Below are 60,948 nucleotides of genomic sequence, written 5' to 3'. Positions count from 1 at the left end.
CTAGGCTGGCCACAAACTCAGAGATTCACCTGTCCCTGCCTCTTGAGTGCTGGGATTAAAGGAATGGGCCACCACCACCTGGCTATGCTCCTGCTTTTAAGCAACAGCACGAAGGTCAGAGTGATCTTTTTTTTTTTTTTTTTTTTTTTTGGTTTTTCGAGATAGGGTTTCTCTGTGGTTTTGGAGCCTGTCCTGGAACTAGCTCTGTAGACGAGGCTGGTCTCGAACTCACAGAGATCTGCCTGCCTCTGCCTCCCGAGTGCTGGGATTAAAGGCGTGCGCCACCACCGCCCGGCCAGAGTGATCTTTTTAAACCTTCCATTTTTCAACTCCTGCTATCAGTCAGTGTGTCTCTGTGACATTCTCAGCTCCTCCCAGTGCTGCAAAATCTCACTTTCCTCATCTATAAAATGGCAACAACACTTTCTACCTCCCTCTCTTAGCTTCATACACCTTTGGCAAGTTTCTTTAAGACTGGGTAATCTATAAAAAACATAAATCAGCCAGAGATCATGGACATATATGTTCCCAGCAAAGGAAGCTAAGATGGTAAGATCTTGAGTGTGAGGCTAGCCTGGGTAAGACCCTGTCTTTTTTTTTTTTAATTAATTAATTTATTTATTTATTAAAGATTTCTGCCTCTTCCCCGCCACCACCTCCCATTTCCCCCCCTCCCCCAATCAAGACTAAAACCCAAACCCCAGAAATGTTCTTTCCCACAGTTTCAAAAGTTGGGGATTCCAGAACTAGTATTCTACTGCATCCTATCTCCAAAAATCAAAATGAAAAGAAATGAAAGACACCCCTCCCCTGCCAAACTCTTTCAGAAAGGTTATTCATCAGCTCATGAGGATGGAGCCCTTACAACCTAATTGACTCCCCAAAGACCCCACTTCCCAAGACAGTCACATTTAGAATTATGTGTCCAGCACATGATTTGTGAAAAAGCCCTATTAAAAGCACAGCCCTCTTGGTATCACTTTGAGGCATGAGATAGTAAATGCAAAACATAATATAGTTAGTGCAATGTGCTAGTATTAATGGGGGGGAGGGCTATTAGGAGGTATCTTTATCAAGAGTATGGCTAATTCATGACTGGGGCTTGTGATTTCATAAGGGAGTAAAGTAAAGCACTATTTACAATAGCCAGGTTATAGAACCAGCCTAGAGGCCCACTAACAGATGAACAGACAAAAAGCACATGGGATGGATACACCATTGTGGCGCCTGCACCACCTGGAACCGTGATCGGGCAAGGATCTGGGGAATAAAAAACAGACATGGATCACTCTTGAAACAACAATGCCAGTTTTGCTGCGGCCAGCGCAGCCTGGATGCAAGACTGGCGGGGGTGGGGTGGGGTGGGGGTGGGGTGGGGTGTGTGTGTGTGTGTGTGTGTGTGTGTGTGCCGGGATTGAGACATGGAAGCTTCTTTTCAGGTGGAAGAACAGCAACTTTTAGTTTGCCCAGCAACCCTTTATACCTCTACTCCTTCTGTGAAGACCCACCGGCCAGAAAGAACACAAACATCCTTGTCAATTACAGACCACAAGGAAGTTCCGTTGTTCAGGGGGAGTGAGGGCAGCTGGATCACAACAAGTTTTACTGTGTTCCAGGGCAGCTTATATAGGGCTCACCTTGACTAATGGCCACACCCTAGCTCACGGGATTTTTCAGCTGCAAGCCTGCCAGAAACCACACCTCTGCCATCAGGAACTCATGAAAGTCTTGTGCCCAGAGCAGCTGCAAGCACAGGAAAACAAGCTGTTTACTCCGAAAGACAAGGGGTCATAGAAAATTCAGGGTCTGAGTGTCTGCAGTCTGCAACACACCATGGAGTAATAAAGAACAAAATTATTGTCATTTGCAAAGACAAGTGAATGACACTAGAGATCAGCATGTTAAACGAATAAACCAGACTAAGACAACTGTCACATGTCTTTGATTGTATATCCAATCTAGACTATATCTATCTATCTATCTATCTATCTATCTATCTATCTATCTATCTATCTATCTATCTATCTATCTATCTCATATAAATCATGAAACTGCAAGGGACTACTGAGGACTGAGGTGGGGGAGGGCAGGAACATCAATCATAGGAAAGAATTTGAGCAAAGTAGATGCTATATATCAATAACAATACCATAATAAAGCCTATCACTTTGTAGAATGCCTATACACTTTTTTTTCTGCAAAAAATAGATGCACAAGCCAGGTGGTGGTGATGTATGACTTTAATTCCAGCACTTGGGAGGCAGATGGATCTCAGTGAGTTCGAGGCCAGCCTCGTCTACAAAGCAAGTTCCAGGACAGCCAGGGCTGTTACACAGAGAAACCCTGTCTAAAAAAAACAAAAGAAAGAGGAAAAGGAAAAATTCATGAGAACCTCCTCCCCCACCCCCCCGCTCCTTTATGCAATAAAATAACTTGGCAAGAAGGCAGCAACTCTGGAATAGAGCAGGTACACAGCAAACACTGAATCTGTGGCTGGCCTGGGTCTAGAACTGTACGGAATCGATTTCTGTTTTTTATTACTCATGAAGCTGAAGGCATTCCCTTATAACATCTAGATAGACTAAGACAGCATGTCTAGGGAGCTTTAGCTATTAAAATTATTTATGGTTTATAAAATTATTTATGGAAGTAGTTTAATTTTTTTCTTAAAAAAAAATCCCCGTACTTTTACATTATGGCATAAGCCTGTAATCTGGGAGGTTGCAGCAGGAAAATCATTGAGTTGGATGCCAGCTTGAGCTACAGAGGGAGCATGAGACCTGGACAGTGAGATTCCGTTTCAAAAAACTAAAAATGTATGAGTTAATTACAGCAAAACAAAAAGCAAATAAACAAAAATCCATATATATGGTTAAGGGCTGGGCCTCTAACTCTGGCACAGCATTTGCCTAACATGAAGAAGGCCATGTGGGTTGTTGTTCATGTGAGTTAGCAACACCAAGAAATATCCACACTTTAATTGTTTTACTACAGTGGTCATGAAGTTTATTTTTTAAGCAAATGATTTTGAAATACTATAGACATAGAAAGTTACACTAAATATTTGCTTAACTTCTGAAATTTTGTTTTTAGCTGACTATATAATAACACCTATAGATTTAGAATACTAAAGTTCTTCCTGGCTCTAGAATAAATGCTGAGATGACCAAATACGGATATATCTAACACAGATAAAGGGAACTGAAATAATTCCTGCTTGCTCAGCTAACACATGTTGTAAATGTTTCTGGGAGCCGCCTGCACTATCTAGGTTATTATCAGCTCTAAGATCAAATTCCAAAGTGCATGACTCTGAATTTTCTTTGGAAAAAAAAAAACAGGACAGCCTGATCAACCATGGAGATTGTCTTTACTTAAATTGTTTTGGTTTATTTATGTATTTTTGAGACAGGGTCTTACTTTGAAGACGTGGCTGCCCTGGAACTCAGTATTAGACCAGGCTGGCTTCCAAATCCCAGAGATTCACCGACTTCTGCCTTCCAAGTGTGTGTGTGTTACTCGTATAATAACAGTTATACAGTGTTTCCAGCTTCTGTACCAGTACCATCCAATGCCATGTGAGCATTAGGTATTTAACCTATCATTCAAAACTGCTGAAAATAAAAAGACCATCCTCTCAAGTTAGAAAGATCTGAGGGGACAGGTCACTAGAGTGCTGGGTTCAGGATCTGTAACAGCTCTGGTTTCAGTTACCGTTCGTTTGCCCATTCAACACATATCCATGGAGGACCTGATCCAAGTGATAGGCTGTGTGGAAACCTACTAGGCCCTGAGTAAGAAAGTTATATTTTATATGTGAAGAAAGCGAGGGCACTCACACTTAGCATGGAGTTCAGTATGTAAACTGCTTTAAGAAGAAGGCCTATGGAAATGGTCTGGAAGAGGATTTGGGAGAATTTTTTTTTCTTGCTGTATTTCTTTGTGAAGAGCTTTCGAGCTTATGGAAGGAGTAACAAGAGTGACAGTCATTAACGTTTAGGGAATAAAAGCGTGCGTGGCCTGGTGCTGGTGGAGCACCACTTTAATCCCAGCACTCGGGAGGCAGAGGCAGGTGGATCGCCTCTGTGAGTTCCAGGGCCAACCTGGTTTACAAAGTGAGTTCCAGGACAGCCAGGACTGTTACATAGAGAAAACCTGTCTTGAAAAACCAAACCAAACCAAAACAAAAACCCAAAAAAGGCTGGGCGGTGGTGGCGCACGCCTTTAATCCCAGCACTCGGGAGGAGAGGCAGGCGGATCTCTGTGAGTTCGAGACCAGCCTGGTCTACAGAGTTAGTTCCAGGACAGGCTCCAAAGACACAGAGAAACCTTGTCTCGAAAAACCGAAAAAAAAAAAAAAACCCAAAAAAGTGTATGTGTGTAAGAGTGTAACTAATGGGAAACTGAGCCCTAACAATACAGAGCCCGACACGAGGATGCTTGAGGATTAGGGTTAAGAATGGCCTTAGATGACAAGGTATTTGGATTCTCAAAGACTTTCTCCTTGGGAGGCCTGGAGATGGGAAGGTGATCGAGTTATATTCTTCTTTGTTTCTTCCTTTAACTATGCTGGATGGGCCCAAGATACTCCCCCTAGCCACGCCCCCTCGTGCTCTTCCGCGCATCCCTTGCTCGCCCCACGCCCACCCACTCATGGCCAGGCTTCCCCGAGACCCCGCCCCCTCGCGGTCCAAACTCGCCCAGGGTCGCTTCTTTCCATAGGTCCCGCCCCTTCGCAACCCCGCCTCTCGCCGGTCCCGCCCCTCCGCTCCGCTCTCCCAGCGCGTGGGCTAGTGGGGCTTCCCTCCGAGCTGCGCACTCGACAGATGATTCTCCGTGCAGTTGGCTCTGGGTTGACGTTGCTCTTCCGCACTCCCGGGCTTGCAGCGGTTGCCGCCATGAACACTGGATCCTTCGTCCAGTTGGAGCCGCTCAACTACCGCGGCGGGGCCCGTGTGGAGCCCGTGGACAGCAGCGGCACGGAGAAGGCCTTCGAGCCGGCCACCGGTAACCGGGCTGGACGCGGGTGGAGTGGGCTCTCTTTGGCCCTGTGCACTGGGGTCTGCTGCCCCTTATCCTCCTTCCGAGCACTCCGCAAAGGGTTGCTGGACTTGCACGGCTGCAGTGTGGAGCACAGAGTGCTGCGGAGGCTCGTGGGAGCTGGGGCAAATGAAACCCATCTTAAATGTTTACAGTAGTTCTTATTGAATGGTTGGTAGAGCCCATTGAGCCTCGTGGTAAGTAAGCAGTTCAGGGTTCTAGGGTTCTCAGATCTCCTCTGCTGCTGAGTTGTCTGCTCTATTACATATATATACACACATATATATAGTCTAAGTTACCCAGTAGCACTTAGGAGAGTTTGTTTTGTTTATTTTTAATTTTTCTTTTGTTTTTTTGAGACAGGGTTTCTCAGTAGCTATGGAGCCAGTCCTGAAAATCTGTAGACCAGGCTGGTCTCGAACTCACAGAGAACCACCTGCCTCTGCCTCCCAAGTGCTGGGATTAAAGTAGTGTGCCACCATACTTGGCTTGTTTTTATTTTTAAAATATGTGTTGAGTGTTTTGCCTGCATGTGTATTGTTTACTACTTGGAACTTTATTGGACTCGAAAGGGATTCCTGGTCACAAAATTAAGAACGAAATGAGATCATGGGCACAGGGATCCCCCAAAGAAGGCTGATAGAAACAATTCAAATGTGTTTTGCAACCGCTTGTGATAAAACGGACTTTCTGCTTCTCTCTAGGCCGAGTGATAGCTACTTTACAGTGTTCAGGAGAAAATGAAGTAAATTTGGCTGTTAAAAGTGCAAAGGATGCCTTTGAAATCTGGAGAAAGAAATCTGGCATGGAGCGTGGCCAGGTCCTTTTAGAGGCTGCCCGGATGATAAAGGTGTGTATCAATACTTTCCTTTTGAGCCGACTCTGAGGGTGGTCGCAGTTAACATCGATGCAGCTTCAGGTTGGGATTGCTCGTGTGAAATGGAGAAACATTCATTCCCCCTGCTCACCTTGGTATGTAAAGCACATGTCTACTGAGGGCTCCCTGGGACCTTAATTGCTTGGGAAGAGTTCAGATTCAGAGATACAAAAAAAAAAAAAAAAAAACGTATCAGAAACTAGAAGGTTCAGAATGATTGATGTACATCAGAATGTGAATTCTCTTTGGTGGGAATGTCGGGTTTCCTTTTCTTTTTTTGTCATAAGTATGCTGTGAGAAACCTTGAAGGGTCTGAGAGTTAACCTGCTTGTAAGAATGTGTGTTTATATGTATAACCAAATATCTGTATGTATACTTATCAGTGGTATCAGTGCACACATGTATTCTCATAGAACGCACGGAGCTTTGGAGATCAGAGAAAAAGGCTTCTTACAGCACACTGTAGCGGCTTGTAGGTGTAGGGGGAATTAGGGTATCAGAAGACTTCCTGCGTCTTCTCATCCTATTCGGGGGAGGTATTGAGATTAATTGCTCATCAAACAAGTCTCTGGGACTGAGAGGGAGGAGCCACTGTGGTTATTATTACCCTGGAGGATAAACAGATGGCTCTAGGAGCAAGAAATTATAGATCCAAAGATCTCTCTAGGGAGCATGCAGTCTCTTCCAAGGTCTTTGTCCGTCAGTTAGCCTGCCTGTGTTCTGTGCTCAGATAGCCTGGGCCATGTAGAAATGTCAGAATATATGCTCACATACATGTTCTCATTCATCCACATGCACATACTTGTTCTTAAAACTTCCGTTTTCTAACTTATACTGAAGTGGTCTCCATCTTTGTCCCCTGATGACCTGGAAGGAGGACAGCAGGTGTTTGTCTCCCAGTCCAGCACCATTATTCTGCCGAGGTTCCTCACAAGTGCCAGCCTTTTTAGTATTGGAACTTGAGTGACACATTTCTTTTTAAGCACTGGCCATGTTGAAACATCATAATAGGAATTAAATTTCCTTCTGTTTTACCCAAAGGAACAAAAGGATGCAATTGCTGTCATGGAGACAATCAACAACGGGAAGTCGATATTTGAGGCCCGCCTGGATATCGACACTTCGTGGCAGTGTCTGGAATACTATGCAGGCCTGGCTGCATCCATGGCAGGTGAGTCCTGGTATGGCCTCAGGCGGCCATCTGATCGGAGGGCGGAAGAGCAGGGCCTGGTGGTGAAGGGCAAAGTCTTAAGTTGATACCTACTTGGGTGGCTTACGTTAGTTTATCAATCCTTAGCTAAAGTGGAGATAGTAACAATTACTTGGATTGTTCTAAGGATTCAATGAGAATAGTACACGAAAGCATCCAGTATTAAAACCTGAACTGTAGACCAAATGGTTCGAAGCACTAGTTTGTAAGAGTCTGCACGATGCTTACCATTGTTATCCAGTTCAGGCCAGGAATGTAGCTCAGTTGGAGTGCTTGCCTAGTGTGCGTGGAGCCCCGGTTCCAGTTCCAAATATCGCATACTCCTGAGTGTGGTGATACCCACTACCCACTTGTAATCTTAGTACCTAAAAGGGGGACGCAGGAGGATCAGAAGGTTAAGGGCATCCTCAGCTACATAGTGAGTTTGAGGCTAGCCCGAGGTAAATGAAACATATCTCAAACAAATGTTTATAGCAGTTCATATTGAATGGGTGGTAGAGCCCACCTGAGCCATATGTGGTAAGTGAGCTAGTGCTCTTCAAGGCTGAGCCATCTATCCAGCCCCGACAGAAGAGTCTTTAAGAGTTAACTAGGATGATCTCATGCTAGTGAAATTGTGGGGAGCATAGACTTGCATCATTTCTTATTCTGTTTTACCCCTAGGAGAGCATGTCCAGCTCCCAAATGGGTCCTTTGGCTACACCAGAAGAGAGCCACTTGGGGTGTGTGTGGGGATAGGAGCATGGAACTACCCCTTCCAGATTGCCTGTTGGAAGTCTGCTCCTGCTTTGGCATGTGGTAAGAATAAGTCACTCCTCCACAGTGAGCCTTCCGCTCCCTACTCAGACAGCAAGAGCTGCTTTGGGGCAGTCAGTCTCAGAGGATGTGGGTCTGTTCCTGCCTTGCCTTGCACCTGAAGGAATTAAAGTTGAGGTTGCACACACAGGTCATGTCTTGGGGTTTCTATTTTGCATCTGTCCAGTTTGTTTCTGATGTAGGAACTGGCTGTGTATTCTAGGCTATCCTTTTTTGGGGGTACGGGGAGGTGGTTTTTGAGACAGGGTTTCTCTGTGTAGCCTTGGGTGTCCTGGAACTCACTCTGTAGACCAGGCTGGCTTCAAGCTCATAGAGCTCTGCGGGCCTCTGTCTTCTGAGTGCTGGGATTAAAGATGTTTCCACCGCCCGGCTAGGCTATCCTAGCCTTCTAGTGTTGGAATGAAAGGAAATGAAAGTTTTTGGTCTTCAGTTAACTTTTATGAGACAAATTATCCCTACTTCACATTGAAGTTGCAAGCTTTAAATAGGATAACCCATGTCCAAAGACCTTGATACATGAGAACCCAAGGTGGGAAAACAAGGTATGTCCTTTTTTTAAAAAATAATTTTAGGTTTATTGATTTTTTTATGTATGAGTGTTTGCTTGCATATATAGATAGATAGATCGGTAGATAGATAGATGGTATATAATATACCATGTGTACAACTAGTACTTGCAGAGACCAGAAGGTGCTAGATTCCCTGGATCTGGAGTTACAGCTGGTTCTAAGCCATCCTTTGATCTCAGACTCTCTGCCAGAGCAACAAGTGCTCTTAACCAATGGGTCATCGTTTCAGTCCCAGATGTTTCTAGAATTAATAACATCATTCGTGAATTTAGAGGACCAGGAACCAGTTGGAATCGTCTAGTCTTGTCTGAGAGGAGCATTTGCTTTTCTACAGGTAACGCCATGATCTTTAAGCCTTCTCCCTTCACACCCATGTCTGCTTTGCTCCTGGCTGAGATCTATACCAAAGCAGGCGCGCCTCCTGGCCTCTTCAACGTAGTGCAAGGTGGGGCTGCCACAGGCCAGTTTCTGTGTCAGCATCGCAATGTGGCCAAAGTCTCCTTCACTGGAAGTGTGCCTACTGGCATGAAGGTACAGATGACACCAGTTTTGTTCGACACAAATGGCTAAGTCTGGCAAAGCTAGTCCTGCCCATTGTGTATTTTGCAGATTTTGAGTTTATGTTGGGAATGGGTCAGGAAATTCTACTCTTTCTGTGCACGTGACGGGGGAAAGAGGGCATGTGTGGGTGATTTGTGGTGGGCCAGGTGGGGTAGAAATTCTCGCCTTGTTTCAGGAGATGATGTGTGTGAGGGATTGGGGCCTGGGCTGCACTGTGCTCTGTTGGTGAGTTAACTGTATTGTATAGAAGAAGAATATTCTCTCAGGTTACTTGAGGTTTGTTACTTTGACCTGGATTTATGTTCCCAGTTTTAAATAGCCCTAAACATAAGAATGCAAAAAGAATTCCTGGCTGCAAGAATCCTATGAATTGTCAGTACGTTTTAAGTGAACTACTGTTTCAGGGTTTTATGTGACGTTCTGTAAATTCTTAGAAGGTTTTGCCAAAGAATATTCTAAGTGTACGAAGAGCCCAGTGTACATGAGAACAGGTTCTGGCCCCTGTCAGACAAAGATAACCTGGTAGGTTCAGGTTGAGTTGACCTAGCATGCAGACTAACTTATGCTAAACTTCCGGGTGCCTTGTTTGGTTCTGTAGATCATGGAAATGTCCTCTAAAGGAATCAAACCTGTTACCTTGGAGCTTGGAGGAAAATCTCCTCTGATCATCTTCTCAGACTGTGACCTGGAGAACGCTGTGAAGGGGGCATTGGTGGCCAACTTCCTCACACAAGGCCAGGTATGAACTCTTCCTGGGAAGGCTGGGAAGGAATCCCTGCCTCTCCCCCTGGCAGCAGGCTGACATTCTAGACACACTGAGAATTACAGGGTAGTTGTGAACAGATAGTACCAAGAGTTCCTGTATATCTCTGAACCAGATCCCTCTAATACGGTGGTTCTTGTGGTGGTGGCCCATAGTTGTAAGATTTTTACTTTGTAGCTATAATTTTTGCTACTGTTATGAATCACAATGTAAATATTTTTGGAGATAGAGGTTTGCCAAAGGGGTCATGACCCACAGGTTGAGAAGTGCTGCAGAATCTAACCTGTTTGCTTCACCATTCTTTCAATCTGTTTATATACATCATACAGAATCAATGTCTTCCTGAACTATCTGAGAGAAAGTTATAGACACAAGGTCCCTAACTATCAAATACTGTAGCACAGCCCCCAAAACCACATTCTTTTACATAAGCATAGTGTGATTAGTACTCTATGAGTGTTAATTTATTGGCTTTAATCCTGGCACTCGGGAGGCAGGGACAAGTGAATCTCTTTTGAGTTCAGGCCAGTGTGGTCTACAGAGCTAGTTTCAGGACAGCTAGGGCTCTTACATAGAGAAACCCTGTCTTAAAAAAAAAAAAGAAAAGAAAAGAAAAACAAAACAAAGTGTCTCACATACACACAGACATACATTCCCCAGCCCTGGTCTGAGAATTATGAGCAACATGGACACAGTAGGAGTCAAGAGCCTGACACTGAGATCTTGGTAGGATTTTTTTTTCCTCTTGGCAGTACTGGGGGTTAAACTCGGGCTCTCAAACCCAGCAGGTAAGCGTTCTACCAGTGAGCTACATCCCCAGCCCTAAAGCTTGGTTTCTAGGTCTCACTTCGCACTTACTGAAACCAGGGCTGCCTAGACAGATGGCCAATTCCAGAGTTCGGGTGGAAAAAGAAGGAGATGGGTCTAGACTACCTCAACTGCCAGAAATCAAAGACGTTACTCAGGTCAGAGAGTTAAAACCAGGCATGTGACCCCAGCACTTGGGAAGCTGGGAAGTCAAGGACAGTGTGGGCTATACAGAGACCTTCTCTCAAAACAGCTCACAATGGAAGCAATGCTAATTACTTCAATTATTCCAGATTGTACCCATTGTTTAGTTTGATACATGTACCAAATGATCACACTGTACCATATAAACACGTATAGTTTAGAGAAATAATAACAAAGGCGGGAGAGATGGCTCACCTGTGGGTGGTTATTGTTGTTTTGAGACAGGGTTTCTTTTTTTTTTTTTTTTTTTTAAAGATTTATTTATTTATTATGTACACACTGTTCAGCCTCCATGTATACCTGCATGCCAGAAGAGGGCGCCAGATCTCATTACAGATGGTTGTGAGCCACCATGTGGTTGCTGGGAATTGAACTCAGGACCTCTGGAAGAGCAGTCAGTGCTCTTAACCTCTGAGCCATCTCTCCAGCCCCGAGACAGGGTTTCTTATGTGTAGCCCTTGCTGTCCTGGAACTCTTTGTAGAACAGGCTTGTTCTACAAAGATTCTCCTGCCTCTGCCTCTCAAGTGCTGGACGAAAGTGTGCGCCACCGCTACTTAGTCTTTTTTTGTACAGGCCGAATGCTATGTTCAGAAGTTACATAGATCTATTCTATTGCCCCTGCTTTCACATGACGATCCAGTGTTTCAGATGCCTCTGTTGTAGTTTCCCCTGAGTTCTGCATCCAGAACAATCCAAGGCTGCTGGCTGAGACGATCCAGGAGGAAATGCTATGGGATAATGCTCTTGTACACTGTAAAGATTTCTCACTCATATTAGTTTAATAAAACACTGATTGGCTAGGAAGGAAGTATAAGTGGGGTGACCAGACTAAGAGAATTCTGGGAAGAGGAAAGACAGAGAGGTAGTCACAAGCCAGACACAGAGGAAGTAAGATGAGAATGCCTTATTGTGAAAAGGTACCAAGTCACATGGCTAAACATAGATAAGAATTATGGGTTATTTTGAATTGGCTGTGGGACTGGGTAGGACAGAAACTTCTGTTTATATACTGTGGTTACAATGTTCATTTAGAATAGTGGGTTCTTTGGTTTCTGTTTGTGGTTCATTTGAGGTATCTTTTCCTTTGTCCTTTAAAGATTTTTAAAATCTGTTTTGCTGAGGCAAGACATGGTCATAGTTCCGAATACCACTCAGAACTGGAACTTCTCATTCCTTCTTCCTGTTCTCACCCATTTCCCATTCTGCTCTTTGAACAAAATGACCAGATATTTGTATATTTTTATTTCCTCTACTTACTTCGTGTCAAGCTAGAAGCACCATTTTCCCCCACTTACTATATCCTGGAAATCATGCCATTTAACTTCATAGGGATATTCTATTTCTGGCACTTTGTTCTCTGTTCTACTGTATGTCTGTATGGTATTTGAACAGTATTCATGTTCGTTCCTGTAAGAACGAGTAAGTTGTAATTATTTAGTTTTAGAGATAATACTAACTGAAATGTTCAGTTTTTAAAATTAGGCTCAAGACTAATTTTAAAATTAGCTTAAATTTTTTTTAATTTTTAAAATTTATAAAAGCTCTTAACCTGTTTTATTTTTGACCCACCCTCACCTCCCACTCCCCAGAAACAACCAGAGTGAGCAGCCGGTACTGCAGAGGGGTAAGCGAGGGTGCTGATCCTGTGGGCCATCAATGGTCTTAAGACAATTTCAGCAGAGTAAGGATTAATTTTTCCATTAAAGGGCAGATTATGCCTTTGAGATGTATGTCCACAATCATATAACTGATCCTTCCTAATTACTTTGGGAAGTTTTTAGAAATGAAAATATTCTTTAAAAAATTTGTTGTAGGGCTGGAGAGATGACTCAGCAGTTAAGAGCATTGACTGCTCTTATAGAGGACCTGGGTTTGATTCCTAGCACCCACATGGTGGCTCAGAATCATCTGTGACTCCAGGTCCAGGAAATCCAGTGCCCTCTTCTGGTCTCCACAGGTACCAGGTACACAAATGACACACAGACCGACATGCAGGCAAAGCATCAGTATACATAAAATAAAACATTAAAAAAATGGGTCATGACCCATGAAGAGTTTTTACATGTTTTTTTTCTTTCTTTTCTTTTTTTATTCTCCACACAAATTGATGTCTTCTGTCTTTTAGGTTTGCTGTAATGGCACTAGAGTGTTTGTGCAAAAGGAAATTATTGACAAATTTACAAAAGAAGTCGTGAAGCAGACTCAAAACATAAGAATTGGGGACCCCCTTCTGGAAGATACGAGGATGGGCCCACTCATCAATGGCCCACATCTGGAACGGGTCCTTGGGTTTATAAAGTCAGCAAAGGAGGAGGTGAGCAATGAACGGGAGCTGGAACCGGGTGGGTTATGTCATGGCTTCTTGCCCCATGCCCTTTTTTGCATTTACATTGGTGATTAGTATCCATGAGTGTTCTGCCTTGGGAGGGTAAATGCTGTGTGCCTTTACTCGGGCTACCTTCGTCCTTGTGGGAACACATATGGGATTGTGTGTTCAATACAGAAGATGCCTGCCTTTTCTTTTTCACTTAGGGTGCTACTGTGCTATATGGTGGAGAGCCGTATGAACCAACGGATCCTAAATTAAAACACGGATATTACATGACACCTTGCATTTTAAGTATGTCTTCTTGTTTGCTTTTAAATGACTTGAATTATATAGTAGACAGTTAGAAATGAATATTTATGAACTATGTAATGTCATAGAGTAAGGGTTGGCAAATTTAATGATTTACTACCTAGGTTTAAGAAGAAGAACTACTTCATTACTTTGAAGCCCCGTAGGTACCTCTAAGCTAGGACAATTGTGTCTATTGTTTATGTACTGGGTACATATAGCCATATATACTGGAGACATTTGTTCTTGGAACAAGCTTTAAAAAAATAAACAACCTCCCCATACATGTTTGATTTAAAAAAAAAAAGTATTGAGGGCTGGAGAGATGGCTCTGTGGTTAAGAGCATTGCCTCGTCTTCCAAAGGTCCTGAGTTCAATTCCCAGCAACCACATGGTGGCTCACAACCATCTGTAATGAGGTCTGGTGCCCTCGTCTGGCCTTCAGGCATACACATAGAATATTGTATACATAGTAAATAAATAAATTAACAAAAAAAGTATTGAACTCCTCAGTAATGTAAAACATGCTTTTCTTTTGACTGTAACATATCAATATAACAATCAATTTTTCAGGCCTAAGTTTAGTAAGTTTTATTACATCTTTCCACTCTTCAAACTCTAGTTTGGACAGTCAAGTATACATGGGCATCCGTCCTATCAAACCTGCTTGCCTCCACGGTCTCACTGTGTGTTGCTGTCTGACCTGGAACACTCTACGTAGGCCATGTTGGCTTTGAACTTAACAGAGATCTGCCTCTTGCTGCCTCTTGAGTGCTGGGTTAAACAAAGGTGAACACTACCACACCCAGCTAAACCCTGCTTTTATTAGTCTCATTTACAGTTTTTTGTTAGGACATTCATAGAAATATTGATTGTTTTATAGGCTTTAAGCAGTACTTATAATTCGAGACCAGCCTGGTCTACAAGAGCTAGTTCCAGGACAGGCTCCAAAGCCACAGAGAAACCCTGTCTTGAAAAACCAAAAAAAAAAAAAAAAAAAAAAGCAGTACCTATAAATCTTACTTATATTAGCAATTAAACTGATTCTAAACCCGTGACCCTGTTGGTAGTGGTGTTAACCTTTAGCCTAAAGAAATAGCCACTGGTATTGAAAAACTATGAGCCTAACTCCATACCATGGATTAGGTTAGTTGTAATTGAATGAATAACAAATAGGGCAAGCTTATATGTTGTTAAGTGAAATATATGGGTTAGACGATAAAATACGTGATGATATTCTGAATCTGTTGAAGAACCTGAAGCAAAGGAAAGAATGGGGTATACATGGTGAGACCATATTAATGAGTTCTCTGTTTGCTAAGGTTAAGGCTCCTTCCATTGCATTTTGTGTATTTCTGAATATTATAGATTTTCCACCAAGAACATGTACTTTACAATTAGACTTTATGCAGATTGCGAAGCCAGGCAAGAGTGTGGAGGATTATAACAAAGTAATCCCGCATTAGCTTAGAATAGAGTATAATAAAGGCCTCTTTATTTAGGGATAGACTCACAGATCAGCAGTCCTCTGTATGAGCAGGGAACAGGAACTGAATCCAGCAGCCAAGGGGGCTACATCTGTTTCTATAGTACATGTGGCCACGCCCAGAGTGTGCCAGTATCTTAAAGGCTATTGGCTAAAGGAGTTCCCACAGCAAAAGAAGAGGGAGCCAGACCTTTATTTTTGTGATTCTGGAAGCTAGCTTGTGTTTTAACATATATGTGACTTGCCGGGCGATGGTGGCGCACACCTTCAATCCCAGCACTCAGGAGGCAGAGGCAGGTGGATCTCTGTGAGTTGGAGACCAGCCTGGTCTACAGAGCTAGTTCCAGGACAGGCTCCAAAGCCACAGAGAAACCCTGTCTCGAAAAACAAAAACAAAACAAAACAAAACAAAAAAAAACAAAAACATATATGTGACTTAGAAAATCTGTTAAAACAGGTTTCTTCTGTCTGACTGTCAGTCTTAGAGCCTGGGGCCTAGAGATGTGCATTGTAGCAGACCCACAGTTTACCTTTATGCACCAGGAAGTTTAGAACTAATTTAGAGCCTCGGTCTGACTTGCTCAAGACTTAAGGACCGCTCTGCTGCCTTTCATATCCGTCCCCTCCAGCTTTCCAGCGTAAAGCTCAGCGTCCACAGAGCCATTTGTGTAGCCAGCCTTTGTAAGCTGACAAAATCTTTTCAGAGAGGATTGGATGATTGTTTTGAGTAATTAAAATAGAACTTACATGTGGATTATTAATTTTCAAAGACTTAGAACACAACCAAGAGCACAGCCAGTTATTAGGGAATGCAATCTATTACTTATCCTTGAAATCCAGCGTCTCTAGTGTGCTGATACAGTGTGCTGTGTACAGGGCAACAACTAACCTGCCTCTGAAGAGATTTTTTTTTTTCTTTTTTTAAAAAATTTATTCTCTCATATAACACATCCTAACTGCAGTCTCCCCTCCCTCCACTCCCCCCCCCCTTTTTTAAAAAATGTTTTTCCCTTAGACTGGGTTTCTCTGTAGCTTTGGAGCCTGTTCAGGAACTAGCTCTTATAGATCAGGCTGGCCTCGAACTCACAGAGATCTGCCTGCCTCTGCCTCCCGAGTGCTGGGATTAAAGGTGTGCGCCCCCACCACTTCTGAAGAGATTTTAGAACTGGAATCTTTGTAGATCCATGAATTATTTTAGACTGAGCTGTTTCTTAGACTCTGGTTATAATGAGCCAGGATGTCTAACAGTACTCCAAAACACGTCATTAACCCGTGCAGCTGCTCATGACCGTTCCTGTGCTCCCTCCTTTTGAGGCTCGCAGGGGCTTGGTACTGGTGCTTCTCAGCTCTAAGGACAGAGTTCAAATGTCAGGTGTGAACTAAATAATTTTAGGGAGTTAGTCATTTTTAGAAACATTTAAGTGCGTTTTTAATGAAGCAAATATACCTTTGTTTATTTTTAAATTTGTTTTATATTGCATTTTCTTTTTAAAAATATTTTTGTGTGTGCACGTATGCATGCAGCACGTGAATGCATGCATGAATGCATACGTGGATATGGAGTGCCTGTGGAGGCTGGGGGAGGGCACTGGATTCCCGTGGAGCTGGAGTTTACAGGAGGTGTGAGCTGCCTGATGTGGGTGCTGGGAAACAAACTTGGGTCTTCTGCAAAAGCAGTGCATCCCTGAGCCACTGAGCCATCTTTCCAGCCTCTTCATTTCCTCTATAGCATTGTTTCTAGTTATATTATATAGGAGTTACATTTAACAAAATGTGACTATATATATATATATATTTATACAGTATACACACATATATACTTTGTCACAGTATACACACTATATATATATTCCTTTGCTAGTCATGACTTTGGCGTTTCTGAGGCATTCAGGCCAGTTGTTCTGTCACATGTTTTGGTGTTTGATGCACTTCATCGCTAGACTGCATTTGTATAGCTATAGTGTGTATATATGTGTGTGTGTGTGTAACATTTTAACAGAAATGTGGTTGATACATTTTTGGGTCATTTTCAGTCGAGTATTTTATGAACATCTATGTAATGTTTTCTTCAAAAACATTGCTTTTAGACGCTTTATAAAAGTTCATCATAAAGGTGTGTCTAGTTTGTGTGATTATTTCCTCTTGGAATGTTTAGTTTACGGCTTCCTGCTTTCATCATTGTAAGTAATACTGTGGTGAAGATCTTTGTAAATAAATTTGTTTAGTTCACTGGGTACTTCCTTAGGAATTCTAAAAAGTGGTTTCAGAGTTATACAGGATGACTCTAATATGTATTACCAAGTTGCCATGCAAAAGGAGGGTCTAATTAATATTCATGGTGGCTATATCCTCTTGAAAAATTTTCCCCCTAAAGCTACGTGTTTCACTGTTTACTACAGATAATGTATAATGTGAGTTCATGTTCCCTTCACTGCCATTGGTTTCATTATGAATGTTGGTAGCTAATTGCAGAGACGACATGACCTGTGTGAGAGAAGAGATCTTTGGACCAGTCATGTCCATTTTATCATTTAAAACTGAAGCTGAGGTCCTGGATCGGGCCAATGATACCACGTTTGGACTAGCAGCTGGCGTCTTTACCAGGTATGTGGATCAAGACACCCATAGCATCTTGGAAGGAAAGGATTATGGTGTCTTCTTGGGTCTGCAATCATTCTTACTCCTCTTTACTTTGCTGTCATCAGAGCCATCAGCATCTCTGTCTGTTTCATGATGCTGAAGACCAAACTGAGCTACACCCCAGCCCTGTTTGCTTCTTTTTAATTCAGAAAATGCCAAAGCTGCCTTTTATAGTTTTTCATTAATGGCCAAAGGACTCTACATTGCTATGGAGTTTAAACTGAACTTTATTAGAAGTTCTGACTTCATTCTTTCATTGAATATTTAAGATTCTGATCTATGTAAAGCTTTGGGCTAGATATTAAAAACATTCAAATCAAGGAATTTAGAAAACTTTTAACATTATGAATACTGGATATTGTTCTTCAAACACAACATTTTTAGTGCAGTGTAGTTTTAAATATCGTGTTACCATCATTAATATCTTTGTACGTAAATGTTAACCACTATAATAGAGATAAAAATGATTTTGATGCAAAATTTCTTTCAAAACAATCCGTGCCTATAACCCCAGCAATCTGGTTGTGGTGGTACATGCCTGTAACCTCAGCAGTCAGAGGCAGGTGGACCATGAGTTTGAGACCAGCCTGGGCTACATAGTGAGACTACGGAACAAGAAAACAAAAAGGAAAAGGACTGTAAATCTCCAGGTTGTATGCAAACTCATTAATCACTGGCCTTGGGAAGGTGGTTTTCTAAGGCTTCACTGAGAGTGCAGAGCATTTGTGGTACCAAGGTCAAATGCTGCCTTGTGGTCAGATACCTAGGAAGGAAGGCCTGAGTTTTCCTTCCATTAAGTGCTTTGAAGCTGGTCCTCATGTGATTGCTTCCCTTTGGGTCCTGACAGAAAGATTGGGACTCTGCTTTTCTGCGTTGGAGACTGAGTGGGCTAGGTGCTCTTTGTGTGTGTGTTGAGGTACTAAGGATTAAACCTAGGACCTTGGCAATACTAAACAAGCATCCTACGCTGAGCTGTAAATCTCCAGCATCACCAGCCCTTTTTTTCTACTTTTTATTTTGAGTTAGGTTCTCTTTGTTAAAGATGATCATGACATTGTTTTGTAGCCTAGGCAGGCCTTGAACTGACTCAAGTTGTCCTCTGGCCTCCACACATGTGCTATGGCACACACATGCCCACAAACATACACACGAAATAAAAGGCTCTAATTTCTCCATACCTGCGTCAGCCTTCGTTGGCATGTTTCAGTTTCAGCCATTCTCCTGGGTGTGAGGTCATATTCCATTGTGGATTTGGTTCTCATTTTTGTGGATTTTACTTTTGTCTGTTACTTTGAGTGTTATATTTAAGGAGGCTTTGTCGAATCTGGGACCATGGAGATATATTTCTGTACTTCTGATAGTTTTATAGTTTTCAGACCTGTGTTCTATGCAGGTGCATGCTTGTGTAGCGTGTAAGGGTTCCACCTTCATCACTTTGTATGAGGTGGCGTGGTTGTTCCACACTGCTGAGTAGTGGCACTCTTGTTGCTGCTTACTTCAGTGATTTTTTAAAAATCTGGGTCGTCTTTTGCCTGGGCGATGAAAGGGTCTTAAACAGTTTGAAGAAACAAGAGTTTGGCAGGATTTCAGGAACCTTCCAGTTGATGCGCCGAGGTTTCCTGTGAAGTTAGCGTGAACTGTGAATAACCAGTGCTGTCTTTTCCCTCCCAGGGACATCCAGCGGGCTCACAGGGTGGCGGCCGAGCTTCAGGCGGGAACATGCTACATTAACAACTACAACGTCAGCCCGGTGGAGTTGCCCTTTGGTGGCTATAAGAAGTCAGGTGAGGAGGTGGAAATGCACAAGCCAGCCACTGTAGCCAGTGCTGCCATACCAGTGTTCTTCAGCCTGTGACTGGCATAGCCTGAGGAGACAGACTCAGTTCTCCCCAGCCTCACTGGAATGCAGGCCGCATTGCCAGGAAGTTCTCCTGTGTAACATGGCGTGTTAATGGCTGATCTGCATCTCATGGCATGTCTTGTGGGTAGCATTACCTTTTCTTTAGTGTTGGATTGATTGCTCTGAGCATTAAATATTCCTTCAGGGCTTCCACATCAGGTATGCCCATCAGTAGGGTTTAGGGGCTTCTAAAGTCATATTCCAGAAAGCTTATATTAATGGGTTTTCTCTTTGGGGCTCAAATTTATAAAGTCTCTTAATTTGCCATTTGCCACAATTCTAGCCATCATCTCTGTTCTGGATGGCACCAGAGTGTCCCCCAAACTACTGCTCATTTATTTCTGCCCCCAGATGTGTGGTCTGGTGTTTCAGGGGTTTGAGGCTCAGGGACACAGCCACCACTTTGAGGTTCATTCTTTGTATTCTGGTACCTGTATTCATTTATTTCCTATACTTTTTTCATTTGAACTAAAAATTGATTTGAACACAGTTTCAGAGTCCAACTCATAGTCTTGGGCCACCTTAATATTATGAGCACTGAAGTGATGGTGGGTGTCGAGTCTTACCTGATACTTGGCAGTGTTATCCTTGCTTCTCAACGACATCCCACCAGTCCTCCTCCTCCCAGCGTGGTACATGAAGGAGCTGAACACGTGCATGATGCAAGTAGAAGTCAAGGTGCTATTTCATTAATAGCTAACTTCTAGGATAGGGCTTAGGCCTGAGGGTTTTCATTCCTTTTGAGTAGCACGACAGTGGACAGTGTGATGAGAGAGATGGCTACATCTGCAGAGTGTCTGTCCCCAGGCTTAGCTAGCCATGGTTTGGACCAGGATACAGCACAAAGCCCAAGCACGGGATGCTGTCTTTTTTACACATTATTCATTAGGCAGTGCTTGAGGATATTAAGTAATCAAGGAACCTGAAGTCTGCTCTTCGCACATTTAAAAGATTGATAAACCTTGTTAGTGAAGTTTTAAATGAACACTGCTTTCCAGGGCTGTCAGGTGGATTGCTTTGCTTTAGAGGCTGCTTTTAACGAGCTGCTTTGCTGTTTTTTGGGGTTTTTTTTTGCTTTTTTTGTTTTTTTTTTCTTCAGGGCTGGGGTGGGGAACACAGTCTCCTGTATCTAGAGCTTATGGGTAGTGGAGCAGACTCGAACAGGCCCTTGTCTGTGTACAGTGGGATTACAGGCGGGTGATACCCTGCCCAGGCTGTGTGCTGCTGGGGACGGAACCCAGGGCTTTGTGCTTGGTAGGCTGTAGCACCTTTTAACATGTTTCCTTAAAGAGACTGCACATTTTTCAGATGTTCACCCAGAGCAACAGGCACCTGAAGTCAGGACTCATGCTCTAAAACGAGGCTGTGCTACTTCCCTGTTTTAACACTCGCTGGCCCCAGCTCCACAAAAGTACCTGGTTTGAGAATGGGCTTCCCACCGGGACCAGCGGAGCCTGCATTTGGAGTAGTGTGTGACTTGAAATCACTGTAGTGACTAGCTCACCCTGACCCCGTCTTGTCTTTTCAGGATTCGGCAGAGAGAATGGCCGTGTGACGATTGAGTACTATTCACAGCTGAAGACAGTGTATGTGGAGATGGGTGAAGTGGAGTCACCGTTTTGAGAACCTGTGACTCCCTTCACGTGGCCAGGCTGAGGAACGAGCTGGCTGCCTTGACAGCAGTATAACTGAATAGTCTCTTAGATGCAGGCTTTGGGCCACTCAGGAGGAAAGGTTGGGGTCAGTATTGTCCTCCATCTTGCAGTTACCCTTCCCAATTGAAAATGTGCGCAAGTGCCTTTCGGATACCAGCCAAGGGACTTGTTCTTCCCGGGAGTCCCTGCGAGGTCTGTACACCTCAGCAGTACACCACGCAAAAGGCAGGCCCCAGCTTTGCTCACACGTCTGTCCCACCAACAATGACAACTTTGTAGTTTGCTCTAAAGACACCTTCCTTCTTGGGTTCCTGATGAATCAGTAGACATTTTCTTTGTTCATTGACAGTTAAAAATTTTTGGGGGGTGCTGAGAGATGGTTCAGAGGTTAAGAGCACTGACTGTTCTTTCAGAGGTCCTGAGTTCAATTCACAGTAACCACATGGTGGCTCACAACCATCTGTAATGAGTGAGATCTGGTGCCCTCATCTGGCCTGCAGGGATACATGCAGGCAGATGCTGTATACATAATTAATAAGTAAATCCTTAAAAGAAAATTCTTAAAGCTTTTATCTGGAGCCAGAAAAGTTGTAATACTTATGGAAAAAGTGGTCCATTGGCATTTAAAAAGCTATGTTCCTTTTGGCTAGCAAGACAGCTCAGTGGGTAAGGTCTTACCACAGAAGCCTGATGATTCTGTACCCAGAGCCCACATGAAGGCTGGGTGCCCCTCCCCATATCATACATGCATAGTAATAAAATCTTTTGCAAAAGCTGAGTTCTTTTGTCATTTCATTGAGAAACCTGACGAGATGGCTAGCGAGAAAATAGTTGATACCACAGCAAACACCCATCCCATCATTCCATCGCAGACACTTGCACAGCGGCCTGTTGTCCTACAACTGAAGAGAGTCGTTTGACTACACAAATTACTGTGTGCTTCTGTGACAGAGAATTGGAACCAGTCACAGGGTTAATCTTTTGTCTTAATTTGAATCTCATCACATCTTAAAGACTGAACTGGACAGAGGAGAAAGTATAGGATCAGGACAGGCAAGGGAAATTAAGGTATGATGACTTTTTGTGACCCTGTCCTTCCCTGCTGCGGCCTACCCTAAAGAGCTACCAGACCTTGTAGCTGCACACTACTACAGCTGAGGCCTCACCTATGCTCCTTTCTGGGGACGAGTTAAGTAATAGTGAAGGTGGCATTTAGAGATAAGGAATGATTGTCATGGCTGGGCCTAGCTCTCTTGCCCTTGCATGGGCGAGTTAGGGCAGTTAGCACTGGAATGATTAAATCAGCCTTTCTTGGTGTTATTTTCCCTGAAATATTTATGAATCCTTGTTCTTGTACAAAGACCTATTGGTCTTTCTTTTCAAGGTTGTGGGAGGGAGTTGACAAAAGAAAGCCATTAGACAGCGGCAGTGAATGAGCTCTCCGTGGTCAATAGATTATAACGTGCCCTTGCTTAGGCCGCTGCAGCTTGGATAAAGCTGATGTGCCTTATCACCATCGTGCACACTGTCTTCTGTCACTTTCCCCCTTCTCTTATTTCTCTGCCAGGCTGTTCCCTCGTCACTTCAGACCATGTTTCTCAGAAATTCACCTTGCAGGCTTCTTGAAGCCACATACTAGCCAGGAAGTGGCAGCTGCTCATGCCTTTAATCCCAGTACTCGGGAAGCAGAGGCAGGCGGATCTCTGAGTTTAAGACCAGCCTGGTCTGTGGAGTTAGTTCCAGGACAGCTAGGACTGCACAGAAACCCCGTCTCAAAAGCCAAGAGAATAATAATATAATAATAGCCTACAAACTAAAAATGTGTTCCGAGGTAAGGGAACCAGCACATACCTCCTCTTCCATCTGTGTGGATGACTCTATTCGTTATCACTTGAAACTGTACCTCTGCTAACTGTAGCCATCCTGAACTAGGATGCAAACGGAAAGCAAGCACTGCCGCCATTGGCCGCGAACTGTGGAGTGCGTGAGCAGCTGCCGCTCAGTGTGGCCCAGGGAGCCGCAGCACCTGCTGGGTAAGAGAATTGTAGATTCTCAGCCCGCCTCAGACCTGTCAGATCTGCATTTCAGTAAGCTTCTCAGCTGAGTCATAGGCATAGCTTGCCAGGCTGTGCTTTGAGAGAACTGGTTCTCGAGCTCGGGCTTCATTAGAGCTGCCTTTGAGCATTTAAAAGACTGAGATGCTAATGTAATTGATCTGGGCACCTGGACACTGAAAAGCTTCCCAGGTGAGCTAGGCAGGTGGAGTTGAGGACGGCTCTGAGCACCAAGCTCGGTACAGTCGCTGCGAGCCCACGTAACCTCCTAAGCTTAATAAAACGAAGAAAAAAGCGTGTGAGTTGCTCTAGCCACACAGCAAGGCCTCAGTAGCCAAACACAGGTGCCAGTTAATTGGACGGTAGAGTATGTTATGTCAGAAAACACCTCGAAAGTGTTGCTTACGAGAGATGAAGCAGAGAGACTGCTTATGTATCATCTGTGTAAGGGGGATGCGTGTGGGTGTGAGTGTGGGGGTCAGGCACCCACCCAGGGGGAGTGGGTTTTCCTCTTCCACTGTGTGGATTACGGGAATCGAACTCGGGTGGTCGGGGTTGGCGGTCAATGCTTCTACCCGCTGAGCTGTTTCTCTTGCGTAAGTCTCACCTCTCTTGGTCATTTTGATTAAGGTGGGAGAGCCTCTAAGGGATGTAAAGGGGAAGCGGGGCACACTCTGGCAGAACATAGTCGATTACTTGGACTTTTGCTAGGTTACACCAGCAGGTAGCGCCCAAGCTTCCTACCATAGCTTGTGGGAGCCTGAGCCCACCCAGCCTCTGGTCTTGAGTGCCTTCTACCGTGCGTGCGTCATCAGTGGCTCCTCAGTAATCATACACGAACGTTTCTAATTCCTTACAATTAGGGTTTGAATGAAGAAGGTCCCTGCAGACTCATGTGCTTGGAACTTGGGTCCCAGCCGGGGATGATGTTTTAGGAGGCTATGGAATCTTTGGGACATCCTACGCAGCACAGAGATCAGGCGGGGAGACACTCTGCTGCCTCTCCTGAGCCGCATCACTATAGCCAATAAAAGCTGTCCTCCACCGGTCTGGCCTACTTTGGGTAATGTGAGTATGGCTGGTAGCATGGAGAAGGCAGCACAGAGCGGCAGTCAGGCTACTAAGGGGTAAGGCCGCTGGCTGCTCGACAGCCTAGCAGCAGCAGCAGCTGCAGTTTGAGGAAGGCCAGCGCAAGAAAGTAGCACCAGCAGAGACAGCAGGAGGCAGGGGACAGAACTGAGACAGAAGGACAATGTAGTCTATGAGGATTCAGAGATGCGAAAAGCAGTCTCTGGTTGCTAGTTTTGGAGAGAACTGCCTTCTTTAAGACTAAGGAAGAGTCTTACACCCTGGGCCACGGACTGTAACTGGCTGCTGTTAGGGGCAGAGGAATGCCAACAGCTACAACAGTGGTTCTCAGTCTGTGGGTCAGGATCCCTTTCTGTGTGTGGGGGGTCAAACAACCTTTCACAGGGGTCACCTGAGACCATCAGAAAACAGATACAATATAATTCATAACAGCAAAATTACTGTTATCAAGAAGCAATGAAAATAACTACGCTTGGGGTCACTACAACATGAGGGACTGTATTAAAGGATCTCAGTGATTGGGAAGGTTGAGAATCACTGAGGTAGAGGCATGCCTAGGAACTACAATGCCTGGGGCCTGCATAAGGACTGTAACAGTAGAAGGTACCCCAAGCTGCTGTTGCCACCTGCTTACTGCCAGTGCTCCATAGAGGGAAGCCAGTATTTGAAAGACCAGCACTGGATCATTGTGCCTTGCTGAGTCTGCAGTGAGAGCTGAGAACATCAGCAAGATCTCCAGGCCTATTAGGTGTGTTGTGGAATATTAACTTTACGTAAAGATGTGTTATATTTGTTTATGCTGCAGAATATTTAGCTGTGAAAAGGTGTATTGCGTTTATGTAAAGATGTAGTACATTTGTCTCACCCTGCCTGCCTAAGGCACCTGATTGGTCTAATAAAAAGCAGAATGGCTAAGCAATAGAAGGCAAGGTGGGGCTGGCGGGCAGGGCATAGAGAATGAGGAGGAGTCCAGACTCTTGAGACAAGAACAAGGGAGAAAGAGAGGGAGATGCCCAGGGCCGTCCAGCCAGCCAGACGTGGAGGAAGCCGGAAAGTAGGAGGAACAGAACAAATGGTTTAAAAGCCCTGAGGCAAAATGTAGATGAAGAGAAACAGGTTAAAATAAGCTAAGTATAAGAGCTAGTGGGACAAGCCTAAACTAAGACTGAGCCTAAAATAAGGCCAAACATTCATAATTTATTTACTAATAAGTCTCAGTGTCATGATTTGGGGGGCTGGTGGTCCAAGAAAGCTGGCTACATGGATGCATTTCTTTTTTCTTTTCTTTTTTTTTTTTTTTTTTTTTTTTGGTTTTTCGAGACAGGGTTTCTCTGTGGTTTTGGAGCCTGTCCTGGAACTAGCTCTTGTAGACCAGGCTGGTCTCGAACTCACAGAGATCCGCCTGCCTCTGCCTCCCGAGTGCTGGGATTAAAGGCGTGCGCCACCCCCGCCCGGCCCCATGGATGCATTTCTTATACAACACGAATAAAACCCAACTATTACAGAGGCTTACTGATGCCATCTTTTCTAGTCCAAACCCAAAACTTCCCACCTCATCGCTGTCATTTCATAAAGAAACATTTAATGCAAAATGAAGGCAAATTTAAAGCTCTATGGGGAGGAAGAAGCCCATTTCCTTTGTTTTTTCAGTACACTGGTGACAACTTTTCATGACCTGAGCTGGGAGTGGATTCTGATATAATCCCCAAGGGAATCACAGCCATCTAGGCAAAGCTAAGCCACCCTTCAGTGTTCATTTCCGAAGGTTGAGTAGATCAGTACGATGGGAAATGCATGGGTTTTAGAGGAACGCTTCTGCCCAAAGCCTAGCTCTAATGCTCAGAAGCGACAGGGCATGTGTGGCTGGCACCAAGGAAGAGGAAGATCTCCTGGGTGGGTTTTATTTTATCCATCTGAAAGCCACGCATGCCTTGTGGACAGCAAAGGTTTAGATATTCCTTTTTTTAAAATTTATTTATTATGTACACAACATTCTGCTTCCATGCATGCCTGCAGGCCAGAAGAGGGCGCCAGATCTCATTACAGATGGTTGTGAGCCACCATGTGGTTGCTGGGAATTGAACTCAGGACCTCTGGAAGAGCAGCTAGTGCTCTTAACCACCGAGCCATCTCTCCAGCCCTAGATATTATTCTTGTTCCTACTTCATAGTCAACTTTAGTTTTTAGAGCGATGATCTTATTTTGCCAATCTACATCATCTTCTCCATTGTAAAGCTGGTGCGGGAGAATTGTCTGTATTCTGTCAATCATGTTTTAAATAAATGCTGATTGGCCAGGCAGGAAGTATAGGTGGGACAACAAGACAGGAAGTAAAGGTGGGGCAATGAGATCAGGAGAATCCTGGGAAGGAGGAAGCCCATTCCTCCCAGTCCTGCCCAGACCACCGAAGAAGCAGGATGTGATCTACCCCACTGAAAAAGGTACCCAGTCATCTGGCTAATACAGATAAGAATAATGGATTAATATAAGTTTAAGAGCTAATAAGAAGCCTGTGCTAATGGGCCAATCAGTTTATAATCTTATGGAAACCTCTGTGTGATTTTCTTTGCAACTTGCCAGCTGTGGGAACTGGGCAGGATGGAAACCCCAACAAAGCAGGCCCTCATGTTACATAAAGCCTTCTTGATTTGTCCTTAAAAAGACATTGGCACAGACATTTCTTTCCTCTTTTCAATCTTTTTTTTAAAAAAATATTTTTATTTTATGTGCATTGGTGTTTTGACATGGGTCAGGTCCCATGAAACTGGATTTACAGTTGTGGGCTTCCAGGTGGTTGCTGGGAATTGAACCCAGGTCCTCTGGAAGAGCAGTCAGTGCTCTTAACTGCTGAGCCACCTTTCCAGCTCAGGCACAGACATTTCTAAGCCTGCTTTCTCACCTACGAAATGGGCTGTTAGTAGTTCTAGCTTTATATTCATCCCTAGTTCTATCATCTGAGTTTCTTGCTTAACTTAAAAAAAGCTTTAGACAAGTGTGTATGTGTGTGTGTGTGTGTGTGTGTACGTACATGTGCAACAGTGCACATGTAGAGGTCAGAGGACAACTTGTAGGAGTCAGTTCTAACATGTGGGCTGAACTCAGGCCATCAGACTTCAGGGCGAGTGTCTTTACCTGCTAAGTCATCTGACTGAACCCCTGTTTCTTAACCTTTAAGCAATATAAGCAATCTTCAATAGATTTTTTTCAAGTCCATACTGTTAATTATTAGCATCAAGCAGTACTACATTTGAACTGGAGCTAAAACTTAATTTTTCAGCACTGTGACATCATGAATACATTACCGTAATCAGACTTTGTCTCAGCTTCACAGACGAGGTGAGGAGGGATACTCATGGCTTTACTCCCATTTAGTAGAAATGGCACAATTATTTAGGAAAGAGACTCAAAAAGAAATGCAGAGTAGAGTCAGGAGGTTTAGGTATGAGGCTGATGCCAGATAAGTTTTTATTATATTTAAAAAAAAAAAAACCAGTGGAAGTGGAAATAAAGGTGAGTCGTTCAAAGTGAATGAAGAGTTGAAAGGGCTACCATTCCTCAGTGGCAGGCCTTGGACCCTCTGCCCAAGCCAGGTTGAACCCAGCCGAGATGCTGGAAAGCAGAGCACACAGTTGTGCCCATTAAGGCAAGAAGGGCAAGAGACCCCACGGCTCCTCGAGACCGCTTGCTGGGGTCTGAAAAACAAGAGAGCAGAAGTTACCAGAACATCCACAAGCCATTCTGTTCTAGCATCTGAGGTCATATGTTCAACCACCTGTTCTTGGGAGGTTGACCAACTCTACCGTTGGGCTATCAGTATGCAGGAAGCTATATGCAAAGTAATTCTACAACAGCATTGCCTAGACTTTGGAGAACTCTGTAGCAGCATTGTCTTAGGACCTTTAGGAGTGTTTGTTTCCTTCCAGAACGAAGTACAGCCTTTTTCTCTCTCTTTGCTATCCATTTACCCACTTAAACAGTGGCCAGGTTTCGCCATTATAACCCCTGGGTTTGATTCCTGGGGGTTATGGTTAGCTGGCTGCTCAATATTTATATGCCTGTTTTTTTCATCTTTAAAACAGGCTGTTAACTGTACCCAGAACTGCTAAAAGGTTGCATAGCCTACATAAAGCTCATAGACAAGCAACTGGCACACAGAAAATGCTCAAAATTTGTTACTCTTCTAAGGGTAGTAAGAATAAACAGTCCTTTCATCTCAATTATTAAGCCACTTCCTCATGTTACATTTTATCATATTTTATATACATGGGTATTTTTTCTGCATGTGTGTCTGTGTACCACTTGCATGGATCCCCTGGAACTGGTGTTGCAGGCTGTTGTTGGCCGCCATGTAAGGCGCTGGGAATCAAACCTGGGTCCTGCAGATGAGCAGTCCGTCCTCTTAACAGCTGAGTCATCATCTCTCCTGTCTTAAGCTCCCCCTCCACTTTAAAGCTCAGCTAAGAGTCAAAATACAGAAACTTAAACTTTAAAATTTGTTTGGGGGCTGGACAGATGCAATGGTTAGGTGCAATCGCTGCTCCTGCTGAGGATCAGTGTTTAGCCGTCAGCACCCATGCCATGTGGGTCACAACCACCTGTAACTTCAGCTCCAGGGGACCTAACATGCTCTCTGCCCTCTGTGGGCACATCCACACATATGCCTAATGCACATTTAAAAAGATACATTTAAAACATGTTTCCTTGGCTGATGTCAACATGTACTTACCTCCTGTGTAGTAGCCATATGCATAAAGAACTCGCCCAACAATCCAGGCAAGGCCCAGGCCAGAAGCTATGCGCTAAGATAAAAGTACAATTCAGTGTTTGAGTTGAGGAAACAGACCTTGGTGAACACCTAGCGGTGACTACACTTGTGTTGGCCAAAAGTGATGTATTTCCCACTAAGGAAAGAATGTCATTATTTGTTTGGTCAGGAAAAGTCAAGACCTGCTGTTGTCTATAATTGCATGTTCAACTGGGAGGTGTGAATTAGATTTCCCCATGGGGATGGGCACAGTTTCTTGCTCTGGGCAACTGGGGGAACTGGTCCTGGAGCTCAGGTCAAGGGCAGTCAGACCTCAAGGTTCCAGGATGAGTCAGAAAAGGAAACCCTGATATCTGAAATGGGACCCTGGACCCCACACTGGCTCAGCAGCTGCTGGGCTGCACTGTTCCCATGATGACCCCTGCTGGAAATGGTCGGACATAGTAGGGGTGGAGATGGATAAGAAGAGGTGAGGAGGATGTATAGTGAACCCCGAATATGTGTACTCTGAGAGGAAAAAGCCTCTCTATTCCCAGCACCCTTGACAGGAGAAAGTAAAACCTATGTAGGATGAGAAATATGTTCCTCTGTTCCATCCTGAGTAACTCATCTATTTGGCCAGAAAGAGTAAGAGGGAAAAAGGTTGGGGTAGGGTGAGCAGCTGACCCTCCACTGGTATGGGAAGTCATTCTGACTATTGCTTTTATTGGTTAATGAATAAAAAATCTGTATTGGCCTATGCAGGGCAGAATAAAGGTAGGCAGGGCAAACTAAACTGAATGCTGGGAGAAAGAAGGCAGAGTCAAGAGACACCATGTAGCCGCCAGAGAGGAAAGACGGGAGCTGCCAGCTGGAACCTTGCCTTGTGGTAAAATATAAAATAATAGAAATGGGTTAATTTAATATGTAAGAGCTTGCTAGGAATGTGCTATAGTGATCAGTGATTTAATTAATACAGTTTCTGTGGTTATTTCGGGGCTGAGCAGCCGGGGAAAGGAACAAGGGCCCTCCTACAATACTCCACGAGAGTCCTTTTCCAATCTGGTAGTGCTGTCAGTGGTGCTTGTTGCTATGGCAGGGTTTTGTTTGAGTTGACTCTGGGTAAGAAGTCTTGGTAGGAAGATGAAGAACTATAGACAAAGCCCCAGCTACTCTCTGCCTAAGCTTGGTCTCTGCCAGGCTGCTCTTTACTACGGCACTGAATAATTCCTAGCAATTTCGGAACAATGGTTTGGTGTTCGGCTGTACAGATGCCTGCCGGTCCTGGTCACTGCTGTGACCTTGGTTTGAGTAAATGTCTGCTAGAGCTGTCATGATGCCATGGCCTTCTCGACAGCAGCTCTTGCTTCCTCACGTCTTGTGAGTTTACCTTACCTGTCACCTTTTCAGTAAGAGGCTGACCACACCATATTCAAAAATCTCTGAGCTCCACGCCCCTTTTCCACTTCCTTGTTTGCTACCGGGTCCTCAGCAGCTTCTAACATCCCCAATAATTTACTTATGACGTTCTTTATGACCCCAATTAAAAGGAGGCTCTGTGAATCCTGGTGGCTGCCTGTCTTGTTCACTGCTCTAGGGTGTGGGTAGATTTTGTTTTTCATAGATGAATGAATGAGGAAAGTAAAAACACTCCCTGTGGATATGGACCTTTTAGAATTACATAGACCTGGATTCAAAGTTCCATTCTTCTGTGGCTTAGCTGACCTTGTGAAAGTTAAACAGTGTCTAAGAGGCTCTCCCTTTGTCTGTAAAAATTATGTGAAATGCTGCCTACTTTAAAACACTTTGTAACAAATCACTAAATAAACAGATGGCGCCTTGACACCAAGGCTCCTCCTCCAATGTTCATTTCCTTCTCCCTGCACGCAGGGCATAGCTCCGTGAACTACATCTAAACGATGAATGACCAGCCCAAGGAGAAACTTACCGGGTGGTACACACCTCCCACGGTTAGGAAAAATAGGAAGGGAGGATACACTTCCAACCTGAAATAGACAGAAAGTCATGTTTCAAAAACTGTCCTCACGATGGCTGTTTAGACAGAACTAAGGGACTTTGCATGCTTGCTGGCAGGCTGGGAGCTGGGGAGCACACACACTGGCTGGAGGGAGAAGGCTGGCTACCAGGACCCACCTGCTTCTGCTCTGGATAGGAGTGGGTGAACTTTACATCCTGCAAACTCATGAGGAAGGCCTTGGCTTGGAGTAGGCCTCCTAATGGAAGCACAGCCTGAAATGCCTTACAAGCTCGTGTGTCAACACCTGGTGTCTACTTGGTGGCACCGCTTTGGAGGGAGGATTGTGGTATAGTTTTGGACAGGGGCCTGATTGGCAGGTGTAGGCCACTGAGGGTGGGCTTTGAGGATTATAGCCCAGCAGAGAGAGGACTCTTGTTTCTTGTCTGCCTTTGTGATCAGCGTCAAGTCTCTGTCATCTCTGCCATTATATCTTACATCATGGACTGTGTCTTTTTTAAATTATGAGCCAAGAGAAAGCCTTGTCCATTCAGTTCTCTACACACACACACACACACACACACACACACACACACACACTAATTTACAATGAAAAGTAATGAATATTAATCATTTAGATGGGACCTGCAAACACTGCAGAGGGTCACATTAAAGGCATTGCTATGACTACTGTTAATTGTCAAGAGAATCTAGAATCACCTGGGAGATGGGCATGCCCACGGAAGATTATCTTGACTGTGTTAACTGAGGTGGAAAAAATTGTTCACTGTGGGTAGTACCATCCCCTGGCTAGGACCTGAACTGTGTAAGCAGAGAAGGCAGCTGAGCAACAGTAGGCCTTCATAACACTCTCTGCTTATTTTTATTTCTATTTTTTTCCCAAGACAGTGTTTCTCTACTCAGGATGTCCTTGAACTCATTCTGTAGACCAGGCAGGCTTACCTTGAACTCAGAGATTCGCCTGACTCTGCCTCCCCAGGGCTGGTTATTAAAGGTGTGCATCACCACTGACCAGCTCAGAAGTTTTTACATTCTAAAAAGTCTTACTTTTGCTCATTATTCAATCTGTTCACCCATTAATTTAATATGCCTTTTCATTTGTGTGTATGAGTGCGTGTGTGTGTGTATCAATACTATGACTCATGTGTAAGTTAGGCTTGGTTCTCTTCTTCTACCATGTGGGTCCTGGTGATTGAATTTAGATTATCAGGTTTGGCCAAAAGTGTCTTTATTTTCTGAGCCCCTGCCTGCCCCCCACTAATGTTTTAATCATACTTTTAATGAGGGAAGCATGATTGCCATGTTATCACTCAGCAAATTCAGAGACTCGGGGCTGAGATGATGGGCATCTTTGCTGCCTGGCAGCATGACACTCACGTGTTCTGGTGGGCTCGCTGAATGCAGTTGAAGATATGCCCGTTCTCAGGATCTGTGCTGTACATGGCCGGGTACTGTGAAGCCGAGCAGAGGATGAGTGTTGAGAATTAACAAGCCCTGAAACAGACATTCCAAAGCACCTTCTACGGTACTCCTGATGGATGAGCACTGACTTCTGCTTCAGTCTTTGTAGTGACAAGGCTTTCAGTTCTCAGAAGCAGGTTTGGTGTTTCTAGCTGCCAGAGCTAGCAAGAACCTGCGACTTATGTTCTGGTTGCAAAAGAGACGGGAGTGGCCCCTGCCTAGCCAGTGCTTCTCACTGATGCCATAAAGCAATGGTCTGCAGATGCAAATTCAGAGAGACCAGAGAGAAATGACTGGTTCCCAGGAATCATCACACACTACATCCCTTTAAAATTTCCCTTACTGGGGAACAGATAATTGAGTGTGTGAGACCGCTATTGCAAGTGCCCACTAGAATAAAAAGAGAGGCAGCCAGACAGGAACACTTGAAGGAACCTCCAGAGGGAGTCGAATTACAAGATGCTAGATGCAAACAGACATCTAATTGCTCCCCAGAGATCGCTTTAGAAGTTCCCCTTCTAGTTCAGCCAGGGCTAAAGGAAGTATTTAACAGACTTCCTTTTTACAACAACCGGCTAAACCCAGGTTAAGCCCAGCATCTCTTCTCTACTTAGGAAACAGGGAAATCAATTGAAGCTATCACTTGTAAAGTGGCAAACTAGGAAACAATGCTGCTAATTCATCCTTCTTTAGGATGTCCCTAGCAAAGAGCTCTAGGTAAAAAGGGACTTTTAACCCTAGTAGGCCTGGTCTTTCTACAGAGGGGCCAGAGTTCAACAAGGTGCAAACCACATTCCAGCAATCTTAGTATTCCTCTCAGGAACAGAATTCGAACAGGCACTATCCAGAGACGGCTACTACCTGCCACTAACAACTCAGCTCTCCTTCCATGATTGAAAGCTCACCTTTGGATTAGTTGTGGCCTCAGGAAGCCCATGTGAGCCCCCCTCCCCCGTGACCTCACTTACCTCCACCTTGTACTTCTTGCGGGCTTTGCCCACGTTGATGGCTAGGTGGAGCACCATCACGAAGCTGGCAGCGCCAGTGAGGATCACGAATCCATATTCCTTAGAGAGGACAGTCATCTTGGCTCTGTGGAAGAAAGCATGCCACAGTGGGAAACTAACCCAACACCGTGGACACTGTGTGGTGCGAGGCCTTAGAGAGCACGGTGCCTCATCACCGGCAGATGTATACAGATCAAAGAGTCAGCTCAGCGCTGGGAAGGTGGCTCAGTAGGTCAACTGTTTGCTGTGTAAATATGAGGACCCGAGTCTGGATCCTTGGAGTTCACTGGCTAGCTGCAGGTTAGTGACAGGAATAAAACCCCAAGTCAACCGCTGGTCCCTACATGAGCATGGGCAGGTGAGAGCCCGTGCACAGACAAGTGTGTGCACACACACATATATCACACATACATCACAAATGCACACACCATGCATACATATGACATACACTCCCTGCCCAATAAAGGTCTTTTTAAAACTTTATCAAAAATATCACTGTGTTTTAGATGACAGAATTAAAAATTACTCCACTATGCAGTATAGTCTCAGAAAAGTGAATAATCATACAGGTCCTTCCTTTCTCTCTTCTTCCTTCCCTCACCTTTTTTCCTTCCTCTCTATCTTCCTTTCAGTTTTAAAAACAGATTTTATTCCATTCTTATTTATTTTTGTGCGTATACACACACCCACATGCACACGCGACAGCGTGCACACAGGGATTAGAGGACCTGTTTGCAGAAGTCTGTTCCAGCCTATCACCATGTGGGCCCCGGGGGGGCAAACTCCAGTATCCGCTTTGGCAGCTGGCACCTTCACCCACTGAGCCATTCCGTGGACTCCTTAATTTCAGTTTTTGAGGCTATGTAGCCCAAGTTGGCCTGGTACTCAAGATAAAACCCAGAGTGGTCTCAAACTCACAGCCATCATCCTGCCTCGGCCTCGCATGTATGGAGATTACAGGTGTGTGCTGCTCTAACCAGCCATGTATTCTCTTTGACTCAACATCCATTTACAGACTTTACCTGTATCGCTGCGGTAGTCATTGTCGTGTGCCGCTAACATTTGCAGTTGGAAGTATTTAGCACAACGCCCTTTAACAAAGTGGTACCCTCGACAGTGGTTTCTGGGGAGGGCTACTGTGAGGTCAGAACCTTGTGACCATCCTTCCACCTTGATCCTGGTCACACGCTGGCACGGTTTTAGAAGTCAAAATTGTGAAACCCTGCTTGGTGTTCTGATATCAAAACGTGGCTCCCCAGCCGATGGTGTGGACAAGACACATAGCCTGGCACACGCCTGAGAACCCAAGCTGCCTATCAAATCATCACTTCAGAACAAGCCTTACAAGAGTCCCGATGTAGGAAACTTATTTTGAAATCCATAAAAAGTTGGCAATACAAGCTAAAGCTAAACAAGTGTTAACTACAGATGTGGTGGTGGCTATGTGGTTTAAAGATACAATTCTCTGAATTTTTCTGACCACACAGGAACTGTTGTTGTAAACAACAGTTTTGAGGAAAAGCTAATCCTGGCTCAGCTTGCAATATTCAGCATTAAAACTCTTGTCTCAAAGGAAAGACATCAGATAAAACAAAACTTAGTAGGTGGAAGAAGCCCTAAGCATCTCATAGCCCACTGGGCTGCCCACTAACTTCTGTGAAATTTGAATACTAGATGGAAGGGTTCAGAGCATGCGTGCAGGCAGAAAGGGCAGCTACAACACATGAGAGTGTGCTAAGGTGACTCACCACCTCATGCAAGGCTGCCTGAGCCAGGAGCTCCGGTGTGATCTCTTCAGTTTAAAAATGCCCTTCTCAGCCGGGCGGTGGTGGCTCTTCCTATAATCCTAGCATTCGGAAGGCAAAGGCAGGTGGATCTCTGCGAGTTCAAGGCTAGCCTGGTCTACAGATTGAGTTCTAAGACAGCCAGTGCTTTTACACAGAGAAACCCTGTCTTGAGAGGAAAAAAAAAAGCACCCATTTCTTGCTGCTTGTGAAAGTACACAGCAGGCAAATGCTTAAAAGGATGAGGCAGGAGGATCGTAAGTTTGAGGCCAATCTGTTATACCTTTAAGGGATGGGGAGGGGGTTTAGCTGATAAGATGCTTGCTGAGTGTTAAGAAAAAATAATAAAAGAAGGACAGCTTCGCCAGTGCAAGAAATACAATTAGGTCAAATCAAACCAAATCAAAATGCCCATCGTTTTATTAAGCATGAAGCTCTCGGATGGCCAAGCGCATGGTGGGGAGACAGGAAAGCAGGGAGCCCGTGCAGACCTGAAAACCACGGGATTCTCCTCTGGGAGCACACTTAAATATCCTGTGGGAGTGGTCCTGACCCCCCCAGGGAGGGGTCAGGACCTGGGCATGCTGGGATTTGGAGTCCAGTCTAATGCAACTCCCAGGTCAGGGAGGCTGGGGATGCCAGGGGCTGGGAACTGCGCTCCCAACTTAACACTGAGCAACTATGGAGACCCGAGTTCAATTCTTTGCACCCATGTAAAAAGTCAGGAAAGATGGCACAGTCATGTAATCCTACCACTGCAGAAACATGGAGATTCCAGGAGCTTGTTGGACAGCCAGTGTAACCTGATTGGTGAGGCCTGGGTGTCAGGGAGAGACCCTGTCTCAAAAAAAAAAAAAAAAAAAAAAAAAAAAAAAAGCCAGCCAGCTTCCTCCCCAGGAATAATAACCACCCAAGTTGTCTTCCAGTTTCCGCATGCATGTGTATGCAAACACACCCATCCTACCTATCTACACATCTGCGCACTCACTAAGATGGAAAAAGTCTGTCCCTGATGAGCAGTGAGCTTCCACTCTAGCAGCCAGTTCAGGGTGTTGCCCTGCTGTAGAATGTTTCTAGTCATTCTTACAAAGGACAGGATTCCAGTACCCCTACCATGAGAGGAACACCCAGAGCTGGAGTGCTGCACCCAGAGTCTAGAGCAGGAAGTGTTATGGGTAGGATTCAGTTCAGATTCATACGACTCCAGTGGCCTCTTTCAGTCCTGCTTGCAGACTGAGAGCTGAACAAACCGTGGGGTCACAGTGTCTTTTTCAATATGAAATCTAGGGGTGAGCAAGTTGTTTGGGTCTTTAGAAAGTAAGTTTCTCAGGACTGGAGAGACGGCTCGACAGTTGACAGCATTGGATGCTATTCCTGGTTTGATTCCCAGCACCTATATGGTGGCTCACAACCATCTGTAACTCCAGTCCCAGGGGATCCAATGGCCACTTCTATGTAGCATCTAAGGGCACTGCATTCATGTGGCTTATAGACATACAGGTAGGCAAAACACGCATGCACATAAAAATAAATGGAAAAATAAGGTTCTCCTAGCTTAAAAAGATAACATTTGAGTTCTAAGCACCCCCTAGATTGGTCACCTCCCCCATCACAGCACACAGCAATTGTTAACAGCTTTCCCCTTTGTGGTCTTTACTCTGCCCCGCCCACTTGCCCTTCATAGGGACCAGACTGTCTCTGTGACTCAGCACTAGGTGCCTCCGGCACCTGCTCAGCTTCAGAGAACAAGGGGGCCTGGATGCTCTCCAAGTTTCTTCTCCCTCCTTCTCTTTTCAAGTTTATAAAGTCAACACAAATTAGAAGCTACGGCAGTAATTATATACAAAAATACATGTGAATGCTGAACACCTCCTTGAAAATGAAAAGCGATCGAGCCTACTTGCTATCCTTGGAGGGAAACCACTGCAGTCAAACAGGCATTGAAAACGAAGCTGCCTCTAAGGCAGTCGGTCTTTGTAAGGACAACGAAATGAAACACAGCCACTCTGGCTCGGTTTGCAAGTCCAGCGGCTCCAGCATGCAAGGGGAGAGCTAGGACCAGATCAGGTTTTAGAATTCATGAAAACACTCCAGCCAGGCAAAGCAGAACGAATGGGCTTAGTTGCTGACCCTTGTTTTCCTGATGTCAAGAGCAGCCAGGTGGGTGGCAAGTGCTTTTGGGGTGAAAGTCTACTGCAGGTAAGAACCATTCCCAATGCAACTGCTCTGTAATCTATAAATAGAAACTGACATGACCACCAGGTCCCTCTTTCAGGGCAGCAACACAGCCTGCTGGGTGTTCACACCTGGTGAGAGGCACTCTCCTCACTTCACGAAGGGGACGAAACTGAGTATGAACCTGGGTATGAACCAAGTCTGAAACAAGTCAGAGTCAAGGTGCTGGCGACACTTGGAACACAGGATGATTCAAGGCTTGTTCTGGCTTCAAAGCCTCTTTCCTGCACTTGAGCTTTTATGGTCCCAGAAAATACTATTTAAGCTCCCAAGGGCAGGAAGCAATTAAACGGTCCCACCCTACCTATGAACCACAATAATCTGAGCAGTGAGATTTGCATAAAGGTGCAGTCAATGTCACTCACAGTTGGGTGGCAATCAACAGCTGACTAATTGGGCTGAAGGTCCATTCAGCAGGAGGAACTCATGCCTGGTATATAGCCCAGGGCTAGTGAGATCACCTTGGAAAAAAATCCACTCCTGCCACTTTGCTAGGCCAACATAGTTCCTTACTGCGGTTGTCCCCATGGATAGGTACAGTCACCATCCCTCATCACAGCAGCCTCTCTTTACAGAGAATGGAGACCACCACAGAAAACCACAGCAGGACAGGATACAGAGATTGTGGGGAGTCTAGCCCCAACTGATATTTATATCGCAGCTCCTGCATCTACAGCTCTGGGAACATCACGGCAAAAGGGGTGGAAAGACTGTGAGAGCCAGAAGACCAGAAAGTCAGCGATGGAACGGTCTCTCCTAGAAATGGCTGCAATGGCAATATCAATGTCTATGTTTTCATGGAAGGGAGACAATCTTTGCCTAGGGTCCCACCTCTAGGCAAAGAACTTCAGGCCACTCATGGCTGCTGGGAGATGGAGAATGAGCCTGTCCCTGGGATGAGCCCTCTTACTGGTTGTTAGTTGCAAAGTGGCTAGTTTTGAAACCATATACACACAATAAAAATGGATTCAGCAGATTCTATTTATATATATGCATATATATACTTGTGTGTATGCATACATTCTTTGTATATAACAATAATAAAGTCAAAGAGGCAACCAACTTGAGGGAAGGACACAGGAAGAGTTTGAGGGAGAGCAGCTAGGACAGGGCTGGAGAGAGGAAAGGGCAGGACATGATGTAATTCTATTTCAATTAAAAATATATTAGAAGGGACAAAAAGAGAGAGAGATGCTGGTGAAGTGGGCTCAGTGAAAAAGGCAGAGAATTAACCTGAAGGTGGGGGACGGGGTGTCTGATACCAGAGTGGGGGGGGTTTGCAGAGACCACGTGATCTAAGGTGACACACCCTCTTACGGAGGGACTCTTCTGCAGAAGCTTTGGACACTTGTGCACGGATGCAGGAATGCTGGATGCTGCCTTCCAGGATGGCAGACGAGCCCTTCTGACATCTTCACACACCAACAAGCAAGGAGCCCTACCTACTCTGGATGCTTGATCTGCACTCTGAGAGAAGACAATGAGAACAGGCCTAAGGTCTGTGGGAGGGACTATGTGGCTTGGCATTCCCACTGCTCCTGGCGTTTGCAGGTGCTTGCCAATGGCAGGACAGCAACTTAAGGTGGCTCTCAGGAAAGCTCCCCCCAGCCCCTCCCACACAAAGAGACATTACTCATCATCTTATACAGGACCTGGCAACAGTATTCATCTGAACTGTTTGCTTTTGCTTTTCTTCCCTCCAAAGCATCTATTGAAACCGTGACAGAAACTGGATTACGAATTACATAGAAAGAAGAATCTAGAACAGAGGTCTGCACCATAGTTCCTAAAGACTTGAGTGCAAGGAGTAAATATGGTTAGGCCTTCAGGATAGGACCAACTTAATTTAGTCAAGGTTTGGAATCGCTTTATCATCAGCAAAATCTTGTTTTCTGACACTAGAGAAAAGGGATGGGTGTTCTCAGTCATTAGAGGGTGGCCTGTAGGCCAGGGTGCACCAAGAATGGGAAGGCAGTTCAGATCCACACCCAGGCAGCCTCTGCCACACCCTGGGTTGTTAGGAATTCAAAGCCAGCAGATAGCTTCCAGGGCCAGGCCGGAGGAGCTGATAACTGGTAGACAAACCCTCTGGTGTGAACACCCCATCTGGTATGAGCACCCCCTCTGGTGTGAGGACTCACGTGGCCTGCACACATCTTGTTGACTACACATCTGCAGCTCTTTTATTGACCCACGAAGATAAGGCTCTGGCCTGTGAGAACTTTGCCCTGGACCTGGTATTCATGGTCAGGACACAACAGCTCTGCAGTGAATGCTCGTACCTGTGTTTCCCACAGACTAACCGGCCACCGTAACAAGCACTGCACACAGAAACTACAGAACATGAGTCTCTTATTTGTGGTTTTTCATAGTCACTTGCACAAATACAGAAACTCAGCTGAGTGCTGCGGCAGTTCCCAGTCTTCTCGAGGCTCTGTTAAGACACGCCCCCTCCCAGTTTCTGAGTCAACAGGGCTCCAGGGTTCCCTGAATACAACCATCAAAAGTTCCCAAGGATGCTGATCCCTGCCCAGAGATCACATTTTAAAAATTGTTATTTAAGGGGGGTGGAGAGACAGTTCGGTGATTGATACCACTGGCTGCTTTTCTAAAATACCTGGGGTCAATTTCCAGCACCCACATGGCGTTTTATGACTGTCTGTTATTCCAGTTCCAGGGGATTTAATGCCACCTTCTGGCTTCCACAGGCACAAAGCACCTACATGGTACACAGCCATAATGCAGGCAAAATACCCCTACACATAAAAATAAACAAATGAGATTTTAAAAGATCATGTTAGGGAAAAAGGAAGTTGTAGGATGAGATGATTGGATATGAGCCGCACTCTGCAGCATGCCCCTGTCTTGGTGTTCCATACAAAGTGCTACTGGGTGCTCCTGGAACCTTCCTTTCCCTGCAGCATCTCCAGAACACGATGATGGGGCTGCAGGGCAAGCTGAGGCTAAATGTTTCACTCGCACACACCACAGGACCAGTGTGTCTTTTCGGGTTTAACATTTGGCTCAACATTAACTAAACAAGTGAGCAAGAGGTTTTTGGTTTTTTTTTTTTCCCCTTTGAGATTTTACCTAGTGAGCCTGGCCTGTAACAGCCTCTGCTTTCCTGGATCTCTCTCCATAGTCACAATCACCAGATGTCAAAGGAGCTGGAGTTTAAGGCTTTTCACGCTGCAAGTGTGATGGTCACTGCTACAAGAGGGCTTTGGGGAGACCGTTGCTGCTTACACCATGAATTGCTGTACCTCAAATTAAACGAGCAGCACTATAAGCTAAGTGAAAGACATATTTAAGGGCATGGTAGAACCTTCAATAAACTTAATACGGAATTTTTTTTTCTGGCAGAAATAGCAAAATAGGAAATTATTTCACCCATACATGTTGAATACTTAACTACGGGACTGTGGACATGCAGGGTAGAGACTTTACATAAACTAACCCTCTCCATCCTCAATAATCCTCTGTGGCAGGGGCAATCACTGCCATTCTCACACACAGGAGGAAACTGAGCAAAGGAATTTCGTCACTTGCCTTCATCACTGGTGAATACTGGGGTCTGGCAGACTCATACTAGTGTCTAAGCTGTTGCTACTAAATTGCCCTGCAGAGCTGGCACTTTACAAGTTAGAGGCAGCAATAAGGAGCAGTCCTTGGCAGAGCTTTTGTCCTGGCCGTACAGTCGCTTCTGTTCCGGAGCAAAGCAGCCTGAGGGAGGCTGGAGTTAAGCAGAGGCTCGTCTGGTTTCACCGCACTGGGGATCTAACCCTTCACATGCTTGGGACTAAACATATACAAAGTCCCAGCCTCCTGGGTCTTTCAACTATTTTATACCTAGGGTTGGAGCTGCCATTGAGAAAGAGAGAGTTACTACTTTCTTTCCAAGGAGGATGGCCTTTTATAGCTGCTGTTATTTTCTTCTCAATTAATGGCCCTAGTTAGAACCAATACAGTGATGAACAGAAGAGGCAAAAGTGGACACGGTTGTCCTGCTACCCATCCAGGGAGGAAGCAGTCAGTTTTTCATCATTACATATGATGTTATAGGAGGTTTCCATCAATGCCTCTATGGAGAATATGTTATAAATCTAATTATTTTGCTATGTTCAAAACATAGCAACATTTCTATCTATAACTTTAAAATTTTAATAAAATATCCCCCCCCCTTCTGCAAAGTGCCCCAGGACACGGTGGGTTTCCAGGAAAGTGAGGGTATTCTGGAAACCAGCCCTTGATGTCTACAGGGACAGAAGCGGAACAACACTCAAAGTGACAGCCATGTAGTTTAGCTAGTTAGCAGACACTAGGGGTGTAGGTGTGCCACAGACACCATCCAGACCCTCAGTTTAAGAGCCATGAAATCTAGGCTTAAAATGTGGGATTGCTGTGCCACTTCCGGCTGTGAGGCAGCCTCATGGGAGCAGTTCACGGGCTCTTTGGCTCAGGTGTTCTCTTTCAGGAATCTTGCTGAGAGATTCTCCTGGGAATAGCACTACTCTGCTACTCCAGTTTTGATCAACCCTGTCTTTAATTCCTGCTTCTGCCACGGCTGGCCTTATCTCACTGGGGCAGAGTTTCTTCAGATACAGAAAGGGCTCTGGGCAAGCCTACACTCAATTAAACATTTCTGGCACAACAACTCTCTTTCACTGTGTACCCAAGTCCTCTTGGCTGCCCAGTGAAATTCCCCAGGGCACAACCAGCATTGCATAAGTAGAGCAAAAGACGGGATTTATGAATAGAGGCACTTGCCCCAAATAATTTACCAATCTTGAGTCGCCAAGTTACACAGTACCTTACCTTAGGATTTCCCAAATGACAGATTCTTTGCAGACCTAAGTATCTGCCTTCTCTTTGACTTTAAGCAAATAAAATTCAGATTCGACAATGACAACTTTTGCTTTGGTTTGTGATATTGTTCTCTTGCAAATTTTTAGCTGCTGTCTTATATGAATACAACCAGAAAGTTGACCATGACAAAGTATTCTTAGCTCAGCTTGAAGTCACCATTCCCCCTAAGTCTCACAGCAACCCTTACTCAAACCCTACAGTTTAATGGGAGTGACACAGGGATGATCAATTAAATGTTTGGCTTGGTCACAATGGATGCCTCTCAAAGTTCCACATACCAGACAGTTCAGCAAACTCCCAGGTGGGACTAAGGGCTCACTTCACCCACTTCTCCTGAGCCTGCTTCACTTCTGCCTCTGGATGTTTCCATAAAGAAACAGGCCTTCAAATGATCCCCTGATGGGAGTTTGCCCCAGGGAGATAAAGCCAGCAGTGGCAGAAGCAGGAACCAGAGACAGGGTTGATCAAAACTGGAGTACTAGAACAGTGATGTTTCCAGGAGAGTCTGTCAACAGAATCCCAGAGGCGAGCATCTCTACCTGGTTCTCTGATGCCCAGGAGAAGCTTGGTGGAGAAATGCAGGAAGTGAGAGGGGAGCAACACTGGGGGAATTCCGTCTCCAGGAGGAAGAGACAGGTGAGAGACATGAGGCTTTCCTGTGTTCATCCTTCGTTTTCAGCGTGGCAATTCTAGTCTATTTCCACAACAAACACATCAAACTTGTTTGTCAAACCTTCAAATAAGCACCGGTCAAATCCTCCTGCCTCTCCCTCCCGAGTGCTGGGACTACAGGTTTAGGGTGCCATACCCAGGACCCCTAATTTCTAGGCATTTAAGAAAAGGAATAAGGGGCTGGAGAGATGGCTCAGAGGTTAAGAGCACTGGCTGTTTTTCCAGAGGTGTCCTGAGTTCAACTCCCAGCAACCACGTGGTGGCTCACAACCATCTATAATGAGATCTGGTGCCCTGTTATGGCCTGCAGGCATACATGTAGGCAGAACACTGCATACATAATAAATAAGTTTTTTTAAAAAAGGAATAAGAATCTAAGTGCCGAAACTACATATTGCACCGAATGGCGATGCAGGTTCAGTAGTTATTTTTAAAGTGCTACAAACAGAAAGGTAGCCGAGCAAATGCAGCCTGATCTATTGAGCACCAGCTTGCTAATTCAAGTGAGGCCAGCTGCAGCAGTGGGTCTATCCAGGACCTCATAGTCTTCAGTTCCTCATCAATGTACTGCTAGCATATCTGGAAGCCAGTCATATTGGGAATATGGAGGACCTGCCTCTTTAATTCAAACACATTAAGCGCTACATCTGAACAGCCACAGCTTAGACATGTTCAGGCTTCAGATGATGTTTTAGTTCCAACACTGTGGTGAATTGTCTGTACTGAAAACAATTGTTAAATATGTTCCTGGGCTGGTAGGAGGTGGAGGAAGGAAGGGTCAGGAAGGCTTCTTGGCTCTTGGTGATGAGGGACAAGCTTGCATGGTTGTGCCAGTTAAGGCCAAATCTGAAAATGACAAGAAACTAAACAGAAATGCTCGGAAGATGATCAATCTCCTTTCAGAAGAAATGGCAGTTCTGTTCCCCAAGAATTCAAGGACGTTAGATTTGTTAGTCAGGTTTCCCTTGTGTATGATGACAGGTTTCTTAACATGACAGGTGTACACTGTAAAGATTTGTTACTTGCATTAGTTTACTAAAACACTGATTGGCCAGTAGTCAGGCAGAAAGTATAGGCAGGGTGACCAGATGAGGAGAATTCTGGGAAGAGGAAAGGCAGAGAGTCAGTTACCAGCCAGTTGCAGAGGAAGCAAGATGAGAATGCCTTACTGAGAAAAGGTACCAAGTCACGTGACTAAACATAGACAAGAAGTATGGATTAATTTAAGTTGTTAGAGTTAGTTAATGATAAGCCTGAGCTAACAGGCCAAATAATTTAGAATTAATATAAGCTTCTGTGTAACTGCTGTAAGACCAGACGGGACAGAGACTTCCATCAACAGGTTTCTCTATATGTATGATGGCAGAGACTCTCTATGCATAATGTTCCATGAACCAGGGTACCCTGACACCTGACTTGGAATTTTGGGTCATGGTAGATAGCCTAGAGCTGAGCCTTCCATGACACAGGGCTCCAGACACATTTTACATCATGCTTCTAACAGTTCGAAAGCAACAACCTTAGATAAGAAAAGAGAACTAATGCGGAATACAAGCAGAAAAAAAGAGGTCAAAAAATTATCAGGTGAAGCCAATTTGACAAATTCAGTTAGGACAAAGCATTTTACGTAGAGGACTGGTTGCCTCCAATTCCATGCCTGCCACTCCCTCAGAGGGAGCCCTTCTCTTCTCCAATTTGTGATACATGCCATACAGCACTCCAGAGACAGGGCTGCAGTGAACTGAGAAGGAAGCTCTGAACCTCTGAAAGCACAGTCAGGGTGTGAGAGTAGAGTGCACACACAGAGGAGGGGAAACACCGGGACGGAAGCCATGAAGGCTATCGCGATGATGTGTGAGAGAGAACACAGGTACGGAGACAGCAAGGGTAGAGGTTCACAGACCCGTCCATGTTTACATGGTAGAAAAAGGAGGCCAGAGTGACTGAAGGGTAGTTAGAGACTGAAGGGAGAGTAGGAGGAGAATATTATTTACAATATTTATTTAGTATGGACTAAGCCCTGTTCTAAGCAGTTCAATATCAACTCATTTAACTTCCCACAGCATGTATTACTACCTCTGCTTTGCAGGTGAGAGAATTAAGCATTAGAGAGATTAAATAATGTCCTTCAAAACACACAGCTACCACAGAGCAAAGCCTGAATTCCCACACACCCAGGCAGTGTGTCTCCAGATCCACCAGTTTTGGCCTTGGTCACGCTGTCTCTGAACCAAGCTGAAGAGCAAGTTTGACAACAATCGACCCTCTCTTGAGTATAAAATATATTAACAAGAAGGTAAAGCTAATAATTAGCTCCAAGCCCATGCTTGATTACAGACTGTGGTGTTTCTAATTGGAAAGGGGAAAAAATATCTTGGGAAAGATCCAGAACATTTTAGTGTACAACAGTATGAGGAAAGGGGTCGAGTGAAGAACAATCGCTCCAGTCTCCTGGCATATAGCTTGGCAGGGCAGTGCCGAAGCTGGCTGGCACTTCATCTCACCATCATGAACCCCACAAACCTGTGCATTAACTGACATCACACAGGAGCATACGGTCACAGAGCAACAAAGCTATAACTTCCAGAAGAGGAAAAAGTCTTGAATGAGTCACACTGATATTAGTTGGATTTTCCATTACCAGAAATAAAGACAGCTTACAGCTATTTTAATTCTTAACAGATGCTATATCCCTGGGAAGATACCCAGGGAAGTCATGAAGTGAAGGAACCAACTACCTAGGTGGTTGGATTTCATCTGGCTTGACACTCCCATGTCTCTTGGAAGGTAAAGCGGACTTTGGCATAATCTTTTGCATTTTTCTATCTTTAAAAAATTTGCCATTCTTTATTTTATTTTTATTATTTAATATGTGTGTGTGTGTTTGTGTCTGGAAAGGCTAGAAATGTATGAGTGTATGCCACAGGTATGTGTATTTGTAAGGCCAGAAGGTGTCAGATCTCCTGAAGCTAGAGTTACAGTTGGTTGTAAGCCTCTGACGTGGGTACTGGGACAGAACTGAGGTCTCCGGGAAGAGCAGCAAGTGCTTATAACTGCTAAGCCATAGCCCTAGCTTCCATGTGCATTTCTTAAGCTGAAGAAGTATAAAGTATCATTTACTTAAAAAAAGAGAAAAACTCATCTGTCATGGGACACACATACTCTCCGTATGTGGGGCACTGAGGCAGGTGGATTGAGAATCCGAGGCAAGCCTGGGTCTGTGAAGAAGATCATCTCAAAACAAAGAGGTGGGCAATGGTACACGAATATTAGAAGTCACATTCCAGTTGATGAGCAGATCCTGTCTAGAAAGAACTCAAAGGGTAACAAGGGGACCTATGAAATTCTCAATGCATTTGGGAAACAATGCGGCTTTCCTGGTCTAGCGGCTGCATTTCTCTCCACAGACGGGCAAGTGGACCCTGAGAGAGAACTAATCTTACACAGTGACATCTGACGAGAAGAGCTAGTCTTTCTCTTTCCAGGGGACAGTAGACTCACAAGCAAGATCAACAAATTCAGTTGCAAGGCTGAGGAGGTGGCTCAGACAGCTCAAGTGCTTGCCATAAAAGTGTGAGTAATGGCATTCAGAACCCCACACCCACGTAAAAAGCCGCTGGGGCAATCCCTGTGTTCAGCGAGTGAAGACAGGAGTCCTTGGTGCTTTCTGGCCAGCCAGGCTAGCTCAATTAGTGAGATTCAGTGAGAATCTGCCTCAAAAATTAGGTGGAACGTGATTAAGGAAGACACAAGGTTGACCTCAGGTCTTCATATGCACACGCACTTGTTGCATGTATATAAGCAAGTTCAAACACACACACACACACACATTTTAGTTCAGAAGTAACAACAGCGTATTCTAAAGAGATATTGCTTTATAATTCTAAATGGTACTTAGTCAACTGTGGCCAGCAATGGTGCTCTGCATACAAATTCAGAATATTAAGCATAAACACAGGGAATGATAGGTTTAAAATCTCTTAAATCGGTAGGTGTTAAATTACTTTTGATAGGTTCATCTGACATCTACTCATTCCAGGGGCTTTTTCAGCATCTCTTTCTTGTTTTTCTTCTCTGTGATGTCCTCCTATGAGGGAATCCACTTTTAGATCGTTTCCTGCAGAACTCTATGCCAGCAGGAGGGATGCTAAATAAGGGGAAGGCTGCCCTTGTCCTTTAACAAGGTCTCAGTGGCCCAGGCTGGCCTTGAATTACCATTCTCCTGCCTCAGTCTTTCTGGTGCTAGGATTCCAGTTGCATGCTTCTGCATCCATCAGAATTTTGTTTCTCAGTCTAAGGAAGCTCCAGGAATGCAGTTTCTAAGGCTGGCCACAGTATCACTGTCATTTTATATATAGTAACACTGGTTAAAGAAAAAAAAGAGTCACTTGACAAAGTTTTCTATTTCTGTAACATTGTGTCAGGAAGAAGCTTAGCAGAACGTACTTCCCAGGGTGAAAGCACTTGTTTGGATTTCAGATGTAAGTTTTATTTAACTCCTTAGATAAATTTAGCTCCTGTGAGAATAAACATTCTGGATCCCCTGACTCAGACAATATACTCTCGTTACCGATACACTGAAATAAAGTGCAACTGTAACCCCGACCAATAATAACCTTGGGTGCTTCCCGGAAACTACAGGCTGCAGGTGCCCTCAGATATTCCCCAGGGACGCCCTGGCTCCAACTCCTACAGCAAAATTTGCAGAAGACTCCGCAAGACCACACCTAAGCCGGCAGCATAGTCTGTAGAGAGCTGACTTCTCTCTGGGGCACCTCCTTTCCTGACTCAAGTCCTAACCCGCAGCGTTCCTTTCCTACCCATTCCACCATCTGTTTCTGTTTTTTCTCTACTTCCCTTGCCATACTCAAGTGTACCCTAGGTTATTTGTATGTTGGTGCCTCCCAAGCAAAAAATTAGCAGAAGCCAAGACCTAGAGTGACTCACAGAGCTTCTACTCCCTGCAACCATCCTGCAGTTGCCCCACCAGTGGTTCTGGGTCTCCCGGCAGGGACACAAGATAAAAAGGAAAAGTTGCAGACACGCAAGGAAAAGATCAGGGAAGATCCCTCTCCCTCCCCCAGCCCTTCTCAGGAGAGAAGTCTCTTTCTTATAGGATGGAGGTAGGAAAATGATCCACATTCAGGTTTCAATGCAAATATTTCTCCGAGGAGAGAGGAAAACAAACAATTCCCCCCGAGACCCTCCAGAAGGATCCTAGCAACAACACATGCACAGCAGGAGCGGCGCTTGTACGACACTTATGAAACCTGTGCTAGATCCGCATGGCCACTTCCCACTGCAGAGCTCGGGTCTCGGTACAACAGCTGCAGTGGGTAAGGTCAGGTGAGCCCCGGAAGGCCGAAAGAGGGAGCCCCAGATCTTTACACAGCTGGAGTAGAGGAGGAAAGGAAAATAAAGAATTGAGGATGAGCTGACCTTGAGAATCTCCCTGAGTTGTAGTCAGCGAGGCGAGAGTCTCATCTAGTAGCTCAAAAGCCACCACTCCACCAGGGAGAGGATGCAGGGTGGGAGGAGGGTAGAGAAACGTAGAAATCGACCAACAAGAGAGAGGTTGGAGGGAGACCCAATTCCAACCCCAGTGGATGAGATACAAGCGGTGCACACGTAGGCATTCAGGTGCCTCAGCACAGCTAAAGCTCCTGCAGCTTGCAGGTGCCAGCGCTTACCTGCTTCACCTTCAGGCGCCTGGTGCAAACTGGAGCTGCGCAGCAATGTTTGGGTGCGGTTCCAGAGGTCCCGCAGGACCCGCCCCACTCCACCCCAGGCAGCGCGTGGCCACGCCCCTGGGCGGAGCTGGAGCTCAAGGACCGCCTCTGGCTTGGGAAGTTCTGGTTGTTTCTGAAGAGAGATTACATTTTCTCCTTGTTCCTGACGGTGCACACGTGCTTACTTTTCTGGTTCTCTAGTTTACATATTTGCTCTCCTTCCCAGGTATCTTTTCGTGACCACAGTCCTCAGTTGATGCTAGCGTTTCATTCTTCTTGGTTGGAACTGGAGGAACAGAAGCGCGTTAGTAATTATTCCCAGCAGAGCCACCGTAGCTCATCTCGCCGCGCATGTGCAGTAGAGGGGTTTTTGCTGTGGCGGTGTGTGTGTCTCATATCTGAACTCCTGGTGAGAGGATTTTAGAGTCTGGGAGTTCCCTTAGCTAACACTGTTCGCAAGTACCTCGGCCCTGCCCACTTGGCGGGCCGCTCCGTTTTCCGCAGGCGGGCTCCTGTGGTTTGCTTGCCCAGGTGTTTCTGCACTCCGCGCGTTTTTAACAAAGATCACAGGCGCACCCTCTTGTGCCACCTCGCGGCGGCCTCCAGCAGAGTCTTGGATAGGACCTACTGGGCAGAAGTAGACCTTGGCTGTTACTTTCTGTAAGTTCTGCTTTAAACCGATCACAGAAGGCACCAAAGTTAGCATTATTATTATTATTTTTAAGTGCTCCACATTTCCTTTGGAAATTCGGCTTCCCACTACCAGAGCACCTGGCCAGACAGTGCTTACCTCTTAAGTCTCTTCCCTCACTCGGTCCTCATAAACACAAGGAAATAAGTTTGTTCTGTAGCTAAATATGAGTGACCACGTCCTGGGGGGACACATATCCAGGTTGTCGAAATGCCACGTTTCAACTGGTATTTCATGAACTTACAGTAAAAGAATGAAAGAAAATTATAAATCAACTTCCCGTTCAAATACGTTGGGGGAACGTCAGGCATGCAGGTTATAGCAGAGCCTAGGATAGGCCTCTGATACTATCTGATGACATTCTTAGCCTTGAGTTCGTAGAAGCCAGTGGCTGGTTTGTACTGTCTGAAAGGAACTGACTCATAGATAGCTGTTCAAATACATTAAGGTATTGAACTTAGACTATTAAGGGTGTTAAAGATATCTCACCATGATTTGCTCAGAACCTGAAGGTTCCCATCCCTCTACAACCACTGAAATTCCAGTCAGTCAACATTGTGGAATCTTTAACACAGAAGGGGCAGCTACTCAACCTCTGCTCACATTTCCTTACTTTCTTCCTCCTGCCTTTCTTTCTGACAGCCCAGGCTGTCTCAACTATATTGCCAGGTAGCCCAGGCTGTCTCAACTATATTGCCAGGTAGCCCAGGCTGTCTCAACTATATTGCCAGGTAGCCCAGACTGGTCTTGGACTTTTAATTGTCCTGACTCCATCTCCCAAGTGTTGGCATTACAGGTGTGTGCCAGTGTGCCACCCTCCTTTAGTATCTCTTCTTTGGAGGATTTTTACTCTTCTAACAAAGAGGGTTTGGGATTGTAACAGTTCCAAGCTGGGAAAGACTAGAATATAAAAGAGGCCGAGGCTGCGTTTTTGTTTATTTTGTTTTTTGAGACAGGGTTTCAACTTTGGTGCCTGTCCTGGAACTAGTTCTTGTAGACAAAGCTGTCATTGAACTCACAGAAATCTGCCTCCCTCTGCCTCCCGAGTGCTGGGATAAAAGGTGTGAGCCACCACTGCCCAGCAGGATTTTTGTTTGTTTTTATTGGCTTGTCATGGCCACACATCTAGATGTACTTTGAAGGCTCATAAAACCTTTACTATTGTCGGTTCAACACTTTTCAATTGTTCTTGTGCTTTCTCCTTAAGTACGAGAAAGGTTCTTACTTCAGGGTTCCTGATATGCTGGTTTTAAAGGACTTGTTTTACCTGAACATTGAAAAAACAGGAAAAAAAATTCTGCATTGTTGAGGGGGCTTGTTCTCCTCTTGCTTTATAAATATATGTTTATATTTTATATATATAGGGAAAGGCAGTCTAGGTGATGGAAGAGATGGGCAGAAAGTCAGGATAAGTCTGGCTGCTCCTTTCCCAGCTACTCCCTACTCCTGTTTGACCCTAACCAAGAATTGATTATGTAGGACCTTCTTTTAAAAACCTTATAAGGCCAGGCCAGGCCAGGCAGTAGTGGCACGCCTCTAATCCCAGCACTTGGGAGACAGAGGCAGGAGAATCACTGTGAGTTCGAGGCCAGCCTGATCTACAGTGCTAGTTCCACGGTAGGCTCCAAAGCTATAGCGAAACCCTGTCTTGGAAAACCAAAAACCAAACCAAAACAACAACAAAAAAACCTTACAAGGCCAGGTTAGTGGTGAATGCTTTTTATCTCAGTACTTGGGAGACAGAGGCAAGTGGATCTCGGAGTTTAAGGCCAGCCTGGTCATCATAGGGTATTTCAGAACAGCCGGGGCAACGTAATGAGCAGCTCAAACACCACCCCCCCGAAACCATCCAAACAAACAGAAATCAAAAACCAACCAAACAACAGTAAAACCACCAACAAAATCATCTAAAACTTCACAAAAGCAATATTTTCTTTTGTAGAAGCTTTGGGACATATAGGAGAAAAACCGAAAAATTACACATATGCACACTGAATGCAGTAGTAGTGTGGATAGTGTTTTATTCATTTGGCCTGCATAATAACTTATAATCTACTTCCCCTTTATTGACTTCAGTTCCTCCTTCAGCAATTTTTGGTGGTGATCGTGTGCCACCTTATGCCACAGTCGTCTGTTGTAGTTAGCTTGTTTTGATTTTCCTGTCACAATGTACTACTTTGTAAGTGTCTTAGGGTTTTTTTTTTTTTATTGCTGTTAAGAGACCCCATGGATAGTTTCAGAGGTTCAGTCCATTATCATCACAGTAGGGAGCATGGCAGTGTGCAGACAGACATGGTGCTGGCTACATCTTGACCAGAAGGCAGCAGGAAGTCGACTGACTGTCAGAGTAAGCGAAGCTTGAGAAGAGACCTCAAAGCCCGCTCCCACAGTGACACACTTTCTCCAAAAAGACCACACCTATTCTGACAAGGCCAAACCTCCTAATAGTGCTGCTCCCATTGGAACTTTTGAATTACCACAGTCTGAAATATGTGTGTGTGCTTATGATGATTTGACTAAATTCCTTTAAAGAGATGTTTCTGGGCTGGGCAGTGGTGCCACACGCCTTTAATCCCAGCCCTTGGGAGGGAGAAACAGGCAGATCTTTGTGAATTCGAGGCCAGCCTGGTCTACAGAGGGAGTACCAGGACAGCCAGAACTACACAAAGAAACACTGTTTTGATAAAACAAAACCACAAAAGCAATACAAAAAAGAGAAATTTCTGGGTCAGAGAATCTATATTTCTTCAAATCTTATGGTATCTGTAAACATGAGACATTCCTGGAAAACAGTGAGCATTTTCTCCAGTCCGGGGTATTGGGTATACTTTCCTCTATTTCTGAATTGGAATACTTTTATCCTGGGGCTCTTGTGAAGATCAAGAGAATGCTGCCCGAGAGCCCTGTGTGCTTCTCCCAGGTGAATGTATTTTAGGCCCCTTAAAACAACAGGGGTTGGATGTGTAGCCCTTGGCTCAGAAGTTACTGTGTCCCTGCTTCACTCCCCATTAGTGCCTTCTCCACTTACAGTCCGGCTTCTGCTGCCCAACCTCCCTTCAGACGGCTCTCTCAAAGGTCACCGTTGGCCTTGTACGCTCTCCATGGCATCGCAAGCGTAGCTTTCTCCTGAGTCTTTGCTGGTTTCGCTTCATCTCTCTTGATACTTAGAAGGTGGTCCAGATTCTCCAGAGCGCTGTCCTCTCTCTTTTCTTTGCGTTCCCCTCTTCCCCCAGACCCTTCACTGACTCCCCCGATGACTCAGCTGCCCGTTGGCTGTTCTGGTTGTGGAGTCCACATTCCCTTTTGTTCTGTTCAGTGGAGGTAGAACTTAGTGAAGTTACAGGGCCGTTCTCTCCCTGAGCTTCATGGGAGTGTGAGCATTTGCCTTTGGTTCTGACCCTTAAGAAAATGAAGTGACCTCATTAGTTTTTTATTGTTAACCTGACACAATCTGGAGTTACCTGGGAAGAGGGAACTTCTGTGAACAACTTCCCTGATCAGATTGGCCTGAGCCATATCTGTGAGAGACTGTTTTGATTGACTATTGATATGGAAGGCTCAGTCCTCCATCTGAGGCAACACCATCCCTAGGCAGGAGGGCCATGAACATGCACCAGCGAGCTTCTCATGGTTTCTGCTTCACTCCCTGCCCCTGGTTCTTCAATGATGGACTCTTATGTGAAAGTGTAAGCCCTGGTCATGGTACTTAGCACAGCAAGAGAAAACCAAACCGGCATAAACAGCAATGTGAAGACGTTTGGAGGGCTCATTCACTGTGGTGGCAGCTGTGGAGGAACCTCATGCTTTTATTCTTTTGTGGCCTCTCTTTATTCCTTTTTTTTATTTCTACGTTAAAAATAATTTTTTACAAATTAAAATTTGCAAAATTTTGTGAACTTCACAGAGGGTGTCATTGTAGCCCAAGTTGGCCTTGAACTTGCTATGTAGCTCAGGCTGACTTTGAATTCCTCATCTTCCTTTTTCTGCCTTTTAAGCATTGGGTTGGGATGCCATCATGCCTGGTGCTACCACATGTATGGACATATATGTTTAAAGACACATATTCAGCACCATGAGCACATTTGTCACATGTAGCAATCAATAGTATGGGTCAAAAGACATCAAAACCTCTGTGAAATACTTTATACTTTTCATAGAACAGAAACTAAGATAACCCATTACACATTACTCAGCAATACAGCTCTTTTGAGTTTTGCTCACAAATGCGAGTATTATGTAGAACATGTCCTCTTTGTTGCAGCCAGGCCCTGCCCCCTACTGTGCGTGGCTGAGTTCACAAGTCTTTCGTCACCTGTAGCTTCCTCCCAGAGCCTGAAACTGACATTTCCTCCATGACTAAAACTGTCATTGTCACCAAAACCATCTCCATAAATCTCCACCAGAGTTTCCAGAACCACTTTGGTCTCTTTGTCTATATGAAGTTGCTTCTACAAACTACTTATTAGTACCAAATATTTAAATATTGACATGCCTGTGGAGAACTTTACCTGTGGGATTAGTTCAGAATTGGAATTACCAGAGGATACACCTAGAAGAACCCAGGTCTCTATTTTTCATGTAACCATTCCCACTTAAAAGACTCAGAACTCCTTGAGAAAATACTATTACCCAGGGTAACCATGGAAAATCTATTAAAAGTAAAGACAGGCCTGGAGGTATACCTCAATTGATATAGTATCTGCCTAGCCTGCTTGAAGTCCTGGGTGTGAGCCCAAACAACACATAAAGCCAGGAGTGGTGGCCATCTATGCACTTGGGAGGTGGAAGAAGGAAGGTCAGAAGTTCAAGGTCATCCTTGGCTATACAGTGAGTTTAGGGCCAGTCTGGATTACTTGAAATTCTGTCTTCAAAAAATAGCAAAGGTACATAAAGCTAGGCATGGTGGTGCATGCCTGTAATTTTGGTACTTGAGCAGCTGAGGTAGAAGAATCAAGGCCATCTTGAGCTGCATTGTGTGATTCTTTCTCAAAAATAAAATTAAGATGTACTATGAATTTGATGCTCAGTAAAAATAGTAAGACTGGCAATGTAGCTCAGTCTGTGCTTAGCATGTGTAAGGCCGTTAGCTCAATCCTTCAATACACACAAGACTGATAGAGTACCGAGTAAAATAAGAGTCTGTGAATCCATACTGATAACTGATACAGATATACATAAGTGCATACATGCATGCACATATATATGCATAGAGGATATATAGTTCTTTATAATATTTTTATAACTTTTTCGTATATTTAAAATGATCTCAAGTGGCAGAGCAGAAGGCCAGACAAGCTTGCTGGGCTGTGAGCAGCTGAGACAAAGATGGTTAAGGAAAGGTGTCAGATAAGTCCTTTCAAGATAGTCTTGAAGACATTAAGAAGCGAATGAAAGACAAAAGGAATAAAAACTTGGCAGAGATTAGCAAATGCAAGTCCTTTAACGTTGCTCCATGCTAAGTACCCACTAACACTTCTACACTGCCGAAAAATTACCAAGATAACAACAGGTTAGTTTTGGCAAATGAAAGATCCAAAGTGGGAGAAGCCCAAGATGTCATATCTTACAGTTGAGAAGAGGATGGTACTTCCTTGCATGTCAGCTGTCTACAGTGAAAGAGAAGCTAACTCCTCAAGAAAGTGAAGCCCTTGATCAGAACCGGAAAGGATCTGTCCAGAAGTGGCCTCCAGTAGTGACAACACCTTTGGAGACTTGTCTGTGAAGATCTTACAGTAAATTGCTCTTGAAAGAAATGACTGGCCATTCCAAACCAAAGAACCAAGTCCTTCTGTCTCTCCAGAAACACTGGGGAGTAATTTTGATTCAGATAAAGTCGAGCCTACTGATGACGTCTTACCTAGGACTGTGTCTTTCTGTCGCCACTTAAAGATTTTAGTAACGTAAGTTGCTCCCCTAATTGGGAGACTGTGAAGCCAGTTCTTGCGTGGAACAGTCTTTGGAAGTTAGAAGAAGTGGGTGTGAAGACCCAACTGTAATTCTGCACAAACTTGAAAATGTAGAACAAAATGTTTGTCTGTGGACCAAATTAACTTATTCCCTAGACCGGCTTACGCAGAAAAGAATGCTAAAACAAAAGTCATTTTACCATCTGAACCTGAACAAACGGAAAGTAACCAATGTGCACAGAAAAGAGCAGAGCAGAGAAGAGCCAACCAGAAATGCAAATCAAAATCCTCACTGAGGTATGAGGGCAACAAAATCAAAGATAAGCACACTTTACATCCCACAAAACTGGATGGGTCTATTGGTTCCAGCGACTTATGATGTTAATCTGGAAGAGCGTGTTCACCTCACTTTTTTTCGACAAAAAATGAGTGGAGAAATCAAGAGCTGTGCCTGGGAAGGGAGTGCTTTCGAACTGAGCTCCTCGGAGGGTGAGTCTGAAGACACCTGCCTGCCTCCTCGCAAGCACCTGATAGACCATGCCAGAGAATCAAGACAGACCAGTCACCAGGCCTCGGCCTAAAAGAGAACTCAAGTACACGGATGAAAAAGATAGGGAGAAGGCTCCGCCAACCAGAACCCTTACCGGTTTCCCACCCAAGAATCAAGAGTCATCTGGTTGTAGCCTACAGGATGTCACCAATATCCTGCTGACTCCTGTAGTGAAAATCAGGGAACTTTCTCTGTCTCCAAAAAGGCATGAAGCATCCAGCCGTGCTTTGCCTAAGCGCAGGTGCACCACCATCACAAGCTGTAAGGAGCCCACACTCGCTTAGAAACTGAGAGGAGGGGACCTCTTTACAGACTTGTGCTTCTTGGATTCTCCTATTTTCAAGCAGAAAAAGGGTATGAGATACTCTAAAAGATGTACAAAGCGCTCACAGTAACTCCTTTTGTTGGATGCTATCAAAGAGGATCCTTCTTTGTTGCCTGATAGAGTCTGTGAGGCAGTGTGCAGCAGGCGGAACCATCCCTTATTGGCTCTGGGTCAGGATCTATACTTTGTAATTGTGTGGATTGCTACCAACATCTAAAATTTCTCCAGCAGGGGAATTTCAGAGTTGAAAATTTATAAAGATAAGTTGTGGGTCTTTCATAAACCCTTGACATCACAGTAAGACATGGCATAAGTTCCTGAGAGTCCCTTATTTTACTATCATTGATTCTTTGGGTAAGCTATATGAGGAATCATGATTAAGAGAATTGATAGTTTGGGTTCTGGGACAAGGTAACTGTTATGAACTCTCAGTATGTGTGGCATCATTCTTCATCAGAATCGACATGTCATGGACCTCAGGCTAGCCCTTCATGTTGTCAGAAATCCACAAGTATAAACATGTGAAACGTAAGGGTTTCTGGTTTTGATATATGTATAAAATGAAATAGTCCAGTTCAGAGAGTTGAACTTCTTTAAACTGAAATCACTCCATGTGGTCCATTTTTAAAGAACAATGAAAGCTGGCCATTGTGGTAGCTACAATATAATATAAAGTCTGGCCATACATAATGGTGGCCATTGTGTTTCTCTTCTGCTCTTAACTGTCAGGTAACCTCGATTATCTTCTCTTCTGGCCTTAACCACGCCCATCTTGTTGTTTCCTCTTCTGTCATCCCTGTCAACTGTCCCCCTTCTCTTCCTATTAGATTTGTCTTTATCAAGTTACCTGTAGCCTTCAGGCCCCAAACCAAGACATTTCGGTTTGGGGCTCATCAGTGAACATTTGTATCATATGGGCAAGGCCCAGGAGTAAATCCCACTGCAGACAACAGAAGGGCCTAGTGTTCGTCTCAGACTGTCCACCATGACTTCCTGCCATCCGTTCAGTCACACCGAGAGCTCTTCTCTGTAGCTCATGAGCATCCCACTCTCCCGTTACAGGCTTACTTTCCAGCCACTCTTTTTTTTCAGTGTTGAAGACAGAAGTCAAGGTCCTGTGTGTGGCAAGAGCACAGCCACAGCAGGCTACAGCCACACTGTTTATCTTTTGTAATGTCATAGTTCCTCCAGAGCTATCATTTTACCTCAGAATAAATACAAGTCCACTTTCATCTCGGGACCTCCTGTGCCTGTGATTACCACAGTGTGGCCTACCCAGAGGTAGACTGTATCCTGCTCCATACTGAGCAAGCTGGCTTGTGGGCCATGTTTCATACAGGGTACATTTAGTTTTTATGTATTTAAAAGGTTGAAAACAAATACTTGGATTAAATTTGCTGCTTAGCCTGCAGAACCCCAGATATTTATTTCCTGGCCCGTTTTTTTCAAAAAAAAAAAAATTTTCCCCACAGCCTGCTGTGATGGTGTATACCTGTAATCTCAGCACTGTAGAGGCTGAGGCAGGAGAATCCTGTTTTACACCAGCTGTGCTACATAATCTCAAAAAGCCAAAAAAAAATTTTTCTACTTCCTTCTGTAGATTCTTGAATGTTTATCGCAAAGATCTTTGTGTTCTGCCTAGAGTAACTGAGGCATCTAGCGACCCTTCACCAGCACGACTCAAAGAAGGGAGACACACAAACTCTACTACCAAAAACAATAAGAATAACTGGAGTAAACAACCACTGGCCATTAGTATCACTTAATATTAATGGTCTCAATTCACCTATAAAAAGGCACAGGCTAAGAGATTGGATACAAAAACAGGATCCAACGTTCTGCTGTTTGCAAGAAACACATCTCAACCACAAAGACAGGCATCTACTCAGAGTAAAGGGTTGGGAAAAGGTGTTTCAAGCAAATGGTCCTAAGAAAAAAGCAGATGTGGCCATACTAATTTCTAACAAAACTGACTTCAAACTAAAATCAATCAGAAGAGATCGAGATGGACACTTTATACTCATAACAGGAACAATCCATCAGGATGAAGTCTCAATCCTGAATATCTACGCCCCTAATATAAAAGCACCCACTTATGTAAAATAAATATTACTAGAACTCAAGGCAGACATCAAACCACACACACACTAGTAGCAGGAGACTTCAACACACCTCTCTCTCCAATGGACAGGTGAATCAGACAGAAACCTAATAATTAAGAGAATTATTGGAGGTAATGAAGCAAATGGACTTAACAGACAGACATCTATAGAACACTCCACCCAAATAGGAAAGAATATACCTTCTTCTCTGCAGCTCATGGAACCTTCTCGAAAATTGACCACATACTCGGAAACAAAGGAAACCTCCACAGATACAAAAAAATATCAGTGTCCACCTGTGTCTTATCAGATCACCACGGACTAAAGTTAGAAGGCAACAACAATGCTACCCCCAGAAAGCCGACAAACTCATGGAAAATGAACAGTCAACTACTGAACCACACCTGGGTCAAGGAAGAAATTAAGAAAGAAATTAAAGTCTTCCTTGAATTTAATGAAAATAAAGAGACAACATACTCAAACCTATGGGACATGATGAAAGCAGTGCTCAGAGGAAAGTTCATAGCACTAAGTGCCCACTTAAAGAAAACGGAGAAAGCATATATTGGGGACTTAACAGCACACCTGAAAACTCTAGAAAAAAAAGAAGCAGACACACCCAGGAGGAGTAGAAGACTGGAAATAATCAAACTGAGGGCGGAAATCAACAAAATAGAAACACAGAAAACAGTCCAAAGAATCATTGAAATAAAAAGTTGGTTCTTGGAGAAAATCAACAAGATTGACAAACTCCTATCCAAACTAATTAAACAACAGAGAGAGAACACGCAAATAAATAAGATCAGAAATGAAAAGGAGGACATAACCACAGACACAGAGGAAATTCGGAGAATCATTAGATCTTACTACAAAAGCCTGTATGCCACAAAACTGGAAAATGCAAAATAAATGGACATTTTTAAAGATAAGTACCATATACCAAAGCTAAACCAAGACCAGGTGAATGATCTAAATAGACCTGTTAGTTGTGAAGAACTAGAAACTGTTATCAAAAATCTCCCTTCAAAAAAAAGCCCAGGACCAGATGGTTTCAATGCAGAATTCTACCAGAACTTCAAAGAAGAGCTAATATCTATACTCCTTAATGTATTTCACAATATAGAAACAGAAGAGTCATTGCCAAATTCCTTTTATGAAGCTACAGTTACCCTGATACCAAAACCACATAAAGACCCAACCAAGAAAGAGAATTACAGGCCTATCTCACTCATGAACATCGACGCAAAAATTCTCAATAAAATACTGGCAAACCGAATCCAAGAACACATTAGAAAAATTATCCATTATGAACAAGTAGGCTTCATCCCAGAGATGCAGGGCTGGTTCAACATACGCAAATCTATAAATGTAATCCACCATATAAATAAACTGAAAGAAAAAAAACATATGATCATTTCATTAGATGCTGAAAAAGCATTCGACAAAATTCAACACCCCTTTATAATAAAGGTCTTGGAGAGATTAGGGATACAAGGGTCTTACCTAAATATAATAAAAGCTATTTACAGCAAGCCGACATCTAACATTAAATTAAATGGAGAAAAACTCAAAGCCATCCCACTAAAATCAGGAACATGACAAGGATGTCCACTCTCTCCATATCTCTTCAATATAGTGCTTGAAGTTCTAGCAATAGCAATAAGACAACATAAGGGGATCAAGGGGATTCGTATTGGAAAGGAAGAAGTTAAGCTTTCGTTATTTGCAGATGATATGATAGTATACATATGCCACCCCAAAAACTCTACCAAAGAACTCCTATGGCTGATAAACACCTTTAGTAATGTGGCAGGATACAAGATCAACTCCAAAAAATCAGTTGCCTTCCTATACACTAAGGATAAGGAAGCAGAGAGGGAAATCAGAGAAGCATCACCTTTCACGATAGCCGCAAATAGCATAAAATATCTTGGGGTAACTCTGACCAAGGAAGTGAAAGATCTATTTGTCAAGAACTTTAAGTCTTTGAAGAAAGAAATTGAAGAGGACACCAGAAAATGGAAGGATCTCCCTTGCTCTTGGATTGGGAGGATCAACATAGTAAAAATGGCAATTCTACCAAAAGCAATCTATAGATTCAATGCAATCCCCATCAAAATCCCATCAAAATTCTTCACAGATCTGGAGAAGACAATAATCAACTTTATATGGAGAAACCAAAAACCCAGGATAGCCAAAACAATCTTATACAATAAAGGATCATCTGGAGTCATTACCATCCCTGACTTCAAACTCTATTACAGAGCTACAGTATTGAAAACAGCTTGGTATTGGCATAAAAACAGAGAAGTCGACCAATGGAATCGAATAGAAGACCCGTACTTTAACCCACAAACCTATGAACACCTGATTTTCGATAAAGGAGCTAAAAGTATACAATGGAAAAAAGAGAGCATCTTCAACAAATTGTGCTGGCAAAACTGGATGTTAATCTGTAGAAGAATGAAAATAGATCCATATCTATCACCATGCACAAAACTCAAGTCCAAATGGATTAAAGACCTCAATATCAGTCCGAGCACACTGAACCTGATAGATGAGAAATTGGGAAGTACTCTACAACACATGGG

General features: G+C 44.3%; 2 protein-coding genes and 1 pseudogene across 3 annotated transcripts; 2 read left to right on the top strand and 1 right to left on the bottom strand.

Moving 5' to 3' along the window:
• Positions 1 to 4,764: 4,764 nt before the first annotated feature.
• Positions 4,765 to 21,915, top strand: Aldh9a1 (aldehyde dehydrogenase 9 family member A1). Its single transcript, XM_057769634.1, has 11 exons — positions 4,765 to 5,007; positions 5,745 to 5,890; positions 6,959 to 7,088; positions 7,791 to 7,925; positions 8,847 to 9,043; positions 9,672 to 9,812; positions 12,974 to 13,162; positions 13,381 to 13,468; positions 17,414 to 17,555; positions 19,263 to 19,375; positions 21,020 to 21,915. The coding sequence occupies exons 1-11, from the start codon at positions 4,827 to 4,829 to the stop codon at positions 21,112 to 21,114; spliced, it is 1,557 nt and encodes a 518-aa protein (XP_057625617.1). The 5' UTR covers positions 4,765 to 4,826; the 3' UTR covers positions 21,115 to 21,915.
• Positions 21,916 to 27,723: 5,808 nt separating this feature from the next.
• Positions 27,724 to 48,873, bottom strand: Mgst3 (microsomal glutathione S-transferase 3). 2 transcript variants are annotated; one of them, XM_057769637.1, is made up of 6 exons: positions 48,745 to 48,873; positions 33,459 to 33,582; positions 32,407 to 32,480; positions 30,982 to 31,039; positions 29,016 to 29,088; positions 27,724 to 27,981 (listed from the first exon to the last, which is right to left on the bottom strand). In XM_057769637.1, the coding sequence occupies exons 2-6, from the start codon at positions 33,573 to 33,575 to the stop codon at positions 27,845 to 27,847; spliced, it is 459 nt and encodes a 152-aa protein (XP_057625620.1). In that variant the 5' UTR covers positions 33,576 to 33,582; positions 48,745 to 48,873; the 3' UTR covers positions 27,724 to 27,844. The 2 variants fall into 2 exon arrangements, with proteins under 2 accessions (XP_057625620.1, XP_057625621.1); XM_057769638.1 differs by lacking the exon at positions 48,745 to 48,873 and adding an exon at positions 48,325 to 48,356.
• Positions 48,874 to 54,799: 5,926 nt separating this feature from the next.
• LOC130874373 (shugoshin 1-like) lies at positions 54,800 to 56,325 on the top strand (annotated as a pseudogene).
• The last annotated feature ends 4,623 nt before the right edge of the window (positions 56,326 to 60,948 follow it).

The sequence above is a fragment of the Chionomys nivalis genome, chromosome 5 (assembly GCF_950005125.1).
Source record: "Chionomys nivalis chromosome 5, mChiNiv1.1, whole genome shotgun sequence".
Lineage (NCBI taxonomy): Eukaryota > Metazoa > Chordata > Mammalia > Rodentia > Cricetidae > Chionomys > Chionomys nivalis.
This window is presented reverse-complemented; position numbering and strand designations above follow the sequence as displayed.

What these genes read in the sequence shown, in the direction of transcription:
- Aldh9a1 (XM_057769634.1), top strand. Translation starts at nt 4,827, where the DNA reads ATGATTCTCCGTGCAGTTGGCTCTGGGTTGACGTTGCTCTTCCGCACT. An exon ending in TGCTCCTGCTTTGGCATGTG is followed by an intron (nt 7,926 to 8,846) that starts GTAAGAATAAGT and finishes GCTTTTCTACAG; the next exon opens with GTAACGCCATGATCTTTAAG. An exon ending in GCAGCTGGCGTCTTTACCAG is followed by an intron (nt 17,556 to 19,262) that starts GTATGTGGATCA and finishes TTTCCCTCCCAG; the next exon opens with GGACATCCAGCGGGCTCACA.
- Mgst3 (XM_057769637.1), bottom strand. Translation starts at nt 33,575, where the DNA reads ATGACTGTCCTCTCTAAGGAATATGGATTCGTGATCCTCACTGGCGCT. An exon ending in GCAAGAAGTACAAGGTGGAG is followed by an intron (nt 32,481 to 33,458) that starts GTAAGTGAGGTC and finishes TCGGCTTCACAG; the next exon opens with TACCCGGCCATGTACAGCAC. An exon ending in CAGCGAGCCCACCAGAACAC is followed by an intron (nt 31,040 to 32,406) that starts GTGAGTGTCATG and finishes TGTCTATTTCAG; the next exon opens with GTTGGAAGTGTATCCTCCCT.